This window comes from Fukomys damarensis, unplaced genomic scaffold (genome assembly GCF_012274545.1).
Source record: "Fukomys damarensis isolate Sample0158 unplaced genomic scaffold, DMR_v1.0_HiC HiC_scaffold_9, whole genome shotgun sequence".
NCBI classification, from domain to species: Eukaryota; Metazoa; Chordata; class Mammalia; order Rodentia; family Bathyergidae; genus Fukomys; species Fukomys damarensis.
In genome coordinates this window covers 21,429,610-21,501,698 of record NW_022900921.1, presented here as the reverse complement: position 1 = coordinate 21,501,698, position 72,089 = coordinate 21,429,610, and the positions used below count along the sequence as shown (strand labels likewise).

General features: G+C 39.7%; 2 protein-coding genes and 1 long non-coding RNA gene across 15 annotated transcripts in view; 1 reads left to right on the top strand and 2 right to left on the bottom strand.

Annotated features, from left to right (window-relative positions):
• Positions 1 to 24,444, bottom strand: part of Dock2 (dedicator of cytokinesis 2) — a 418,217-nt gene extending 393,773 nt beyond the window's left edge. For all 3 annotated transcript variants that reach the window (XM_010622200.2, XM_033761620.1, XM_033761619.1), the window contains exon 1: positions 24,348 to 24,444. In XM_010622200.2, the coding sequence (XP_010620502.1) occupies positions 24,348 to 24,390 (43 nt within the window). In that variant the 5' untranslated portion in view covers positions 24,391 to 24,444. The remainder of the gene's footprint in view (positions 1 to 24,347) is intronic.
• An 11,402-nt stretch (positions 24,445 to 35,846) lies between these two features.
• Spdl1 (spindle apparatus coiled-coil protein 1) lies at positions 35,847 to 63,533 on the bottom strand. 11 transcript variants are annotated; one of them, XM_010622201.2, is made up of 12 exons: positions 63,406 to 63,533; positions 59,067 to 59,248; positions 55,364 to 55,540; positions 53,371 to 53,565; positions 52,677 to 52,826; positions 52,481 to 52,579; positions 52,293 to 52,403; positions 51,351 to 51,491; positions 48,683 to 48,792; positions 47,956 to 48,143; positions 38,486 to 38,828; positions 35,847 to 36,305 (listed from the first exon to the last, which is right to left on the bottom strand). In XM_010622201.2, exons 2-12 carry the CDS (start codon positions 59,223 to 59,225, stop codon positions 36,158 to 36,160), a joined length of 1,821 nt encoding a protein of 606 aa, XP_010620503.1. In that variant the 5' UTR covers positions 59,226 to 59,248; positions 63,406 to 63,533; the 3' UTR covers positions 35,847 to 36,157. The 11 variants fall into 11 exon arrangements, with proteins under 11 accessions (XP_010620503.1, XP_019062783.1, XP_019062781.1 ...); XM_019207238.2 differs by lacking the exon at positions 35,847 to 36,305 and adding an exon at positions 62,808 to 62,886 and having other exon boundaries at positions 38,241 to 38,828; XM_019207236.2 differs by lacking the exons at positions 35,847 to 36,305; positions 63,406 to 63,533 and adding exons at positions 62,808 to 62,886; positions 63,325 to 63,401 and having other exon boundaries at positions 38,241 to 38,828.
• A 111-nt stretch (positions 63,534 to 63,644) lies between these two features.
• Positions 63,645 to 70,287, top strand: LOC104860885. The gene is made up of 3 exons (XR_779838.1): positions 63,645 to 63,743; positions 68,454 to 68,640; positions 70,144 to 70,287. It is a non-coding gene; the product is annotated as an uncharacterized LOC104860885 (long non-coding RNA).
• Positions 70,288 to 72,089: the final 1,802 nt, after the last annotated feature.

Here is a 72,089-nt window from a genome sequence, read left to right as displayed (position 1 = left end):
AAAGTAATCTCTGTGAATTAAATATATTCAAATACAAAGCATCTTTTCTCCCATAAAAGTTATAAATCAAGAACAGGAAAGTTAGAAATCAAGTTAAAAATCAAGAACAGGAAAAAAAATTGGAAAACACACAAATACATGTAAATTTGCAAATGTATTCAGACCAATGGCTCAAAGAACTCTCAAAGGAAATAGAGAATATTTGAGATAAATGAAAATAAAAACATAACCTACAACTACTTGTGGATGCAGTGAAATGACTGACCAGAGAGTATTTTATAGCTGTAGATATTTACCTTTAGAAAGAAGAGAGATCTCAAACTAATAATCTAACTCTCCACCTTTTAAGAACTAGACAAAGAAGAGAAAACCAACCCAAAAGAATGTGAGAAATAGGACAGAGAATATAAAAATAATAAAAGACTGAACAAACTTCAATTTGGTTCTTTGAAAATATAAAGAAATCAAATACTTTGAAAATATAAACAAAGTGGTAAACTTTAAGCCAGACTAAAAGGATGGAGGCCTCAAGTTAGCAAATCAGAAGTAAATATTACTACCAACCTTACAGAAATAAAACAATGTTATAAGCAATGCCGTGAACAATGCATGTCATCAAATTTGATAACCTAGAGAAAATGGGCAAAGCCTAGAAACAAACTACCAACATTGAGTCATGAAGAAACACTCTAAGTATAGCAAGTAAGAGTTCAATTTGGTAACCAGAAACTCTCCAAAGAAGATAGCTCAATGCCAATCACTTCAGAGTGAATTCAGCCAAGCATCTAAAGAATTAACACACATTCATCTAAAACTCTTCCAAAAAGTAGAAGAAGCAATGTTTTTCCTGTCTTCTGAGACCAGCCTTACCCTGACAACAAGGCAAAGAATTCATTAGAGAATATCAAAATCCTTATGAACAATAGATGCAAATATCCACAAGAGATAAGCAAATGGAATCCAGCAGTAATAAAAAAAATGACCAAATAGCATTTATCCCATGAACACATGTTGGTTCAACCTAAAAACGTCAAAATAATACATAGTAACAACATAAAGAAAAAACTATTTGATCATATTAATTGATGCATAAAAAGCATTTGACAAAATCTGACACTATCCTATGATAAAAATAATCAACAAACTAGGAATAGAAGGAAACTTGCTCCTCCTGATAAAAGGGATTTATGTAAAACCAATAGCCAACATCATATTCAGTCCTGAAAGGCTCAATGATTCATTCCTCCCTACAATCAGAAACTAGGCAAAGATTCCTACTTTCATCACCTCTTTTCAACATTTACTAAAAAGTTCTAGCCGGAGGATACAGGAAAAGATACAAAGGCATCCAAAGGAAATTGTCTCATAAGAAATATGTCAAAATATCCTTATTGACAGATGGTCTAATAATACATATAAGAATATATACTAAATAACACACACACACACACACACACACACACAGGAGTTAATAAAATCAACAAAATCACAGCTGTAGTTCTATACACTAGCAAAGGACATCTGAAAGAAAAATTAAGAAAATACTGTAATTATACTTTAAAGTGCCCCAAAATAGAATAAAATATATAAGAATACATTTAGCCAAGGAAACATAAGACCTTTACACTTATACCTCCATAACTTTCCTGTAAGAAATTTAAAAAATGACCTAAATGTATAGAAAGATACCTCACATGTTCAGACTGGAAGACTTAAAATTGTTATGATAACAAAACTCTCAAAGTGGCCTACAGATTCAATGCAATACTTTCCAAAATCATAACAGATATAAAATCAAATACTAAAATTTCTATAAAGTTGCAAGAAAATCCCAAGTAACTATAATATCCTTGGAGATGAAATTTTCAATCTGAAGATCTCACACTTCCAAATTTCAAAGTTCACTACAAAGCTACAGCAGTTTATACAGTGTGGTACTGGCACAAGTATAGACATGTGATTCGGTGGTACAGAACAGGTCCAGGTGCCAAGACTAGTCAATAAGTAAAGAATCATCCCTGCACCAAATATCCTGGTTTAAGTAGATACCCATGTGCAAAAGATTAAAGTCAGGTCTTATCTTGTGCTATAATTAAAAACTAACTCAAAATGGGTCAAGTGCATAAATATAAGAGCTAAAACTATTTCCTTAGAAGAAAATATAGTGGTAATTCATGACATTGAATTTGGCTATGGTTTCTTAGATATAAAACCAATAGCACAAACAGCTACAAAAAATAAAATAGACAAAGTAGACTTCATCAAAATTAAAAACTAGTGCACCAAAGACCACTATCAAGAAAATGGCAAGATAACCTTAAGTGGAAGAAACTATTACAAATCATATACCTGATAAAGATCGATAGCAGCAAGAATATATAAAATGGCCTGTAATTCAGCTGTGAAAAGAGACCAAAAAAAAAAAAAAGGAAACCAGATTAAAAATAGACAAAGGACTCGAAAATTTATTTCTCCAAAGAAGACACATGAATGACCAAGTGCACATAAAAAGATGTTCATCAACAGTCATTCTGACTAGCAAATCAAACTACAAGGTACTACTTTACACCCACTGCTATGACCAGTAAAAAATTTTTAATTGAAAAAGATAATAACATGTGTTGATGGGGATGTGGAAAATTAGAAACCTCAAGCACTGAGGGTGGGAATGTAAAATGGTGTCACAGCTGTGGGAAACAGTGTGCCTCTCCCTCAAAAAGCTAAATACAGCATTAATAAATAACCCAGCATGGGCCGGGGATTTAGCTCAGTGGTTCCGCCACCGGCCTAGCAAGCGCATGGTCCCGAATTCCATCCACAGTACCCGCCCCCTCCAAAAAAGCCAATATTTCAGCCCCTAATGATACACCCAAAAGAATTGTAAATTACTGCTCAAAGAAAAACAAATTGCATGAATACTTATAGATCATTATTCACAATAGCTAGAAGATCAAAATAACCTAAATGTCTATCTGCAGAGAACTGGGTAAACAAAATGCAGTACGTGCCTATGATGGGATATTATTCAGCCAGGAGAAGGAACAAACTACTGATAGATGCTATAGCATGGGCAAGCCCTGAAAACACGCTAAGTAAAAGAAGCCAGACACAGCCAGGCTTGGTGGCACAGGCCTGTAATCCCAGCACTACAGAGGCTGAGGTAAGAAGATCACAGCAAGTTGGAGACCAGCCTGAGCTACGTGGTGAGTTCGAGACCAGCCTGAACTACATAGTGTCTTCAAAACGAAACAAACAGGTCTGGGGATTTAGCTCAGTGGTGCCACTGCCTGCCTAGCAAGCACAAGGTCCTGAATTCAATCCCAGCACAACAAATAAATAAATTAATTAATTAATTAATTTTAAAAAATCAACCAAACATAAAGCCAGACACAAAAAATCATATTTTATGATTCCACATATACAAAAGATGGACAGCAAAAAAAGGCAGAGATAGAAAACATTAGGTTATTCTCCCTAATGTTGGTCGGGACTAGGGCCACAGATTGCTTAATGGTTTCTGGAGTAATGAAAACGTTCTGTAACCAGAGGGTGATGCTTTACACTTGAATGTGCTTGGTGCTACAGAACTGTGTATTTTAAAATAACTTAAACTGTTAGCTGTGTGTCAGGTGTGTTCTGTCACCACGGCAAAGGAACAGCTACATTCAGCCCTCCCTGCGGAGCGGGCCAGGGAGATGCGGGGGGCGTGGCCTTGAGAACCTGAGCCCCGCCCCGCCCTCTGACCGCCTGCTTGAACGCAGCTGATTACCGCGGCAACATGGTTACAGTGAGAGGGGAAGCTCGTACACTGCAGGCGGACTGCCTGTGTGCCTGTGGTGCCGTTGTGCTCCTTAGCAGTCACCAATGAAAACGGAGAGGGCCAGTACCGTGCAGCCCTGCAGGAGGGACAGATGGGTTCCCCTGCGGTCCGGGCCAGGGGAGGAACCCGAGGATGAGGGAGGCTTCCCGGAGGAAGGGCCCGCTGCGCTGGGAGCCCCCTATCCCTCTTGCAACTGGCAGATGTGCGGATGGAGCGGCCTAAACTGGGGTAGGAGGCAGCTCCCAATGCCTCCTTCCCTGTGTAACGGACTCCAGCCCATCCTGAGGGCCTCCCCCTGGCTGCTCCGCACCAGGGAAGCCAGTCCCATTCCCAATCTCTGGAACTTGCTGCAGCAGGTGACAGCTGCAAAATGAACTCAGGCCCTCAGTCTGCCTGCCCTGCTTTTAAAATAGGCATAGTTTCACTTAAGAGGATAGCCTCAATAAGCATCCATTTAGCTACAAATGTCTGTAGTTTCTCATTCTTCGTGGCTGAGTAGTACTCCATTTTATAGAAAAACCACATCTTCTTTACCCAGTTGATGGGTATTTGGGTTGTTTACAAGTTTTAGCTATTAAAAACTGTGCCACTACAAATGGATGCACCTATATCACTGTGGTATGATTATTTTAATTCTTTTAGAAAGATACCCAGCAGAGGGATGGCTTAGGTCAAATGGAACCTTTAGTCCCAGCTCTTTGAAGTATCTCCATATTGATTTCCATAGTGGTTGCACCATTCTGCACTCCCACCAACAATGGAAAAGGGTTCCTTTCTCCCCACAGCCCTGCCAGTATTTTTTATTGGTTGATTTCTTGATAGCAGCCATTCTTCGCGGGGTGAGGTGGAATCTTAGTGTTGTTTTCATCTGCATCTCTCAAATGACCAGTGATGTTAAACATTTTTTCATATATTTATTTGCTGCTTTTAATTCTTTGTCTGAGAAATGTCTGTTCAGTAAATACCAATAGTTTCTCTGGTGTGAAAAACTAAAAGTGTAAATAGGGTTCAAATGGTATAACTGATAGTGTGAAATAGGAAGAAAAGGGCTAAAAGAGAAGTGGGAAAGGGAGGGGAAAAGAAATAAGAGAAAAGAAAAAATGTGAAAAAAGGAAAAACTGGAAACAAAGTCTTTGTAAATAGGAAAGGGCAGAGGTATGGGGAAAAAATAAGAACCAAGACATATCATGTAAAGGTACCAGATCCCAATGATCAATGTTATTGTATTTTTTGCTTTAAATGTACTGATAACCTTAATAGGAAAAAAATAGGCATAATTACACTGTCTCTTACACACCTTACTGGGCTGGGTGGGGGACTAAGATGAGAAGACCGAACAGGTTGATCCCCTAGAGTAGTCAAGCCTCACTAGTCTGGTAGTGGGCGTCCATTGCTAAGCCTCGTAAGGACTGCTGTTTATCAAACATTCATGATACACAGACGTGGTGTAAAAAATTCTCCACACGGATCTGCTCGTCGAATCCTCACAATACTCCTTCCAAGGGAGAAACTTCGGGTGAGGAAACTGAGGCACAGAGGTTCACTCAGCCACCCAGTGCAGGAGCTGGAGACAGGCCCACGCAGATACATCTCCCCATGGTTATCTCCTTTAACTCTGCAGGCAAGGACAGGAGCCTGAGCCACGAGGTGGCCAAGTTCAAGTGGACAGGGCCTCTGTGCCTGACTGCACACACCCTGTGTGCCGTGCCCCTGGGCTTTCTGCAGGCTGTGTATCATCGCAGACACTGCTTCCAGTCTTTGCTTTCCTCTATTCCTTTCCCCACTTCTCCTCCCCTCACTCTTCCCTCCTCCCAGGCCCACCTCCTGAGCACATCAGCCTAAACACATCAAAGCCAGTACAGTAGGGTTCTAAGGGAACCCTAGCTCTGCCATTGCTGTGTGATGCTGGGCCAGTAACTGCACCTCTCCGAGTCTCACTTTCTTACAAGGAGGATGTTAACCGAACCTATTTTACAGGGTTCTTAGGGCATTTAAATGGGATTGATCACAGGCTGTGCCCCATATCCCTCTCCCTCCTGTGTAGGTGGTCTCAGGGATGGAAAGTCTCCATCTAGCAAGACCTTAAAGTTCAGGAAATCACAAGCCAGCGTCTCTGGAAGCAGATCAATGTGGCTCTTGAGATGGGTTCTGACCTTTGCTGACCCTGGCCTCAACCCCACGCCATAGCATGGAGTCACCCAGGCTGTGCCCTGCACAAGGTCACTCAGCCAAAAGAGCAGTGGCGGCTGGCACTCATCCTGTGATGTGCGCGCCAAAGCCTGCACCTTGCCTGAGTGCTGCGTCTACCAGAGGTTTTGTAATCCACACGCGGCTACTGCAAGGACCCTAGAGAGCCTACTTGAGGAGGAGACTTCACCTCCCTGAGCCGCAGCCTCAGCTGTCAAAGGGAAGTGATGACGGCCTCCAGCTTGGAGATGTTAAGGACAAAAATCAAAATAAAGTTGCACTGGTGCAGGGAATTTAAGTAGGTCAAGAAGCCACTGATGCACCCGGCCTCAGACTCCTCTGCATCTGAGACATTGAACTGGCTCCCATGGGCAGGTGGGCACTCAGAGGCATCACCGACCTTGGCCTTGGTACCACAAAGTGCGATTCACTCTCTGTTGCCAGTCATTTGTGAAACCTCTCTGCTTCTCTTAAGTTATCTAGACTGAGTTTGAGACAACACCCAACCCCTTTCTTGTAAAACAGCTTAACTCTTATTATTACCAGGCATAATTCCTAATAAGTATACAATATAACCACCCTGCCCCTTGTGGTTTATAGCCATAAACACAGCCACTTTTTGTAAAACCAGGGAGCATATTGAATACTGCTTAAATCTGTGTTTTCCTGGATTGCAGTCCTAATTAGCCCCCAAATAAATGTAATTATCTTTGTTGATTAGGTTGATTTTATTCTTGATCAAGCTAGGGTTCATAAAAAGCTTGCATGGAATCAGTGCACATAAAAGTCTTTACTCTGGCCACAGTAAGTGCTCAATAAATAGCAGTCACTTTTCTTTTTAGTAACTTTATAATACCTCCTAAAGCAATCCATTTAGAACAGCACTAATTCCTGCCCAGCTTTATGTCACCTTTAAATCTACTTCTCTGCTGCTTGCAGCCAATGGCACTGTCAGCACTGAATAAAATCAATCCTTTGTCTAACAGCAAATCCAGAGATGCCCTCTGGGGACTACAGCTTCCCTCCTTCTGAATGGTGTGGCTTGTTTCTGCATTCCCTTTACAATCGGCCTGGTTTCAAACCTTCTCCTGGAACAGACTGCTGATGCTTGAACACATTCCAGTTTGCCAGTGTCCTCCCTGGCCAGACTCTCCACTACCTGCTCCTCCTGCCTCCAGGTCCACATGGAGATTTTGCCAGGGAGCTGGCAGGGCAGTGGAGGTAGCTAAGGCTTCCCACAGAAGAGACCATCCACAGCCTCTGGAACATCAGCACATTAGGTGTGCCCCTCAGATACCTGGACGGTGGGGCATATTGTATTCTGCTTCTTATCATCTCCTTGGGGCTTTTCTCAAGAACCACTTCCTCCATTCTCTGCCCACCAATGTCAGGTGAGGAGGTTCCAATGTACAGGCTGACAAAGATATTTCAGAACCTGGTGTGGCAGTGCTCACCTGTAATCCTGGCATTCTGAGAGGCTGAGTTAAGAGTACCACAAGTTCCAGCCCAAGCAGGGCAACTTAGTGACTCAGTGATACTCTGTCAAAAGATGTATATACATATTAAAAAGGGCTGGGGATGTAGCATCAAGTAATGGCCCTGGGTTCGATTGCCAGTACTGGAAGAGGAGGAGAAAAAGGAGGAGAAGGACGAGGAGGATGAGGATGAGGAGGAAGGGAAGTTGTCCTAGGCAGATCTGGAAACTGACTATTTAATGTGAAAGTCTGTATCCATTCGAAGGAGTCACAATTACAAAAATGAAAAGTAGCTACCATTGTCATTTAGTGTGTAAGCGTATTTCTGCTTTTGTACAAGGGCCTCTGATCTCCAGGCTTCATGTGGAGAAAAGCAGACCTTACTGAAAAAGGAAGTGGCTCTGCTTACGAATACCCAATTCTGTTAAGTTTTCTAAATGACTAACAGGAAACTGAGCCAGAATGCCACTTTTTGCTAAAGTGTGATTGCTTATCTCTGATCCTCCATTTGTTTCTGACCACTGTAAGAGCTATCATCTTGTTTCCCACTCCCTATGGGCTTAGGCACTCTCAACTTTTGAGCAAGGGATAGAAAAGGCACAAAAAAGCACGAAGAAGATAGAGGACAGGGCAGGAGTGAAAATCACTGATAGCCTAGTCTGCTCTATCCTGGCTAGCTCCTGCCTACAAAAGATAGACAAATGGGGGTGGGAGTGTTGCCTATAGTACCTCAGACCATTACCCATTCCAGCTTCATATCATAAGAGGTCTCCATTTTCCAGGAAAATGAATATGAGCATATTCCTCACAGAGGACTTGACTTCTCCCTGTATCATACTACTACCCCCAGAACCAAGGTAACAGTTGGTTTACTAACAAACCTACCCAGTACTTGTGGCAAAGAATCAAAGGGATATTTCTGAGTATGGGCCATCTGGGGCCATTAACTCTAACATGGGCTAATACTGGAAATTCCAGGGTGGTAAGCCACCAGAACAGCTATTTTAAGACTGATGGGACTTCCAAAAACCTTGAAAACTGAATCCACTGGATGACTATCATTCTACTTAAAGGGGTCAAAATATTCTGCTCATCAAGAGTCCAAATCAAGAGAAATAAGGTAAAAAGTAAACATCATCATTATCACATTGGATCTCATAAAATAATTAGGATAGGACCTCTGTGCTTTGTGCAATGCTAGGAGATAAATACATTATTTCTCTTTGATTCTTAGATGAAAAAACTGAGGCACAGGGAAGGTAACTAAATTATCTACCAGCTAGACCATCTAGAGCTCTGACTTCTAATCATTATATATACTGCTTTCCAACATAGTGGGAAACATTTATTTTGAGCACATGCTATATACCAATCATATGCTCCATGATTTTTTTCAAGAGGCATTCATGAGAAGATCTACTGTGTGTAAATATTGTTTAGGGTTACTGGGGTTACAGTGATGAGTAAGACAAAAATTTTAACACTGTGCTTGTATGGGCTCATTTACCCCTCAAACTAGCCCTCCAAGGCATTATCCTCTGTGTAACTCCCAAGAAACTCAAAGAGAGGTTCAGGAACTTGCTCATGGCTACACAGCTAGAAGGCAGTAAAAAGGGGATTCAAATCCAGAGAAGAGGGCAAAGTCCTGGCTTCCCTGATGAGCCCATTGCCGACATCACACTTTATTCGAAAGATACTGACCTTGTGTTTCCCTCCAGCATCAGGGAAGGTAGAGACTGAGTCTGTCCTGTTGACTACTGAATTCCCAGGGCTGGGAACCACACCTGGCCAGCAGCAGAATTGCAGTCAACATTTACTGAGCTTTTCATAAATACTTGTTGGACTGAAGGGATGTGAATGAATACGAAGGACAGGTATGCTTTCTTGGATTTCTTGAGGTAGCTTCAAAAGATACTGACCCAGCATGACTGCCAACTTTTATTACAGCTATCAAGTGCCCTGTGACCCTTTCAGATGGATTCGTACCTCATTTGGGGGCCCTGTTATTTGCTTTGAAAACAAAAGCTGCAGCCAATATCAAGTGTTAATAGAGTTTAGACAAGTGGCCGTATAAGAGGAACAAAAACAATAATGGAGAAAGAAAGTGGAATTGCCTGAAGCTCACTTCTCCAGACCCTGAGCTGGGTTTGGGAGTCTCCACTCCAGGGGAACTGGAACTGGCCAGCGGGTCTCCTCTTGATTCAAAGTCAATGCGTTCTTTGCATTGCACAGGCAGTGTGCCTGAGTCTCTGGACGAGGTGCCAGAAGCCTCAGCACCAAACCACTCTGGGACATTGCTTGAGGATGGCAACTGCAAGAACCAGAGCAACCCTAGATGCCACACCCAGGTGCAAGTGCAAGTCAGCAGCAAAGGAGGTGAAAGAATCATAGTCAGGAGTGAGAGGAAGTTGGCACCTGCACTGCACTAGAAGCTCTGAGTCCCTAATTAGGTCACTTTAACAACCTTCTAGGCTGCAATGTTATGGTGCTTTCTTCACTGAGAGGCTGATGACAAGGAAGTTAGAACTCCAATCAGTTCTCTGAGCCAGTGCTTCTCAATTAAAGATTATATTGCCTCCTAAATATATTCTTGCTTCATCTGAACTTGGGGTAAAGTCAGGGGTGCTCCTAGCATCTAGTAGGTAGAGGCCAGAGATACTGTTAATATCCTGCTAGGGTGTGGAGATGGCCTAAATGTGTCATCCAAAGCTCCATGTGCGGTAGGTTTTGTTCCCAGGGTGACCGTATTAAGTGTGGGCACGTTTAAGAAGTGTGGCCTGGTGGAGGAAGGCTAGGTCCCCAGGGGCAACATCCTTGGAAAAGATTAATGTTGTCTTCATGGGATTCCCTGCTTATTCCTATGAGAATGGCTCATAAAAAGAACAACTTGAGCAAGGCATGACGGCACACGCCCATAATCCCAGCTCTCTGGCAAGCTGAGGCAGGAGAATGACAAGTTTGAGCCCTGCCTGGACAACTTAGCCATTGTAATAGTCATTTTCCTCACCTCTGAGGCACAGTATGCAATACCCACAACATAAAGGAGGGGAGGCTTTATTTTGGCTTACAGTTATGGTCCATGGTCAGTGGGCTCAAGACAGGATGACACGACTGAGAGACACAGTAGAAGAAAGCATCTCATGTCTTGGTAGTCCAAGAAGTAGACAGAGAAGGGAGCAAGATACACTTCCCCGTGTCACACCCCAGTGAGCTACCTCTTCTAACCAGGTCCCACCACCTCATGTTACAATAGCTACAGCATTCCTGTGCTTCAATAACCTTCCAGAAGCCATGCCCCTGAGCACAGGAGGCTTTAGGAGGATATCCACATCCAAATCTTAACAGCCACTTTGCCAGACACTGTCTCAAAAAGTAAAAAGGGCTGGGGATATAGTTCAGGGTGACATAGTTCAGTGTGACAGCCCTGGGAGGCAGGCAGGAAGGCAGGCAGGAAGGAAACATCCTGCCCTGTGCCCAGGCTCTGGCCTCCTGCTTGCCATAGAATGACTTTCTCCTTCACCCCTGCCATCAACATGAAGCCCTTACCAGATGCTGCACAGACAAGGCCCCTCAATCTTAGACTTTCAGCTTCCAAAACTATGAGCTAAATAAACCTGTCTTCATAAAGAGCCTCCAGTAACAGAGAACAGACTAGTACATCATCCTACAAGACCCAGAACACACCAAATCAATTGTCTGATTCACAATGTCCACTAAGGCCAAGGTTGATAAGTCCTATTCTAAAACACCACGCTGGAATTTCCATCTCTCCTTTTAATTACTCCCCCAACACACACATTCTTACACACCCTGCACTCACACATACACTACAGAGTTGGGAGAGGTGCTTTATGGTGAAATCACCAAGTCAGCCCTCCACCCCCAAATTCAAGAGTCTCCTACGGACTGCTATATACCATTAGAAAAGTGAGGGGAGAGGGGATGGGCTCCAGCTTGCCTGCAGCTTCTGTGAATCCTAGTGGAAGGCACTAAACAAGCACACAAGAAACAAGAAGCCTTTTTAATGACAAAGACAAAGGGCCATACTGCAAACCACAGAAGCTGTGGGTTCTCAAAAAAATTGATGCCATGTTAAGGCAGTGGAGTGGACAGAGAGGAGGGACAGAAGAAGGGCAAGGAAAGGACTGAGGAGGGGGCACGGTGCAGGGAGAAGCAAGGGGATGAGGGCCAGTAAGCAGCTTAATGGAGTCCCAGGATGGGGAACAGGTGGCCAAGTGCAGTGTGCAGCCTCTGGAGAAGCATTCAAGAGCAGCCCATCTAGTGCGGTGGTGCTCCCGGGATCTAGCCTCCTGCAGGGAATGGGTAGGCTGGGAAGATGAAAGCAAGATGAGGCATCTCGGTTCACCTGAACCTTATGAGCCCACTAGAAGCAGGAAAATTCCCAACCGCTATCTTTCCTTCTCCTCCTATCCCAACCACTCACCCATCACCTCACCAATCCATCCATTTGCCTGGTCAACAGTTATCAATGGAACATCTGTCCCGGGCTAGGCACTCTGCTCTGGAGAAAAAGAGTCGTTACGGTCTTGCCACTATGGAACTTACATTCTATGGGGGGTCTCAGTATTCAACACAATACTGCAGTAAAATGTGATGGGATGATGGCAGGAGACACAGTAACATGAAGTAATGGTGCACCTACCCCAGCCTGTGAAGCGGGAACACTCAAACCAAGAATGGTGCTCTTTGCTACCTCTTGCAGAAAAAGAGAATACTGCTGGATTGTATGCTTCTAAAAGCCAAGGACTCTGGATCCCAATACCCAACTCAGGGCAATCACAGCAGAAGCTTATTGAACTTAATTGATCTGAGTGGATTATAAGAACTGTTTCTGAGTCTTGGCAACTCCTAACTCCAAACATTCATATCTTGGACAGCATGCCTTGGCTATGCGTATTATTTTAGTTTACAAAGTAATTACTGAGTGTGCTTCACCAGGGACCTTCATTGGCTTCCATAAAAGCGGTTTAATGAAACCACAATGTAAAACTGCACATGTGCATATTTTTGTGGGAAGAATGAGAACCCAGTGGATTCTCAGGGGTACGCATAGTTACAAGGGCAATTAGTTTGTCTGACCTCCCAAATTCCTGCTGTCCCCTCAGAGAAGGACAGACTCAGAGTTAATCCCTAATTTAGTTTTGCCCTCAGGCAGTCATCAGCTAGTAGGGAAGATAACATACCTGTACATAAGTAAAAGACAACTTGCTAAGATTTAAATGTATCCCTCTAAGCAAAGTTCATGTAATCAAAGTTCATGAGAAACGTAATCCCTAGATTCATACCTTCATAGTATTTGGAGGTAGGTTCAATGGGAGGTAAGTAGGATTGGATGAGGTCATGAGGGTGGGACCCCGCATGATGTCACTACTTGCTTTAAAGGAAGAGAAAGAGAAACAGAGGTGGTGTGCTTGCCCTCCAACCACATAATATCCTCTGCCAGGTATGACCCAGCAAGAAGGCCTTCACCAAAAGTAATGCGCTTGGACTTTCCAGCCTGCAGAACCATGAACTAAAAAGACTGCTATTCTTTGTACATTCAGTTGTAACAACAGAAGCAAGACACAAGGTGAAAAGAGACAGCTTCAATAAAATAGGCAGATATGTGTTTTTTAAAAAGACCAAAATAGACTGAATTTCCATAAGGGCTTGAAGGCTTCTGCACATCAGTTCTTCATTTGTGAAAATAAAATAAAAATACTCACCTCCCAGGGTAGTTGTGAGCATTTAACACAAGTCTTTCTAAATGTATCACGCTGTAAGAAGATGAAGCAGTGGAACTATCTGTGGACGTGTTGGTGGTGCTTTAGATCAGGGATTAAATTACAGAAACCAAATGTGGTGCAATTCCTATTTTTACAATTGTTCATACCAAAAACCTTGGGGTCACCCACTTCTTTCTCTCACATTCAACTCTGCCCATGAGGACAACCTGTTTTGCTTCACCTATAAAATGCACATCCAGAATTTGAGCTCATTTTGCCACCTCTGCTGTCACCTTTCTGACATAAGCCCTGTTGCCTCCTATCTGGGTTACTGCAGCAGCTGCCTCACTGGTGTCACTGCTAGCACTTTTATTTGCCCTTTGTTATTTACCAGAAAACTGCTGGAATAATCCTTTCACAACACAAGACAGATTGCTCTACAACTCTTCTCCAAACTCTGCAATATCCCCATGCTGTCCACGGAGAATAGAAGCCCTAGGAGGCATATTGTGTATGGCCTCTCCTCACAGAATCTACTTCCTACTGTTTTGCCCTTTGCTCACCCTTCCAGCCACAATGGCCTCCTACACGTGGGAGAGCTTCCCTCTCAGCATTTGCTTTGGCTCTTTTTTCCACTTAAGTGATGGTGAACTTTTGCCACATGTGCCACAGCAGGCTGTATCATTGTAAGCTCTAAGATTTTCCATTGCTGACTTAGGCCATTCTCTCCTCAGATTTATTCCCTAACATCCACTAGCAGTAAGCTAAGCACAAACTCTCACTTTCCAGGACTCAGGGGCACCAGGGATGCTCCTCCACTGCAGCAGAAAATGCCGGTTAGGGCGACTCTAGGCCTGACAGACGCTGTACTTAGTCTACCCTTGCAAAGAGTTGCCGAATATCCACTCCATTCAGACCCTGTGCTGTGTCCAGGGAATCCATGCAAGTCATTTGCTTCTGTTTCCTTCCACTATTCTAAGCCAAGCTTTGACCCAAGGGACCATGTGTTGTCCATGGAAGCTGGAAATTTCTGGGGCAAGGCTTGGAGAGAAAACTGGGCAAGTGCCCACACTGCCTTTGTTTCTTCCACTGCAAATCTAAAACAATGCATAATCCTGCACTATCTTTGTTGAGGCAGAGGAACAAGAGACTATTTTTCCCAAGGAGGAAAAAAAAAACCAAAAAAAACAAAAAACAGAGTAAGGTTTAAGCAGCTCAGCCGTACTGCTCTTCAATTCACACCAATTACAGAGGTGGGAAGAAAGGAGAAAGTACAGGGTCTATTAAAGGGAACATCTGTGGTGTCTCTCCCAGCATTCTTCTGGGACTGGACGGTGATAAGCATCATCATCCTCATTTGCATGACATATGCTGCCCAATATGGATTGTGGCATCCATGTGTAATTGGCTATCACATTAAATGTCTATAGACTTGAAAAACAACAAACCCAAAGGTCCAAAAATTATCAGAGCATTATGCTGTCTACATTTCTCAAAATCCAGCAGCAATAGGAAGATGCTGATCTCAGAAGAAAGCAGAGATTAGAAACGCAGTCTGGCGTTAGAACTCATTTAAACACAGACACTGTGGTTGGGGCAATAAGACCATCTATGCCTGATGCTCCCATATACCTAGGCATTAGGTCAACTCCTTCCGTGGACTCCATCAGTCAACTCAGCAGACCCCCTGAAACAACTCCAAGTTACTGAAGCATCAGAAAATAGGAGGCTCAGGCACCTAAGGATTGGTAGTAGAAGGAATGAGATTTCCAATGCACATGTTTTCGTTGTACCAGACTCATTTCTGGGGGCCATTCAAAGACACAGTCAGCGGGTGTTGCAAAGATACATGTACTACCCCTGCAAGCATTTCCTCTAGAATTCTTTTCCCTGTAGCTCCTCAGAGGCCTCCTCACATCTTCCAACTTAAGACTTCTCTAAAACATTCTCTGTTATGGAATAACAATAGCACGTATCAGAATTAGTAGGTATATTTATTGATAAATCCCCAAAGCCCCCTTTTTTCCCCTCTTTACCAAACTATACATTCCCAGATGGTAGGTATCATCCTGACCCAATATAGTTATCTCAGGGGCTAACCTAGTGCCTGGCACATAGGAAATGCTCAACTATATATGCAGGAAATAAATGAAGCAGGGACAAATGATTGAAAGAGTGAGTGAATGATGCTCTCTATCCCTTATCTCTTGCCTTCAGCAATAAGAGCAATACATCTGTCCCTCAAAGTGGAGCTCCACCCTGTGCGTTTAGGATGTGTGTTCTGTTCCTTGTCTATGATGCAACTATCCATAGCTCCAGCTAACCATGAGGAGCAAGCCATGTGACTCTATTCCTTAGCCGCAGCAAATGGACAAGTTGGGAGGAGCAGCACCCTAACCAGAGTGGGGGCCCATTCTTAGGCTGGCAAGGGTCTCTGACCTGAGAGGACCTTCTTGAAAAGGTGAGTCCAGCCACCACTCTGATTCTTCTCTCTTGGGACTTTAAATAAACACAAGGTATAATGGACGCACAAACCATGAGGCAATGTAGAGTTGGGGTCGATGGCAGGCTGAGGCCACCAGTGTGATGAAGAGAATATCAAAATTATAAATGTGGTGTCTACACATAATGGGATACTACTGGGCTATAATGAAAGATAAATTTGAGGCACTTGTAGAAATAAAAACATAACGTTAAGTGAAATAAATCAGACACACAAGCTTAAATACTGTATGGCATCTCTCATTTGAATAATTTAAAGAGGAAATAACTAGCAAAATCAAAGATTAAATAAAGAAAACAGAGATAGATCTTTTGCAAATGAGAAGGGAAACCAGGGACAAAGCTGGGGTAGGAGAAGAGGAAGAAGAATGTAAAAAGATTTAAGATGTGTCATGTACATGTACCATCTACCCATATGAATATAATCATAATACATCACAAACACAAACTAAAACAATAACAGCAATAATAATGAATATGGGAAAAAGGGATCCAGAGACACAGGAGGGGAGGCAGGTGGGAAGGAGAATAAAAGGAATCAAGATACCTTTGCATATGTCTACTCCCTAAGATGAATATAAATATCATGTACTGAAAACATGTAATAGTAAAACAAAAATAAATAAATTAATTAAATGTAAAAGAGTGATGGAATCAGAGGGAGTTGGTGAGGTGAGAAAGAACAGAGGTCATGTATGCAGGCGCTGAAAAGTCACAAGAGGAGAGAGACAGATATCCAGGGCAGCCCCAGTGCAGGCCATCTGAGGCCTGGACTTCCAGCGTTCTGGATTTCCAGGTGATCTATCTGATACTTAAAATATGCTACGTGCCCCAACCCTCACACACACACACACACACACACACACACACACACACACACACATACACACCATCTTTTAATTAAAGTAATTTAAGTTAAACTACAAGAGCTCATGCTTCAGGGGACTTCAACATGAACTGCTCTCCAAATCTCCCAAACTCAGGACAGACCAGGGGCCTGGCTGCAACCGCATTACCCACACCCCTGGAGCAAGAGGTAGAGTGACTTCTTCCATACCCTCCAACCAAGAAGTGGAAAAGCGCCCTTCTCTGCTTTTCCAGACCTGGTTATGATTTGAATTTTGCCCATTTCCAAAAAAGAGAGAGATCTTAGAGTCCTACTCTACAGTACCTGAAAATGTGACCAAGTTAAAATGAGGTCATAGGGTAGGCCCTCATCCAATTATGGCATGGTGTCCTCCATAAATGGAGAAATTTCGAGACTGACACAGCAGGAATGGCAGGTGCATCTGTATGCCAAGGACTATGGCAAACCACCAGAAGCTGGGAAGGAAATGTCAAACAGATTATTCCTTATAGTTCTCAGAAGGAACTGGCAAATATTCCCCAAAACACCACACAGAAGCGCAAAATCACAGCTGGAAACAAGTTATATAGAGAATAAGTTTCTGAGTGATAAAGAATGAAAATATGCCACCCCCAAACATGCCTTTTTAAGCAATAAAGATAGGAAAGGACAAAGTTAAACTATCATTATTTGCTGATGATATGATACTCTACACTGAAGACCCAAAAAACTCCACCAAAAGACTTCTAGACTTAATTGACAGATTCAGTAGAGTAGCTGCATACAAGGTGAACACCCAAAAATCAATAGCCTTCTTGTACACAAATACCAGACTCATGGAGAGAAAAGAAGGGAAAAAACTCCTTTCACAATAGCATCCAAAAAAATGAAGTATCTAGGAATCAATCTAACAAAAGAAGCAAAAGACCTCTACACTTAAAATTATAGCACTCTGAAAAAAAAATTGAAGAGGATATAAAAAAATGGAAAGATATCCCCTGCTCCTGGGTAGAAAGAATCAACATAGTGAAAATGGCCATACTACCAAAGCTGCTATACAGATTCAATGCAATGCCAATTGGAATTCCAACACTATATTTCACAGAACTAGAAAAAAGAATCCAAAAATTCATTTGGAACCATAAGAAACCTAGAATAGCAAAGGCCACCCTAGGCAACAGAGACAAGGCAGTGGGTATAACAATTCCCAATTTGAAACTATACTACAAAGCCACTGTGATAAAAACAGCATGGTACTGGAAAAGAAACAGATCTGAGGACCAGTGGAACAGATTGGAAGACACAAAAACAACTGCAGATGTACTCAGCTACCTCATCTTTGACAAAGGAGCTGACCATCCTCAGTGGAGGAAAGATAGCCTCTTCAACAAATGATGTTGGAAAAACTGGATCTCAACCTGCCAAAGATTAAAACTAGATCCTTATCTTTCACCATGCACTAAACTAAAATCCAAGTGGATTAAAGATCTAAATATTAAAACAGATAAGTTAGGCAGAAATCTTGAAGACATTGGCATAGGAAAAGACTTTATGAACAAATCCTCAGTGGCATGGGAACTAGCAGAAAGAATCAACAAATGGGATCTCATCTTATTAAACAGCTTCTGCACTGCAAAAGAAACCATCAACAGAACTAAAAGGCAACCTACAATGTGGCAAAAAACTTTTACCAGCTGCTCCTCAGACAAAGGGCTCTTATCTAGAATATATAAAGAACTCAAAACAATCAGCCCCCCAAATATAAAGACCCAGTTCAAAAATGGGCATCTGAAATGAACAGACATTTCTCAGACAAAGAAGTAAAAGCAGCAAGCAAATATATGAAAAAATGTTCCACATCACTGGTCATTCGAGAGATGCAGATGAAAACAACACTGAGGTTCCCCCTCACCCCACAAAGAATGGCTGCTATCAAGAAATCACACAATAACAAATGTTGGCGGGGTTGTGGGGAGAAAGGAATCCTTCTCCATGGTTGGTGGGAGTGCAGGCTGGTGCAACCACTATGGAAATCAATGTGGAGATGCCTCAAAGAGCTGCGACTAGAGGTTCCATTTGACCCAGCCATCTCTCTGCTGGGTATCTTTCCAAAAGAACTGAAAGAATCATATCACAGTGATGTATGCACACCCATGTTTATAGTGGCATATTTTGTAATAGCTAAAACTTGGAAACGGCCCATTTGCCCATCATTTGGAAACTGAACAAAGAAGATGTGGTTTTTCTATAAAATGGAATACTACTCAGCCATAAAGAATGAGAAAATAGATTCATTTGTAGGAAAATGGATACATATTGAGGATATACTCCTAAGTGAAATAAATAAATCACACATGTGTAAATACCAAATAGTTTCTCTGGTGTAAATAAACTGTAATAATACATAAGATCCTAATAAGATTACTGACATTTAGAAATTTGAAGAAAGGAGCTAAAGGTGTAGGGAAGGTGGGATGGGTAGGGGAAGGGTAATGAGGGGAAAGAAAAAAATGTGAGATAATGGACAGATGGAAATAAAGTATTTATAGATGGGGAGGGGAAGAGGGGGTGAAGGGAGGACAGGGACAAGGGGGGAAAAAAAGAACCAAGACCTGTCATGAAGAGGTACAAGATCCCAACAATTAATGTAACTGTAATGTATCCCTAAAATGTACCAATAAACTCAATTAAAGCTGTAAAAAGTTTTTTAAAAAACATGCCTTTTTAGCATAATGACTATTTTGAGCTGGAGGTAAATGAGAATCAACAGATGCAAAAGGAAGCCTTCTTGGATCTTTCTTTATCTGACTAAAAGCAGACTCTTCAAAGAAATGAGATCAGCCCTAAATTCCCTCTCCAAGGGAAGGCTATGGCCACAAACAGGACAGAAAGGGGGACCTGCCTGAGTTAAAAGTTATCTTCCATATAGTTTGCTGCCATTGAAAGCATACAACTCTTTTCTTTGTCCTTTATTATTTCTCTAAAACTGTCACTGTTCCTTTGCTAAGACAGTGTATAAACCCAAGTACAAACCAACTTTTTGAGTTTCTCATCTCTGGGCACTCTCATGTGTGGGCACGATGTACACGTGAACAAACCTCTGTTAGTTTTACTCTGATTAATCTGTCATTTGTTAGTCTAATTTCTAGTGCTCCAGCCTGAGAACATAAGATGAGTAGAGACTCTTTTCTCCCTGTGAGCATAACTGAGGCCCCACACAAATGTGTCAGGTCCAGTACTAGGGCAAACAAACCTCGATCCTAAACCTCTGCCCAAAGACCCCAGCCTTTTGAAACCCTCTTTTATAGTCCCTAAATGCCAGGCCAGAAGCCACAGACTAGCTATTCTGGATTTAACTTTGTCTCCCTAAAATGCATGTATGTTCGATCCCTAATGCCTTAGAATATAATTATATTTGCAGATACATGTTTTAAAGAGGTAAATAAATTAAAATGAGGCCATTATTGTGGGTCCTAATCCAGTATGAGTAATATTCTTATAAGAAGATGAAGAGACATCAAAGATATAGATGCACAAGGGGACGAGCACGTGACAAGGCAGCAAACAGCATCTATCTGCAAACCAAGGAGAGACCACAAGAGAAACCAACACTGATGGAACTTTGATCTTTGGACTCTATTATGCCAGCCCTAGAAAAGTGAATGAGTCATCTTCAATATCCTTCTTCCCTCCTTCTTTAGAACAGAGAGGCTACTTTTAAGCTGGGCACATAGCTGCCTCTAAAACAGAATGCATTCCCAGCTTCCCTTGCAGGTAGGTTGGGACATAAAAGTTTTAGCCATAGGATATGGCAATACCAAGCATATCTTCAGCTATGTGTCCTTAAAGGAAAGGGCCATGCCCTTTCTAATCCTCCTTTCATCCTTCCTGAGGTCTGGGAAAAGACCAGATAGCTGAAGCTTATGCAGCTAGCTTGGATCAGAGGCAGAACCAACATGCCAAGGAGGCAGAGCAAGAGATGTGATGAGCTGCCCTACCACCCTCATGGCCTGGGCTTTCCATGTGAGAGGAAAAAAAATGAATGCGTAGTTCAGTCAAGCTACAATTTAGAAGTTTTCATTCACTCGTAGTCATACTTTAACCGGTACTGATATTTTCTCTTTTAACTCCTTTTCTGGCCTTTCCTCTCTCCTCTGAGGAGAAAGCTATTCACTGCCCAGAGTCTCAGGCAGAGAGGATTAAGATAGTAATGTTAATTGGAAGCGACCTTCTTCTACATCCACTACTCAGGCAGTTAGTGGACAAGTAAAATTGTTACCTATTTCCCTTTTAGTTTATATTTGATCGCTGCCGCCCCCCCAGTTAACTGATTAGCCTCTTACAGGTGACAATTTCTGCTCAAAACTACAGTGCTCACAGAAGGAAATCCAAACTCAACATGGCAAGCAAAATTGTAAATATGGCCATAGTCTACCCCTCCCATTTTTTTTTATCTACCAACATTTTCTAAGTCAAATCAAGGGTTTATTGATTGCTCCATATGCGATACACATCCCATTTTCTGCCTTTACTCAAGACGCTCTCCTGGTACAGCACAAAGGGCCCATAGTCCAATGGCCATGAAATTAAGGGTCGGCTTCCTTACACCAGGTTATGGGACACTAGGACTTGGTTTCTTTACCTGTAAAATTGCACTCACAGTAGACTGCCTCATGTGGATATTATGAATTCAGACAAAGATCCTGCATGAGAATACAAACCTTAGAACACTACATTCTTACAAAGCATGGCTGTTCTGAACTGGCCATTGGGTACCTCACTGTCTCTCTCGGTTCTGCAACTGCTATACACGATTAGTCCCTTGCCCTCAATCAGTTATTCTCACTCATAGTCACTTATTGAGCCAGGCATATTACTGAGTGCTTTACCTTCATTACCCTGTTCAGTCCTCACAGCAATCTCGTGAGACCTATGGTGCAGATTTGAAGTTAGTTCTGACTTCATAGGCCAATCTTTTAATCTTGTATATAACTACTTGAGGCACACGGGCTGGTGAGCACACAGCCTTGTCTGTCTACCCCACTTCTATCCTAGATCTTCTCTGGAACTGTCTGGAGTACGTCAAGGCTAGGAAAGTCCTGGCCAAAAACCAACATAAGGATCACCTGGCGGCCCACCAGGCAGCAAGAAAACTAAGGAAGCACATGGTTCTGGTGACACCATGGCCTCCTCTAGCCCTCCTTTCCACCAGCAGATACTGGCAGCCCTTGTCAATGAGACCACAGGAAGGATGGCCAAAGTGCTACCAGTTCTGCAGAGGAAACCAATGGAACAGCCTCCAGAGGTGCCCCTCACAAAGCTCTACTTTGTCTTCTTCCAAGTCCTCATATCTGTCATCTCAAGAGATCTTCACATAAGAGTACCTTGCAATAGAAAAGTGTTAATACACGGACTAAAAGGGAGTAATCGGAGCACAGATCGATCTGTGGTAGTGGTGGTGCCAGAGACAGGACCCCACGTCCCCACTCTCAGGACAACTGCTGTTTTTGTTTGTTTTCTTTTTTAGATGGACCCACTCCCCCATATCAACCTAAGCCACAACCTAAGCCTTGCCTTTCTCTTCCATCCACCCAGAGCCCACAGACAAGGACTGGCAATTATAGTAACTAGTTCTGCCATCTGCCTGCAGGGAGAAGAGATTGATTTGAGCTGCAGGCACTGATCAGTGGTTTCTGGCTCACTGTAGGGTCACAAACATTCTAAGTCGCATATTCTCTTCCTTTTGGGGGGGATTTTTATTTTTCTTTTTTCTTTTTTTTTGCTATATAGTTCAGGCTGTCCTTGCATTCACTAAGTAGCCCAGACTGGCCTCGATAAGTCCCACATTTTCACAAATATGCAACCAAAAATATCAGTTCTGCCTGCAAATCAAGAAGCCTCTGGAGCTTGGACCTAACAGAATCCTACCCAAGTCCACACAATGGGCTAGCCTCTGCTGGAGAGACTGACAATCCTAGGCGTTCTGTAACCCCACCCGTTCTGTGACATCATACCCTCAACTAGGGCCCACGGGACAAAGTCTAAAAATAAACATCAATAATATTTTGTAAGAAATCCCCTACATAATCATTACTCTAGGCATTTTTTGCAGATAAGCTCATTTAGTTTATTTCACACCCATAGGAAGCAGGTGCTCATATTAACCCCATTATACAGACAAGGAAACAGAGGCCTGTAGCGAATAAGTAAACTGCCTGAGTTCACAGATGCGGAAAGTGTTGGAAACTGGAATCCAGAATAGGCAGTCTGGAACCAGAGCCCACGACTTCACACCACAGCAAAAGGACTGTGCAGCTACGGATTGTAGCTCTCAGGGTGACAAGAGAGGATGCTGTTCCACCACACTCTGGCTCCCTTATTAACAGCCCTAATTACTGGGGCCTACGAACACCGTCTTTTTTGTCTACTGCCCAGGGACGTTTGCCCTTCTGCCCACTCAGCCTCCCTACACATTGCCCTAGAGACCTGTTCATGCCCTCTCCTCCTCAGAAGCCCTCTACGGGTCCCTACTGCTTAACTAGAAGAGGCCCCAGCCCCTGAGCCTGGCATTCACAATCCTCCAAAGTACAGCACCAGCTTCCTCTGAGCCGAACCATCCCCTTCATTGCACCTCCCTCTCCAGGCCAAAGATGCTGCCAGCAGTTCCTTCCTCCCTGGATATGTTCTTTATGCCCGCTCCTGACTCCTAGGTCACGCCGGTCCCTACGGGTATTGGGCCTGCCCCACTCGATAGCCTCCCTGTCCCCCTGTGTAGTTAGCCTGATGCCCACCAGCTGGGAGAGCAAGGATATGAGAAGGTTTGAAGTTAAGAATGTCTTTAATCAGTGTGGTTCAAACTTTCCATTTTGTAGACAGAGACCCCATAGGATCATTATTTGTTTTCTGGATAGGGACCACTCCTCTCAACACCCAGCTTGTGAAAGGGTGAATGTTGATCTCCCTGGGCACTTGGGTGGTCTAATGTGGCTGAAATCATCTATGGGATAGAGTCTGGTATCTGCCTGTGTAGCAATCACCAGAGAGAGAGGCTTTACATTCACGCTTAAATTTATGAGGTTGCATCACAGATGCCACTTAGAAAGAGTCACAGTACCTGCCACCTCCCTTCCCCCAGCTACCACTTCCGCCCCTGAGCTGGCAGCAGAGGCCTCTAAAAGCTGAGATGGCTGAAGGTGATAAGGCTGGCTTTTTGATTACCACCCGCCCAGGTGGTCCTTCTTCCCAGGGGCGCTCAGCCCAGTAAAGGACCTCGCCCACCGATACACACCCCAAACTCGCACTGCCCTCTACATGCTGTGCCAGATCAGGGGTCATCTGACCCAGGAGGAACAGGCGAGGAACCAGCGGATGCGTACAGATTTGTAGAAGGGTGGAAGGAGGCGTGCTGAGCCCGTCAAGGCCAACCTAGGGGAGAGGGCAGGCTCCTTCCACTATGCGGCCATCGCATCCACACTTGGGAGGACGAGCCTGACACCAGGAGCCCGGTACCAAGCACACAGTTTGAGCCCATCTCACACACATTCGGGGGAGGCGTCCTGCCACGGACGGAGAGTCAGGCCAGGATGGGTGCGGGCTGCGGACAGGGTGCCCACCTTCCTCTCCCTGAGCTTCCTCCTCCGCACCCAGTTGGCCTGCAGCAGCTGAGGGGGGCCCTGCGCCCCGGCCCTGCAGTCAGCGCGCCCTGCCCGCTCCCAGGTCCCGCGGCATCTTCCTGAGTGCGGCTCTGAGGCCATCTGCCCTACTTCGCCAGGACCTAAGCCCACACCTACCCACACCGTGCCGCTCCTTGTCAGTTTTGCGCCAGGGGGCCATGGCTGGGCTGGGGGCCTCAGGGCCTCGCGTTCTTCTGTGGTGAAGCCGGGAGGGGTGGCTAGGCGCTCAGCCGGGCCCCACTTCCTTCCTCTTTTCAAACCCTCTCTTAGAGCCCGCCCTCCCCTCCTGAGGGCTCCCGCTGTCGCCTCCCCACTCTCCTAGGCATGGGCACACTGAGAGGCTATGTCTAGACCGCCCCGGCAAATTGGGGGCCACCCCTATAAGTTTCTTCCCTGGGTCAGTGCGCAACGGCCAGACAGGTACCTAGGGCCCTGCCTTTCATTCGCTGCAATGCAGAGTCCCCTGATTTCTGACGCTACTGAGGAGGAGACCCTGTCTTACCACGTGCTTTGGTGTCAGGTCTAGGTTCAAATTCAGGGCAGGACAAATTACTAAACGTTTCAAAGGTTCTGTGTTCTTGTCTGTAACATGGGATGCTAGTACCTACTTTGTATGATTATCAACAGGATTAGACAAGACAGTGTACACAGCAGGTGACGGCCACCTGGAGTGAAGTCCTTTGTATTTTTTAACCTTTTGGTGCCAGGGGCCTATTCGAAAATCTGATGGCAGCTAAAAAAGCTCCACCCTGAAAACATCCAAGCACACAATTTACCGCAGTGCCAGGAGGTCCACGGCTCCCTGACAGCCAGGAAAGGAGTGCTAGGGTTATCCCAGTGCAAACATCTTTTCCACAAAGCCCGAGTCTATCCTAAAAGGAACAGGTCTGGTGGAATCTCAGTGAAGGGAGTGAATCTAAGTCTTTCTGAATTTTCTTTCTTTATTCTTGACTCTCACTACCCTTTTCTGCTCTACTCTAGAGTCATTAAGATGGCGATATCACAGCGGACAGGCAGCTATCACCAAATATTGTACCAGTTTTATTTTACTTGGAATCATTCTTTTCCATTTTCTAGCAGCGCAAATCGGATGATGTCTTTTACAAAAAGCAGTTGGATTAATCAGAGCGCCACACAAGGACCAGAACTACTACAATATGCATATTATGTGTGTGCACACTCACACACACACACACACACACATATATTCTCAGACAAGAAGTAAAACTGCCTGAGATGGCAATTTCTTCTTTTTCAAGGAATTTCAGCCTGACTGGACCAACCCTCCTAGATTATTGAGGATAATCTACCTTATTTAAGGTCAACTGATGGTAAATGTTAGTTATATCTCAAAATGCTTTTTAGCAATGCCACGATTGATAGTTGATTAAATGGCTGGGGACTAGAGCCTTTCCCAGTGTCTTAGTTACTTTTCTTTCACTGCTGAAACAACACTCAAAGTTAGAGGGAGAAAAGTTTATTTAGCTCACAGTTCGTAGAGGTTTCAGTCCATAGTCAACTGGCTTCAAGGCAGACAGGCATTGCAGAGAACAAATAGTTAATGTCAGTAGAAGATAGCAAAGCAAGCAGTAGAGGAGATAAGCCTCTTTTTGTCCCTTATATTATATCCAGGCTACAAGGATTAGGGTGGTGCCAAGCCAATCAGTGGGCTGATTTAATGGTCACCCACCCTTAATCCTAGCACCCTTAGTCCTTGCATTGCACCATGAATCACTCACACACTCTAGATTCAGCCACCTCTGAAAAAGACCCACCTATGACTGCATGAGGCTTTGTGGGGACATCTAGACACAAGCCATAATACCAAGTGACTCACAGAACCAACCACCACAGCAGTATTATAAACTGACACTATATATCAGAACTTGGCAAATATTTTCTGTACAGACCCAGATAATAAATACATTATTAATCTTTGCAGACCAAGAGCAAAATCCAGGTCACTGTATAAGTACTAGGAAAACAAGAGAGAAAAAAATCTTCCATTACCCTTTACTGATAATATTTAAAACATACTAGTCACTTAGTGTATTCTTTTGTAATACAGATCTAGTAACGAAGTAGGGCGAGTGAGATAATATTTTACTTTGACTTTAAATCGAATGTTCCCTACCATCAGTGTTTATTACAAGTGTTCATCTGTTAATGGTTCTCTGCAGTAAAATTTTATGCTCACCTTTGAAAATATCTTCTCACACAGGTGGTAAGTAGGGAAGTCTTCTTTTGATTGTCTTTCGGTCATTTCAATATATGGAAACTATTCTTACCTCATAAGCCGTGTAAAACCATGTGGCAAGCCAGATTTGGCCAAGAGAGCACAGTATGCCATACTTTGCAATATGCAGTTGTATGGTCTTCAGACACCACAGCCAGCCGATCTCAAGCACAAAAGCATTTTCATCTGTGGCTTCAAACACACAAATAACTGCACACTAACAGTGCGGTAAAGTGCTTTGTGGGAGGCCGGGAGTGGGTGGTGTTGCCAGGAAGCAAGACAGACTGAGACTTTAGGAGTACTAAAGATTTATTTTCCCGTTTGTATTGTGACATAACCTAAAATAGGAATCTACTCCTCAAATAATATTAAATAAACAAATTATGCACACATTTAAAAGAGTTGAAAAAATTACCTATATTTGAAAGAGATGAAATGTAAAAAGTTATTTTGATGGGAAGCTAATTAATCTCTTAATAGGACAGATTTTAATAAAGAAATCTTTAAAGTTCATACTGACTTGGGGAAGGTTTTGAGTTACAGCCTTTTTATTACAGTTAATAAATCCATGGAACCATGAAAAAATTTGACAAGAGAGATACATAGTCAAACACAAAGACTAAAACCACCTTAAAATTTCACAATAATATTGATCACACAGTTTTATTAAGCTCGGATACCTGGCTTTTGGGAAGGGGATATTGATGAGTATAACTTTACATACATTTGGAAAGATGATTGTGAGGAAAAGGTCACTTCTGGCCGTGATCTCCCTTAAAATCCAAACCTACACCAACATCTCCTCCCTGGGCCCTGTCTGTGTCTCTTATGTCCCAAACCAAGGCCATTTCCACAGCCACATACCAGCCCCATCCCTCCTCTGATTGTTTCTCATCGTGATAGGTAACGTGGCCAGTCTCTGCTCTCCAAGGCATGTGCCAGCTCCCCACACCACCAATTTCCTAGCTTATGCCATCTCAAGCTAATCACTGGATCCTTCTAAGCCCCAATCTTTGAGCGCTTACTGCATGCTAGTCTCTGACTTAACTTCACCTTCACCGTCTCACTTCATCCTCAGAGCAGCCCTGCGAGATATTTTGTTTATCGGTAAACTGAGTCCAAAGGGACGAGACCCCTTACAGCCATCAAGCGCTGTGACTGCCTAGGAACTGCATCATTACTTTCCACGTCACTTAGGGCTGACTCCTGACCCATCTTAATTTCCTTTCACTATAAAGGATGATTTCAAAACTAGGTGTTGAATCTGTTCTCTCCTGCCCTCTACTGCCCTGTGAATTCTCCTCATGTGAACTTAGATTTGAGCTCCTCGCTTCTCTCCTTTCCAGGTGACATCTGCGACTCTTATCCCCAGAAGTTGCGGTTTCCTCAAACTCCGGGAATAAGCTAGAAAAGGGGAACAGAGCAGGTTAATGGTAACTTGGGAGATTTTACTGTCTTTGTGATATCAGGGCATTCCACCGGAAAGAGTAAGGCAGAGCCTCTAGAACAGACTGAAGGAATCATTTTTGACCTATGTTTAGAGAAAACATAGTAACTTCTTTCTCCAAAGCACAGTGGAAGGTGAAGCTCTAGAGGTCCATCTTTCTCAGAGTCAAACATTCAGATCTGAGAATGGGCTGGGATTCAGTAATATAGCTATAACTGTTACAATATGTTACATTTTACATCTGTTAAATACAGAATATCACAAACATATGTTACATGCAATATGTTACATATAACATATGTTAAAATATGTTCATATAAGTTTAAATAGCCAATTCTATTTCAGGGTTGGCATCAATAGAATAGCCCACAGAATGAATGTATATGGAAATAAAGGTAAGTATCAGACCAAAGCTAGAGAGCCAAAATAAAGTGACCTAAAAGGAGATAGAAATCTACTTCTGTTTCACATAAAGTCCCAGTTGGTATTGCAGGTCTTTGAAATTATATAAGTCTCTTTCTTGCTATTCTAACATTCCTCAGACTTATAATAATTATAGGAACCCTTCTTCATTGTTGGTAGGAGTGCAGACTGGTGCAATCACTGTGGAAATCGATATGCAGATACCTCAGGCAACTAGGATTAGAGGTCCCATTTGACCCAGCCTCTACTGGGTATCTTCCCAAAAGAATTAAAAGAATCATACCATAGTGATATATGTGCACCTATGTTTATAGTGGCACAGTTTGTAATAGCTAAACTTGGAAACAGCCCAATTGCCCATCAGTTGGAGACTGGGTAAAGAAGATGTGGTTTTTCTATAAAATGGAGTACTATTCAGCCATACAGAATGAGAAACTTGAGTTATTTATATGAAAATGGATGCATATTGAGGCCACACTCCTAAGTGAAATAAATAAGACACACAGGTGTAAATACCAAATGGTTTCTTTGGTGTGAAAACCTAAAAATGTAAATAAGAATCAAAATGTATAATTGATATTGTGTACTAGGAAAAAAGGTCTAAAGGTGTAGAGGAAGTGAGGGGGTAGGGAAAGGTAAGAAGGGAAAAGAAAGAATAAGAGAAAAGGGAAACAACGTTTTTATAAGTAGGGAAGGGTGGAGGTGGTAAAGGGAGGGCAGGGGTATGGGGAAAAAATAAGAAGCAAGAGAAGTCAGGAAAAGGTACAAGATCCCAAGATAAATGTAACTGTATTATATACTTAAAAAGAACCAATAAGGGGGGTGCAGTGACAGAGAAAGATCCAGGGACAAGATATACTCTTTCAGACTACATCGATAGTGACCTGTTCATTCAATTAAGCCCCCTCCCATGGTAACAGCCCTTTGACTGTGATTAATCCATCCATGAGGATGGCACCCTCGTGATCTGATCAGTTCCCTAAATCTCATTAGCTGACAATCAATCCTTCACTGAATCTCTGGGGGGACATTTTTCACATCAACTATAACAAATGGGGTAGTAGGTGGAGTAGACCACAGAATGAAGAAAGGTGTGGTGACCATGAGGATATGACCTGCAAATCTCCCCTGTGAGGAGCAAAGATCCCAACTTCTGCACTCTGAAACCCTTTTCCTCCCATTCACACCAAGGTTATACTTCCTATGAGCAGCTCAGCCAGTGACTAGGGGTGGCAGTGATACAAAAGTTGGTGTGTTCCTGTGTGACGCAGGATTTCTCTGGCAGCTTTGCCTGCATGTCTCCCCATTGGCAGCCCTCTTTCCCTTCCTTCTTCCTTTACCTTCTTCTTTCACCTCTTCAAAGCAGTCAAATGTACATCGTGATTTGTCGGCTCTTCCAGTCTCCATCCTACTTTGCCTCATAGATGTCTCTCCCAATGCCCTTTTCTTTTTAATTGTATGTGTAACTCCTGTCTTGGAATCTGTTTCCTGGAAGATATGAACTAAAGCAAAGGGAGATACAGTGAACCCTTCATTTACAGACTCAATTCATTCTTGAGAGCTGGTTGTAACTCAAGTTGGTCAACTGAAGGCTCAGGCTCTTCTACACAGCCTTCAGAGTCTCTCTCCTGTATACAGGCAGATATCAGTGTGCTTAGAGAAACACTCGTCCAAGATTTCTCAGTTAACCCCACACAGGAAAGTATGTCTGAATGTTCCATCCAGAACTCGAGTGTTAAATCTGTATCTGAGACCCTCTGAAAGCCCAAGTGGCTGGCATTTGCATCGTGACTCAAGACTTTTGTCTTAAAACTAAAATTTAAATTGTAATCCAAGTTGTTTATAACTCCAGGGCCCACTGTACTGGAGTATTTTTTAGCCTGATGGAAAGGATACAGGCATGACGGGATCATTATAGGTAGATGAGATTGAATGGAATGCACAGACCAGAACAGACTCGTCCACTGCAAAAAGGGGGAAGACCTGAGGGTGCAGAAATAGATTGGTCAGTAAATATAATAGGGGACAGAGGTCATTCTTTTTCTCTTTGTTTCGGTATTGCGAGGTGAGTGAGAGATGGATTCTGCATTCAAGTATAAATTGCTTCAGTACTAGCTGTGTGACTTGGGGCAAGTAATGCTGCCTTTGTGGCTCAGTTTCCATATCTTGAATGTGGAGCTCTTTTGGGACACCTACTCCAGTTAAGAAGACTAAATTAGTTAATATATAAAAGATGCAGAATATTAGTATTTAACACACACAAACATTAAGTGAATGTTCAACAAAATATGAAGTTGAGGCTGAGGAGGGGAAGCAGGTGAGGAAAGAGAAATGAAACACTCATTAATCATAAGACTTAATAAAGATAACTTAATACAGAGGAAAAATTTTAAAAATAAGATTCAAGTGAAAGAGACAAGATGACTGAATGGGTTTTCCTGCCATTTTAAGCTATTCTGGTACAGACTAGAATTAGACCTAATGTACTCCGGTTGTAGGTTAGAATCACCTAGTGAAAGTCTGCAATTTGTCAAGCTCGGGTCCTCTCTTCTTCCTGATTCTGAGTGCCCAACAGATTTTTAAAAATATCCAGGCATGTGTTGGTCAGTTTTCTGCCACTGTAAGAAATACCTGAGACAATCAGCTTATAAAGAGAAAGGTTTGTTTGGACTCATAGTTTTGGAGGTTTCAGTTCATAAACATTTGGCCACTTTGCTTTTGAACCTGTTTTGAGGAAGCACAACTTAGTGGGGAGCATGGGGTAAAACAAAACTGCTCATCTCATGTCTGGAAACAAATGAAAGAGGAAGGGGGCTGGGTCCTAATCTACACTTCAAGGCCTGTCCCATCATGAATGGAAGACACTGCCACCCCAATAGTCCTGAGCTCTTACTGGCTCCACGACCTCCCAAGAGAGCCAAGCTGGGGCCCAATCCTTTAATGGGCATTCTGGAGACATCTAAGAGCCAAACTATGTCTCACCAGGGGAGAAGAGACGCACCAAAGTAAGTTGGGTTTAACTGAGAAGGGGAGGTTTTAGGAGAATTCAGAGGAGAGGGGATAACGAGAAGGTTTAATTACAGATGGTAGAACCTAGGTTAGTTAAGAACAAAAAGACTTTTGTGATGGAGAAAGAAAAATGGTAAAGTCATCGATAGCTTAGAGGATCCACTGTAACAAAATGAACTGTTGAAACGAGAATTTCTCTGTGTAACCAGAAATAGATCATGATCGTACCTTTATTCCAAGTGCCAGACATATGGTGAAGCCTTGGATGTTCCACTAAATAAGAAACACATGAAATAAAGTTACCTTGTGAGAATTACTCTTGTTTTGATGTCTCTCTCCAAGTCCAGTAAGTTATTACATGTTTGAATCCCACTGACTTAAAGTGTTTTTGCTCTAACTATGCTAGTAGTTCAGGTACAGAGATCAGAATCTACTCTAAGTAGGAAGCTATGGATTACAGAATATTAAGTAGATCACAGGACTTAAGAGGGAGCTGAAGCAAGTTAGTTCCATATAATTTCTATAGCTACATTTCAGAACTGGGCCGGACAATTGCTATGACTATCATGGTTGATGCCTTTGTTCTGTGGCATGTCAGCCAGACAAAGGGCAAAGAGAGCCATCAAGTAAAATTAGGGATATTCAATCTGTAGTTTTAAGTGTTCTAGATCAGTTTTCCCAGTTTGGAGTGTTGGGCTCTACTTTACTATTTCTTAACATGACTCTGTGTGTGTGTGTGTGTGTGTGTGTGTGTGTGTGTGTGTGTGTGTAAGGGAAATCAAGTTCATCAGCCAAGGTGGCCTCGTCCCCCCTCCCACTCCCCGTTATGTAATAGCTTTCTATAACTTTAATTTGTTTTTGCCTATTTCTATTCTGGAAGTTTGGGGTAGTTTTTACAAGATTGCTTGTGAAAGAGTACTCCCTTCTGTCAGAACAGCAAAGTACAGTCTTTAATAATAAACACTTTTGTTGTTATTGGCAGGGGTTCTTGGGAGAAGTTCTGAGACCTCTGTGTTTTAGCTTATTTTTTCTTATAACCTTACATGGATTAGTCCAATTCTCATGAGTATAACAAAATGCCTTAGGCAGCCTACTTTATAAGGGAAAGAGGCTCATTTAGCTCATAATTTTGGAGGATGAAAGTCCAATAGCAACGCCCAACTTCTGACAAGTGTCTCTCTGGCCATATCGCATCATGTGTGTGTCCGTATGTCTGTGTGGTCTGTCCTTCTCCTTATAAAGCCAGGAGGATTCAATGGTGGGGGCTCCACGCTAATGACCTCATTTAATCTAATCACTCTCCAACTGCCCCACCTCTGAACAGCTTGGTCAAATCATTTCTATCATCTTAATACAGTGGACCCTCAAGTTACAGATGCCCTGACACACAAACAATTTGGGTTATAGTGTGTACCCAGGTAAACAAAGCTCAGCTGTATTGACTTACAACCATCTTGAATTACAACAGCCCTTGAGAACTGACTGAGTTCGTAAGTCAAGGGTCCATGGTACTATCAACATAAACTTTGGGATTTCATTCCGAACAGGTTTGAGGGAGCCATAGTCAAGACAGCACCACATTTCCCCTTGTTTCTTTCCCCCTCGCTTTCCATTCTACAAACTCTCATTTGTTATGGTGAAACTATTTCAATTTTTAAATTAATATTTTTTTATTAAATTTTTATTAGCAGTTTTGGGTTTACAGAATAATAGTTTCCATATCCATACCCTGCCTCACAGGCATAGCTTCCCCTTATTAAAATGTTCTAATAGTGTGGTACAATTGTTACCATGAATGTGGCAATACCGATGTTACTACTAAAGCCCATAGTTTACATTATGGATTCCTTTTTGTGTTGTGCACTTCCCTGAGTTTTCACTAATGCAAAATGTTCCGTATCCATCACTGTAGTATCACACACAAGAGTTTCACTGCCCTAAAAATTCATTGTACTTCCCCTAATGGTCCCCATCTTCACGTCACCCTCCTAATCTTGGAATTTGGTCTTTTCCAGAATGCCCTTTACTTAGAATCATGCAATATATAGTGATTTCAGACAGGCTTCTTTCACTTGGCAATATGTATTTAAGTTTCCTTTATGTCTTACTGTAGGTTGGCAACTTACTTTTACCAGGGAATAATATTGCATTGGGTTATAGCCAGCTGTTTATTCTTACTGAAGGATATTCTGGTCATTTCTAAAGTTTTGCAATTATGAATAAAGCTACTGCTATGGCTTAGATCTAAACTGTCCCCCCAAAGTCCCGGATCGTATAGGCACTGTGTATTCATCAGGGGATTCATCCACAGAGGATTTCAGCAGCTGAATGTGCTGTTAGGCGAGGCCTGGGTGGGGGCATGACCTAACAGGGTGTAATCTCATCCCTGGCCCTTTTATCTTTCTGCTTCCCAGCTGTCATGGGTCGCCTCTACTCTTATCTTTTTCTAAATCCATTTTCCATTACAAATTTTGCTTTTATTAAAAATAAATCGAAAGAGGGCACAAGTTTGCTTAAATTATTCAGCTGCTTGCCATCAACTGCAGAGATTTTTCAAAATATATCTCTAGAAAACTCAGGACTCAACAGAACTGCCTCAATCTCTAAAGTTAAGGCAGAAGCTAGATGTGTTCCTTTGTTAATCCCGTTAAGTCTTCTTCCTTCAGCCTTCAATTCAGTTGCTCAGTGTGATTGAATATGTGCGTAAATTTTTATCAAAAAGATTTCTAAAAGTTGCCAGGCGTGGTGATGCACACCTGTAATCCAGGGCTCAGGCGGCTGAGGCAGGAGGATCGCTGTGTGTTTGAGACTACATAGTGAGTTCATCAGTCTGAACTACACAGTGAGACCCTGTCTCAAAAAACAAAAAGACTTCCAAAAGAAAGCTCTTCATCATGTTGCTTGTAGATCTCTATTCAGATTTAATTTACTATTATCATTATGCAAAAGTCTTAAAAGTTCATTGAGTCATCTGCTCAACAGAAAGTTTCACACCTTTAATCTTTGGGTATTTCTTGTACTTGTAATGCTTTCTAAATGTCTTAGTAAAATCCTGAAATGACTTTTAGAGACAACAAAAACCCAATATCCTCTCTCTCCTTACAGCACTCTGTACACTCCATCAACTCTATCACTCTTATTTTTTCATTATTTAAAAATGTATTTTGTACATGTTTGCAGTATGTGTTTACATTCCTTGTGTGGAGTTGGGACATTTCCACAGCACACCTTAATTCCTTTTTTTTAAATTCCTTCCTCTTCCCTCTCTCTCCATTCCATCTGAGACTATCTTCTTTTTTATTTGCTCTTTATATTTTTTGATCTTGCACAAGTAACCTCTCTAGGGCATTGTTTTTCTGTCTTCAAAATGGAGATAAATATAATACCTAGTTCACAGGTGAAAGGGTTAAATGCAGTAACACAAAAAGGGGCTTAGAAGAGTGCCTGAATGTTAAATGTAACTGCTGCTAGTCATATTACCGCTATCACTACTCAGTGACATGGGTCTCTTAAACTGTGAGCTCAGAGGGCTTATTTTTGCAGATAGTAGAGTTCATAGTAAGAACTCAACGTCGGAATTGACTACATTCTCCAATATGCAGTATGAATGTTGTCATTTACTTAATATTGGCCTCAGGTTGAAATTATCTGTTTGTTAGTGCCTTCAAGCTACTTCTTTTTATAAGAGATGTTATTTAATATGACTATTTCAATTTCCTGAGTATGCTTTTGGCAGCAAATTAAAACAAATTAAGTCTACTATCTGACGTATCGAGATGTCAGTGGCAATCTCCTGTTACCTAATGTTTCAACAGACTTATTTAACTGGTACAGATGATGGTTAATTTTATGTCAACTTGCCCAGGCCACAGTGCCTAAGTGTGTTGTCAAATATTACTCTGGACAGTTCTGTGAGGGCATCTGTAAATGAGATTCACATTAAAATTAGTAGACTGAGAAAAAGATTGTACTTCCTAACACAGATGGACTTATCTGGAGAATAGTGACTAATTCACCCACCTACAGAAAATATATATGAAATTAAGTTATAGATCAATCTATTATCATTTAAATTTTTTAAAAAATCTTTATTTGTAAAGTTTGGAATTAAATATATTTAAATATATATATATGTATATATACATATAATTAGAGAAATATTATATGATATATAAATATATGCACAAAATTATATACTGGAGGATTAAGAATCTCTGAATGTTTTCCCTCCCTCTTTTATTCTCTTTTGATAACATCTTATTTCTAAACAAAGAGTAAGAAAATACAAAAGAAAGAAATTACTGGAATTTTATTTTAAATTTCTAAATTATTTGTTTCATATGCCTGACTCATAAACTAAGTGTATGAGTACAAAATGAATATAGGTGTTTTAAACATGGACAAAATCCTGCTACAATATATACATTTTAAGCCAAATTTCCTATTTTTACAACACTGAAAAACTAAGAAAGTACATAGGAAAATATAGTGATGTCAGTGTTTTCTTTTCAAATAAACAGCTTTGAATGGAGATTAAACGTTCACATGACTTTAAAAATTCAGATACAATGCAGCCAACAGATTTATATGAATTGTAACATCACCGTGACTCACAGAAGCTGCATAAAGGGTCATCAATTAAGAGTCTCTTCAGGTTAGAATCACAACCAAATTTTCAGCACTCGACAAAGAATCATGAAAAACCAGGACTGGGAGGAATGGGTAGGTGGCAGGAATCCACAAGGAGGTGTCCTTCAGATAATCATAATCTTCACTAAGCAAGTAGTAGCTCACTTTTCTAAAGAGAAGTCTTTACTGCTGAGGACACTGGGTCTCTGGAGTTGATTTGGAGGACACATACAGAATAGGATGTGATTTCTTACAAGATTCCTTTTCCAGTTTGCTTGCAGCTTCTTTCCCTTCTTGAGCTTCTGTCTGAAGCTTTGCTTCAGCAGCTAACCTACAGGTATCAAAGCATCCTCTCTGAATTCAAATGAAGTTTAAAAAAAACTAAAGACACAAACCCAAGTAGAATGGGCCTCCAGTGAAGCATGGTGATATTTTAAAAAGTGTGTACAAGGAAAAAGTTATAGTTAACTCCAATACCAGGAAGAATACTAAATGATGGCCCCTCTCAAAGAATTTTTATGTAAACAGCTCAGTTTTTTAAAATGTCTAACAAATATCTTTAAGGTTGACAAAAAGGCCGGGAGAGGCCTAAATTTAAAAATTACATACAATGCGATACCTATGATGAGAAGTACATATAACACAAAAATTAAAATGCTAGAAAAATATTTTAAAGTTATTAAATACATACATACAAGAGGTGAAACACAAGACAAAAGTAACATGGAATCTTGTGCTGCAAGAGTAGATGTCTATTTGTCTTATACAAAGGGGAAAAAACCCTTCAAATTTACTTTCAACTAGCAGAATTAATAAATAAGAAATACAGTGGCCGAGATATTTAAAAAGATTTGTAAAGATTTTTTATAGCAAGAGTATCAATTAAATTTATCAAGCATACAATAATGAAGTTCCTAATAAAACCCATCTTCAATGTTACAAAATCACTTCAGATTGTGTTTCTGAGTTAGGCATGCAGAGAACAAAAGGTTGGAAACATTTAAGTTAGCAGAGGGATTCACACACACAAAAACAACTGTTTCGTGGCATTTTATTTGCTTTTGCTTAAATAGCGAGACAAAAAAATTTCAAATGTGTGATTTAATTTGAATCAAATAATTAATTAGCTATGTACATTTTTTTTTTCAAGTTAAAAAGCACAGAAAAAGAAATAAAGGCAACAGAGATAGCAAGGATTGATTCTGACTGATTCTGGAAACCTACTTTCAGAAGTATGCACACGTCAGGTGCACTTACAAAAGTGCATCACAGACAAACAAGCATGAACTGAGTTCAGTTCTGGACGATCTGGAACCATGTAAACATGTCACAGATCATCCATATGAAGTCACTTTCTCCAAGAATATCAACCTTTTCCTATGTGACTTACTGGTTATAACATTACATAAAAATTCAAGGAAAAGAATGACAGTCCTCCTTACAATGATAGCAGCTAATACTGTTTTTTCTTGTTGAGTACTACATTTAGTAGCATTGAAGACTGAAAGAAACATCTGATAAAACACACAAGGAAGTCCTTCTATGTGAAGTGGCTGTGCCGTGTTTCAATCAAATGCACACTGGTTAAATGTGATGCTGTACCCCTCTCTCTAAGGCTGATGTAGCCCGAGCAGCAACTGAAAGATCTCATTTTTGTTTTTTTCTAGGAGACAATCTAAGTTAGTTATTGACAGATCTATAGATGTAATTTTTAAGCGGATAAACAGATTTACTTTAAATACACTCACGACTGCATTGCATGCAAATATCCTTCATCTTTTTAAAAAAACGGTTGCCTTCTCTATTTTCCCATCCTTTTGAAAATCTCACCCTTGATCCTGCTCTGTATCCAAAACACTAGTTTCAGCCAGTTCCCTACCCTCCCTCCATTCACTTTCTCTTACTTTCTTACTTTTATTATTTTTATGTTTTTAAAGGACAAAGCTCTCTGAACATTAATTCAGATACACTTGTCTGACACTTCCTCTTTTAGTCACTCAATAACTTCATTTTGCAAAAACTACAGGCTTTGAAGTTTTAGAAAAATGAAAAATTATATTTAAAAAAGTCAAAATAGGTATCAAAGCCCATTTCTGAAGGCTTAATATAAACAACATCAAAAGCCATAAAAAATTTCACCTACAGTTTCTAAGCAAAACAACCTAAAATTATTCTTTCATGGCTACTCTTGAACCATGAGAAAAATAATAGTACATTTATTCAAACCAATGAAATACTCAGAGAGGTATTCAACTGTGATATTTCCATTCCATAACACAAAAAAGTCTAACTTTTTAATATGATTCCCTTTTTCAAGAGTCTTTTCCCCTTGCAATCATTTTAGTCTTTCTTAAAGTTCTGGAAAAGTTGAAGGCAGGCAGATGAAACTGAGGAATTACACTGCATGCAATGCTTAGGAGATAGATGAAGAAACAAACAGCATAGTTCATGCAGCGAGAGAGAAGAGGTGGAGAGGTCGGCCAGTTGCCTTGAGGAAAAGAGGACACTGACCTGGGAGAGTGGGGCGTATTTCCACTTCTTTCACTTAAGGCCTCAGCATCAGCTGGCTCGTCTATGAGCTTCACACATTTCTTTTCTTTCTTCAGCTGCATTTCCATGGGCAGGTTTGTGTGAGGAGAGAAAGAGGCTATGGGTGTGTTTGTAGAAACTGGTTTTTCTAACTGCAAGTTGGCATCTTCTAAATTATTAGGACAGGACCGCGCCTCATCTTTCTGAGGTGGAAATCTAGAAACTCCTTCCCCATCAGTATCGTTGGAACACACATCTTTAGGGATGGTTACATCCATAGGCAGCACCTCACGCCTCTTTTTGAGTACAGGCACTTCAGTTTTCTCTGAGAATAAAAATCATTTTTTTAAAAATTCAGTCAGTGAATGAAAACAAAGCCACAATCAACTCAAGAAAGAAGAACAAGTTATATTTAAACTATTTTCTTTTTTCCATTCTCTTAAAATTCACGTATCTCCTTATGAAACACATTGTTTGTTTTATGCTTTCTTTTGCACAGATCCCCGTTAGCTATATCTTTTAAAGTTCATTCAGCCAAAAACTTTTCCCTGGGAACTCAATATATATATATATATTTCCAGGGGTTAGCAGAATGTTATCTTCTGGTGCTTTCATAAATATTGTAGGAATGCTGCATAAGATCTCAGCCCAAATAGAGATAAAGTTACAATGATAGAGTTAAGGAGCCTGAGTTCAAGTCCCAGTACTATGCCAGCCATGGTGACACATGCCTGCTCAACACTCTGGGAGGTTGAGGCAGTAGGATCCCAAATTTGAGTCCTGCCTGGGCAACTTAGCAAGAACCTGTCTCAAAATAAAAATTAAAGGGCCAAGGATGTGCCTCCGTGCTAAGGCCCTGGGTATTTAACTTTCCTGCACTTAAACGGGAATAACAAGCGCCTTCCTCATGTACTGTGGGGTGTTGTGAGGACTAAATGAAAACAGCACGTCAGACTGTGAGTACTGGTCATTTGTGACGTCAGCCCCTCCTACAGAATATGTTTAGAATCTGACTACTCCCACAATAGGCACCTTCCTAGTCCCAACCATACCATGGATCCACTGCAGACGCCGCAACTCCTTTCATCCTGGAGGCCTAGCATCACCCTATGCCCTACATAAGTCCTACAGTCACTGAACTAAATGCTGCAATATTCTCTACCAGTGTGCCTTTCGTTTTCAAAGTCTGCAGCTTACAGAACCATGCTAGGAAAAGGGGTTGGTGCTCTTGCTCCACACTGTGGCTTTCAGATCATTATAGTACACCCTCGAATTACGACTGGCCTGACATACAGACAACTTGGGTCAAAACTGGAATTTTGGCTTTAACAAAGTCTTGAGTTATGACCCAAATGCCGGCTGCTTGTGCTTCCAGATGGTCTCGATAGATTTAACCCTCAAAGAGTTCAGGAAGGAACATTACAACATCCTTTCCTGTGTGGGGGTCATTGAGAAATCCTGGGCCACTGTCTCTCTAAGGACACTGAGATCTGAGTGTGGCCTCAAATTATACAGAAAAGAGACACTGAAGGCTGCGTAGAGGAGCCAGATTAACTTGAGTTACAACCAGCCCTCGCAAACGAATTGAGTTCATAGGATAAGGGTCCAATGCACTTTCCCTTTCTCTCTGAAACCAGTATCAATGGAATTACTACCTGTCCCCTCCTTTCTTTGCTGTGTTCTGTTCAACAGACCTGTGAAACCTGTAACAGAAGATTCTTAATCAGAGGAGCCTATTAGAATCAAGGAAGGGAAAAAAGGACACAAGAAAGAGAAACTATTTAAAACTAACTGGTGTGAAAAACTAAAAGTGTAAATAAGCATCAAAATGTATAATTGATATTGTATAATAGGAAGAAAAAGACTAAAAGTGTAGAGGAAGTGAGAGGGGTAGGGGAAAGGGAAAAAGGGAAAAAAATATGTGAAAAGAAAAAACATGGAAACAATGTCTTTGTAAACAGGGAAGGGTGGAGAGAGTGAAGGGAGGGCTGGGGAATGGGAAGAAATAAGAACCAAAATATATCACGTAAAGGTACAAGATACCAATGATGAATGCAACTGTATTGTATACCTAAAATGTACCAATAAATTTAATAAAGATTAAAAAAAGCTCACTAATACGTGCCAAAAACAAAAAAAACCAAAAACTATATAACATTCCTATTGTTGATAAACTCCCTGGTACTGCTGAGAATCACTATAACAATGAAGAGAGTTGGGCATGAAAACAGTGCAGGTTGAGAGTCCCTACCCTAAAATATGTTAACAACACTATTTTGAGAGGGAGTGGGCTAGAACCAGTACACTTTTAGATATCTTTATATTTGGCCTTTTAGTTTTAAATTTATATTTAGTAAAACTAACTCTGTAGTATATGAGATACAGAGATTGTATGGTTGGTCTATTTTTTATCTCAGCAATTCGACTGGGTAGATGTTTCCTTTTCTTTCAAAATAGATATTATTTTTGATATTGGGGATCAAACTTGGACCTTCTACTTGCAAGGCAGACAGCAGCACCACTGAGCTAAATCCCCGGCCCCAAAAACAGAATTTTTGAGAAAGGGTGAAACAAGAGGGTAAAGTCAGAAACTCCACTGATCACTGCTCTACCACTGCTCCACTGACCAGTTTAAATAATTATGTACACACAAAAATACAGGACAAGAGCTTCACCACAGCTTAGAAAACCAGAACACTTAAGGAGACCCTTTAAACTGCAAAGATGAGCAAAAGTGAGGTTGGACTAGAAGGACAAAGGATTCACGACTGCAGCTCCCCTGTCCCTGAGCTGCTACAGTATCATACACATAAAGCCCCCCAGAACTCAGTTTTTATACTGGGAAAAGTGAGTTGGAGGCAGACATTTGGCTTCCATGGCATTCTCATGGTCTCTTTGGGAGTCTCACTTGTGTGCAGTCCCACAGTGGTGCGGTTCACCTGACGCCTGCTAGGAACAAGGAGGAGCAGGGTTAGGGGCAGATAGCACACAGAACTCAGCACTGTGCTTTCCACTCCTGCCAAAGAAGACTTTGCTCCAGACAGGCTATTTCGGGGCGCCACCTTGCTAGGAGCATGGTCCACAGATCCTTTGGACTTGAGTGTCTAGATCGCTCTCACACATGGCTGAGTGTCCTTTCTGAATCTCCTATGGGGCCATCCAGGTCAGACACTGCACTAGCAGTGGAGCCATCACAAAACAAAATTTGTTTCTAACCTGGACTTAGGGTGCCCTCTTATGCTGAAACAGAATATAACAGTCTGTTCAGAATTTCTAAACAAGTGCACTAAAACAGAAGTCACAGACTCATACTGCAAAGAATGTAATAAATACATTCATCAATGTGTGGACAGAGGTGCATATCTACAAGGACTGAAGCGAGCCAAGAGAAGATGGTCTTACAAATGGAAAAACACGGTGCCAATGGCAGACCCAACAGACATGGATAGAAACGATTTGGCAAAGAATTTTACATAGCTGTTTTAAGAAAACTCAGTGAACCTCAAGAAAGCACAGAAATCTAATTCAGATATCTACTGGGAAATTTAACAGACTGAAGTCATTATAACAAAAAAATCTTAGAGCTTAAAAATACAACAAATAAAATTAATGCAACAGAGAACATTAATATCAGAATAATCAAGCAGGAGAATCAGTGAGATTAAAGACAGGCTACTTGAAAATACAGTTGTAGGAGAAAAAACAAAAAAAGAATGAAAAGGAAGAAAATTCATGAGATCTATGAAACATAATCATCAAAAGAGCAGATCTATGTCAGTGGTGTTCAAGGCCAGTTAGAGAATGAAAAAAAGGTAGGAAGTTTATTCAAAGAAATAATAGGAGAAAACTTTACAATTTTTCAAACCTGACAAAGATATAGATATCCAACTATAGGAAGTTTAAAAGTCACCAATCTAATTCAACTCAAATAAGACAACTCCAAGACATTAATAATCAAACTCACAGTCAAGGGCAAAGAAAGGATCCTGAGAGCGCCACGAAATAACAAGGGAAAAACATACAGAAGGGAATTCCAATACGTTTGGCAGCAGACCTATCAGCAGCAACCCCACATGTGATATATTTCAAATGCTGAAGGAAAAAAAAAAACGGCCAGCTGAAACCACTCTACCCATCCAACCTATTTTTTTTTTTTTCATTCTAAAGCTATTCTTTTGAAGTGAAGGAGAGACAGACATTTCCAGGTAAAAAGCTGAAGAAATTCACTGCAACCAGATCTGTCTTACAAGAAATGCTAAAGGAAGTTTTTCAAGCAAAAGAGAACAGGACATCAATGTGTGACATGAAAATATATGAATATTAAGACCCATAGCTAAACAAAGAAGTAGGCAGATCAGTTCAGAATCTTCTGATACAGTAATCACAGGATGTAAACCTCTATATCCTTAGTAAGAAGTTTAACAGCTAAAGTAATCTGTTAAGATATAGGTAATATGAAAAGATGAAAAATTTGACATCTAAAACTCCAAGATTTTTATTATAATCATTTAGTCTTTTAAAATATAGGCAAGAAATAGATGTAAAGATTTTTTTCTTTTTTCTGCATCAAAATCAAGTTCTTACATGCAAAATAACCTACAAGATATTCTTTGTAAGTCTTACTAACTGCAAAGCAGAAACCTTAAATAGATACAGTAAGATTAAAAAGCATGGAATCAAAACATGCTAATATGGAAAAATTACATAACCACCAAAAAAAGACAGTAAGAAAGAACAAAAGATCCACAAAACAACAGGAGAACAAGTGAGTATGTGGCAGTTCCAAGGTATCAATAATTACCTTGACAACAAATGGATTAAATTCTTCATTAAAAAACACAAAGTGGCTGAACGGATTAAGAAAAAAGAACCCAAGTACTAACTCTATGCTGGCTACAAGAGACTTCATCTGTAAGGGCATGCAGAGATAAAAAGTGAATGAATGAAAAAAAGATAAGTCTGTCCAAATGGAAGCTTATATGCTTATATCAGATAAGATAGGCTTCAAATCAAAAACTATAAAGAGATGAGGCTATTACGGAATGATGATGGGGTCGGTATAACCAGAGGACATACAGTAGAAATCATAAAGATATAAACATCCAACATCAGATCACCTGAATATCCAATGCAAACATTATTAAACCTAAAGAGATGCGCAGAAAGCAATAGCAAGGGAGTTCAACACTCCACCTCCAGCAATGGAAGATCATTTAGACAGAAAATCAAGGAAAACCAGATTGAATCTGCACTCTAGACAAAATGGAGTTAACAAAAGTTAATAGAACATCTCACCCAACAGCTGCACATCATTCTTCTCAACTGCACACAGAACGTTCTCCAGGACAGATGTTAGGCCACAAGTCTTAACAAATAAAAAAATTACCAAAACTGAATTCGTATCAAGTATCTTTTCTGACCCCAATGAAATAAAACAAGAAATTGATAACCAAAGGAACATAGGAAAGGGTACAAACAACATGGAAATTAAACAATATGCTTAAGAACAACCAAAAGATCAATGAAAAAAATTAAAAGAAATTTCAAATTTTCTTTCACAAATGAAAATGGAGACACAACATATAAAACTTCTAGGATACAGTAAAAAGCAGTCTTAAAATAGAAAATATTCATAGCAATCAGTGCCTGCACCAAAAAAGATATCAATGTGGCATTTTAAGAAACCAGAAAAATAAGAAAAAAACCCCACAAAATTAGAGGAAATAATAAAGATCAGAAGCACAAATCATTGAAATAGAGACTGACAAAATATGGAAGAGATATGAAGTTTGTTTTCTGAAAAGATAAGCCTTTAGACAGATTTAGAAAATAAGATTCAAATAAAATCAGACATGAAAAGGTAGACAAGAGAACTGATATCACAGAAATACAAAAAATAAGAAACTAATATGAGCAAATATATACCAGTGAATTGAAAAACCTGGAGGAAATAAATTTCTGGATACCTATATTCTACCAAGACTGAATCTAGAATAAAGAAGTTCTGAACAGACCAATAATGAGTAATGAAATTTAAACAGTGATTAAAAACTCTTCCATCAAAGAAAAGTTCAGGCCCTGGTGGCTTCATTGCTGAAGTCTACAAAACACTTAAAGAACTAACACTAATTTTCACAAAATAAGTGAAAAAACTGAAAAGAGAATTCTTCCAAACTACAAACTACAAGACCAACATTACTCTGATAGTAACACAAGGCAAGGATACAGCAAAAAAAGCTAAGGCCAATACTCCTGATGAATACAGAAGCAAAAATCCTCTACAAAATACAAGCACACAGAATCCAAGAGCACATCAGAACGATTACACACCATAGTCAAGTGGGATTCACCCTGTGCTCTAAGGATGGTTTAACATACATACATCAATGAACATGACGGAACATGTTAATAAGACAACGAACATCATTCCAGCATATATGGAAAAAGCACTTGACAAAATTCAACATCCCTTTATGATGAAACTCAAAAAATTAAATATAGAAGAAATATACCTCAACCTTAAAAAGGCCACGTATGATAAACCCAGAGACAACACCATGCTACACAGGTAAAAGTTGAAAGCAGTTCCCCCCACAATCTAGAACAAGAATGTCCACCTTTTCTACTACTAAACATAGCACTAAAAGTCCTAGCCAGATCAATTAAACAAGAGAAGGAAATAAAAGGCAGCTAAGGTGAAAAGGAGAAGTCAAATTGTCTCTATTTGCAAATAACACGATCCTATATGGAGAAAATTATTAAAATTCCACTTAAAAACTGTTAGAAGAGCTAATAAATAAATAAATACGGTACATTTGTAGGATAAAAAGCCAACATACAAAAGACAGTAGTGTTTCTATGAGATATAGCAAACTATCTTAAGAAATTAGAAAAGTAATCCCATTTTTACTGACTACCAAAAAAACCTCTCCCAAACCAAAAACAACCAAAAAAGCCTACAAATAAATTTAATCAAGGCAGTGAAAGATCTCTACAATGAAGACTCTAAAACACTGATGAAAACTGAAGACAGAAAAATATGGAAAGCAATCTCATATTCACATATGGGAAGAATTAATAATGTTAAAAAGCCCTAAAGCATCTACAAATTCAATGCAATCCCTATCGAAAATAAAATGTTATTTTCCTGAAATAGAAAGAGAACAAAAAAAAACCAAAACTGTACAATTTGTATAAACCATAAGACTCTGAATAACCAAAGTAATCTATAGCAAAAACAACAAAACTGCAAGCATCACACTATCTGCCTTCAAAATATACTACAAAGCAGTACTAACCAAAATAGCACATTTCTAGCATAAACACAGAAACATACACCAGTGGAACTCAACAGAGCCCAAAATTTTTGATGAAACAGGTGAATATATAACAGAGAAAGGACAGTCTCTCCAATAAATGGTGCTAAAAAAATTGAATATCCACTGCCATAGAACAAAATTACACCTGTCTCTGATCATATACAAAAATCAATTCAAAATTATCACCCAAAGGCCGATGATTTAGCTCAGTGGTTCCGCTGCCTACCTCGTAAGCACAAGGTCCAGAATTCAATCCCCAGTACCAAAAAAAACCAAAACATTATAATTTAAATAGAAGATGCAAAACTATGACAGTACTAGAAGAAAACATAGGGGAAATAATACTACAGTAATACTAGCTGGATGAGGATTTTTTAGATAAAATGCTCAAAAGCACGAGCAACAGAAGCAAAAAAACACACAGGATTACATCAAACTAAAAGGCTTCTGCATGGCAACACAAACAAGAGTGAAGAGAACCTACAGAAGGGAAGAAAGCATTTGCAGATTCTACATTTGATAACATGTTCACATGTGGTATCTATAAAGAACTCAAAAAATCAATAGCAAAAAAAAGCTCTAAGTAATCTGATTAAAAGTTGGAAAAAGACCTTGAATAGACATTTCTTCAGATATACAAATGGCCAATAGGTCTATGAAAAAAGTACTCTAAATACTAGGAAAATGTAAATCAACACCACAATGAAATATCACTTGACTCCATTAGAATGGCTACTCACTGAAAACAAAAAATAACAATGCTGGTGATGATATGGAGAAAGGAAAATTCCTATACAGTATTAGTGAGAAGCAAATTCATACAGTCATTATGGAAAACAGTTTTGAAATTCTTGAAAAATTAAAAATGAACTACCACATGAGCCAGCAATCACCCTACTGGGTAGATCTATCCAAAACAAGTGAAATCAGTAAGTCAAAGAGATAGTTGTATTTCCATATTTATTGCAACACTATTCACAAGAGCCAAGTATGGATCTGTTTAAATGTCCATTAATGGATTAAAAGACAAAGAAAATTATATATGCACAATACTATGCAGCCATAAAAAGCATAAAATCCTATCATTTGTGACAACTGGCGAACCCCATGTTATGTGAAATAAACCAGGCACAAAATAATAAGCATTACGAGACCTCATTCACCTATGGACTCTATAAAGGTGATTTTTGTAAAGTTGAGTAAAAGAGTAGTTACCAGAACCTGGTGAGAATAGGGGGAGGTGGAGATGGGAAGAAGTTGGTCAACAGGTAAAATGTTAGACATGAAGGAAGATGAAAGTACTCTACTGCACAGTGTGGTGACAGGATTTCATGCTTTCATATGGTTCATGATAGTCCACCGTGTATGTACAATAATGCACTGCATCATTTCAAATAAGTAAAAGAGAGGATTTTGAATGTTCTCATGCCAAAGAAATGGTAAATGTTTAAAGTAATGGATATAGTAATCAGTTTCATGTGATCATTATATAAGGTATACATTCATGGAAACATCACACTGTATCCCATAAATATGTCCAATTATTTAATTGTCAATAAAAAAATAGAAATCCTAATATTTCATTGGGAACATGTGCCTTGACAATCACAACTGCATTTTCTCAGCCTTTCCTGTAGCAGATGAGGTCATGTGACTGAATTCGGCCCCAGGATGGCAGCAGACCAACAACACATAAGCCCAAATCCTGACACTATGGAGTTGGTCCTAAAGTGCTTTGTCCAGACTTTCATTAGGAGAAATAAGTATTAAAGCCTAAACCTTCTTTAGGTTTCTGTAAATATTCCTAACTTAATATACATTCCAATGTCAGCTACTTCAACCAAATTTAACTCTTTGCTATGAGAATGTTGCACTCTTACATGGAAAAGTCTCAGATGTTGTTTCCACTATACAAGATGATGAAGCTATCCAAAAAGAATATTGATTATATTCACTCAAAACTAATACCCAGACATCCAAATTTTCCTATACATTTTGCAGCAGTAAATTTCCTTTAGCTATAGATACATGACCATAAATTAGTTTGTAATGAGATTTGCAAAAAATATGATAAAAAGTTGATATAATTTAGCTTCCTCGAGATTTAAAAGGGAATACACGAAATATACATACCTTCAAGTTCATACTTCAGCTTTAACTCATCTAGTTTAGCTCTTAGTTTCATATTTTCACTTTCTGAAAGCTGTAGGCATCTTTCATTTGCAAAAAGTTTTCTCTCAATATCAAGGGCTCGCTGGCTCTCAAATAATGCTTTCATTCGCTGTATAGACAATTCACCCTTGGTGCTTTCATTTTCTTTGCTACAATAGTAGTAAAGGAGAACAAAGGGATATTAGAATAATATATAATATAAATAAATGTAGCATTTTAAGTGTATATTGAAACAGTTAAAAATAGTTCTCTAGGGTTTAGTAACAAAGAATGTTTAGCAATAGCATCCAAAAAAAAAAAATGTATTCTTTAAAGGGACAAAAGGAGAAAATATTCTTATCCAAATTTACTCATACATAAATTTCTATCAGTTTCAAATTATCTGTATCTGATATTTATTCTTAAAAATCTGGATCATAAGAACATTTTCCATCTTAAAGTTCTTTCTACTAATCTATAAAGCCAAAAGCAAAGAAATAACAATTATTCATTGAAAGTCCTTTTTTCTTCAATGATCAGTAACTAATACACTTTGCATAAAACTAAGAACATAATACACAAAGATAGTTTTATTGACTTTCTTTTTTTGGAAATTCAGCAATTAAAAAAAAAAATTGTAGCCAGTAATGCTATCTATTTTAAGTATGTGAAAAGTCTCATCTTTCCATCTACCCACCCAGACACTTACTTTAAGTTATCAAGTTTTAGCTGAAGTAAATCTGTATAGTAGGTTCTGTCTTCTTGAACACCAGAACTGCTTGGCATGGAAGCCTTAGATTCCATACTTTCATATAAATTCTAAAGAAAGCAAAAATTTTTGTTATTTAAGGTACATAAAAAATTAGGTTACTATATATTTATTATTAGCAGCTACTTTTTGTTAAACAATCACCATTTGGCAGGCATTCTGTTAAGAACTACCCACTAATTCATCTGGCTTCTGCAGTTAAGCAAAACCACCAGCATTCCTTTCTTATAGTTAAGCAAAGTGGATCAAGGTGCCACAGGCAAGTAAACAGAAAAAAGATAATCTGAGCCCACATCTAACTCTTGAGCTACGCTTTCAATCATACCTAGATCTACAGGTTTCTTCTCTTGGCTTTGATAGGTTGAATTCTAGACTTTATGACAAAGCCATAAATTTGAAAAATATGAAGAAAGATGATTCTTAAAGTTATTTTTTATATCTACTCTCCAGATACTGGTGTAAACTATTCCTTTCTCTAAGGGAAAAGAAAATCTGTTTAAAAACTTACAATTTCAGAGGCTGTAAGTAAAAAGAAAAAATCTCCTGATTTAAGACCACAATTTCCAAAGTATAGCACTGAGCCCATTGTGGACCACAAACACTTGCCAAGTAACATACTGCAAATTTAAATAAAATTTCAACAATTTTTAGACGAGATAGAAATAAAGTAATATAAACTTAAAATCTTATACTACAATCTAGAACACCTAAGGGATTATTAAAATTTATAAAAATTTGCCATTTTCACAATTTAACCTTTCACTGGGAGGTCAATGAGCAGATATCAATGCTCCCTATAGAAATTTGAAAATTTATAAATGTGCTACAATCCTAATAAAAATATCATTAAGTTTTTTTGGCACTAGACAAGCTGTTCACAGAGAAAAGCAAACACACAATATCCAGGAAAACAGTGAAAAAGAAAAGCAATGGTGGGGGAATAGTCTTATAGATAAAATATATAACCAAACCTGCATCAGTTAATAAAAAATACTACCAAGTCTTCATCAGTTATGCACAGATAGACTAATAGGAAACAGAAAATGTAGAACAGACCCAAGTATGTATGGAAATTTAATATATGGTAAATATCACTGTGGCCAAATTTACTAACAGATGACAGTCTCGAAGTGTCTTCCCCCCATATACTTAATAATTACAAAAGGAATAGTTGTAACTTTATGTCACAGAAACCTGGGAGACACAACCTTTATCAAACAAATTTAGTCTCACCAGAAACAGCGCACCTAATTATGTGCCACCTAGTTATGAAACACTGGAAAAGGTACATTACTTTAGTAGTACTCCTGTCAAACACAGAATCTCAATCTAATCTCATCAGAAAAACTCAAAATAATTTGTAAAATGGGCTATACTCTTCAAAAATGTCAAGGTCATGAAAGATAAAGACTGAAGAACTGATCCAAATTAAGGAGGATTGAAGAGATGTGACAACCACAACATGTTATCATGGATTAAATCCTAGAATATAACGCATGTGCTTCTTATTTTGTTATAAAGGTCATTAGAGGTAGTTGGCAAATGTAGTTAATAGTATGAATCAACTCATATCTATGTTAATTTCCTGATTTTGATGACTTGGTTATATAAGATCATAGTCTTCGATAATACTGAGGTAATCAGAGTTAAAAAGACATCTGGTTTGTGACTTACTCTCAAATGTTTAGGAAAAATATACATATACAGAACAATGCAAAGAAAATAAGAGATGTAGTAAAATCAATAATTGGGGGCTCTAGCTGAAAAGTAAATAGGAATACTTCTATTTATTTTCTAGAAGGATGAATTTATTTTAAAATCTAATAAATTTAGAGTTTATGAAAAGACATCTGTGAATACCAATAGAGCTGTTTTTAGTTGAACTGATGTTGGATGTGACTAAGCTACATTAAAAAATAAAGTAGATAATACTGAAACATAACCAGTTACCAATAACATACAAGAGGAAGAAATCTCTTTGACATAATCTTAAGTAGAAGACAGGAACAAAATACTATATATTAAATGATTACACTGCTATGTAATCAGTATTTATTCATGTAATGCTGACATACACAGTTAGGCAGAGGCAGTGGAATATTTTACATCATGATTTGGATGGTAATTTCAAGAGGAATATGTGTTCTAAATTCACTGAATTGTAATTAAGGGTTTAGGTACTTAGAATAAGCTGATAATAACAGCAACAAAAATAGGACAGGTTGGTTGGCTCTACTAAAAGAAGCAATAGTTAAAAATATTGAAAAGAAAAGAGAGAAAAAAATAATTTAAATATCAAGTCAATTTGTCCTGGAACTGAAAGCTAATTACATTACAAAGAAAGACATTTAAGTTCAAAATAGTGAGAAATTCAAATCATGAAAGAAAAAAAAATTTTTAAAAAGCTTTTGTAAATGGGAAAGGGAAGAAGGGTTGAAGGGAGGGCAAGGAAATAGGAAAAAGCTAAGAATGGATGGAGACACATTATTTACATGCACAAATTCCCTATGATGAAAGTGATTGTTATGTACGGCAAATAGGTACTAATAAAAAAAATTTTAAAGGTCAAATCAAAGTTTGACACCATTTTTAAAGGTGTTACATATACCTTAAATTTCTCCAGATTTCTCATTTCACCTAAAAGATGTTTTATTTCACCATTCTTCTGCTCCAACATGGCAAACAACCGTTCCTGCTGCTCAAATTCAGTCTGAGATCCTTTCATCTGTAGCAACGTGGAAATCTGAAGCTAGCACCCCCAACCCCAATAAAATCGTGTGAGATTCTGAGAAGCATTTTTCTGGTACAAGTCATATTTTATACTATATTATCTGGAACTGATTTTGGAAACTACAATAATTAGCTATTTCTAGTCTAATTATGTGAAAACATAAGTATCAATATGTTCTGCTGTAGATATAACTTTGAGTACTTATTTTAACTACTTAATAATGATATGTAAAGTCTTTAAAATGATTACTTGTATTCCTGTGAAACATAAAATTAAACTGTATGACTGCTGTCTGGAACCATATTATTGAACCAGTAAATAAGCCTGGTCAAAGATCATCCATGATTCATCATTTGTACTGATATTTGTTGAAGATCTGATGGGGTTTCTCAAAATTAAGAGGGGGAAATTAAGCTACTGCTAGTCGCGAATGTTAGGTTCACAAGCGACAAGGATAGGAAGCACCATGTAAGTATTTACTACTCTAACACTAGAAAAGACCTGAGCCAGGTCCTATCATTCACCTCTGTTACTTAGATGAGATAACTCACGCTCTCACAAGGTAAAATACACACCCAAGGTCACACAGCTAGCAAGTGACCGGTCAGTGGTTCAACCAAGTTCATCTGACTACATAGGGAGACGCTGTCTCAAAACAAACAAACAAACAAACAAAAAAACACCATTCAGTTCTAGAAATAATTATCTAACTACACTTCTTTAAAAAAAAAAAAAATTCTTTTTTTGATATATTGGTACATTTAATGTCCGTATCGTACAAAGCGGATCAGTAAACTTCTAATGGTGATAATTCCATACCTTCATTCTTTGCATCTGTTCTCTATTAAATGCATTCTGTTTCTTTAGCGACTGATACTTGACTTTCATACTTATAAGCTGGCGTTCCATGGCTGCCCTTCGATCTTCCACCTGGAAAGGAACATGTTTAATTGTTCTCACAGTAGATGAAATGTCAACTTAACCAATTCTAGAACGCTTGTAAGTACCTCTGCAAACAAAGAGTTGCCTTTACTATTGGGATCCAAGGCTTGCTGGAGTGCCTGATTCAACTGCACCTGAAGATCTTGATTTTCTACACGAGCTTTCTAAATTCGAAGAAAATAATTTAGCTCACAGAGATTAGATAAGCAGGAAAGCACGTTATTAAGAAGTGGAGACACGATATCACTGCAATCACAATACCTCTAAGGCATTATAGTAAGAAACTACTTCTCTCTCCCGCTCTTCTTTCTCCCCTTTAAGCCGGTCCACCTGGCGCATTAGGTTATTGCTAAGACTTTCTAGTTGCTCCTGTCTGTACTGTAGTTCATTCACTTCTTCTTTGAGGGTGGTCTATTCAACAGAAATTGAAAAAAGAGAAAATCCTCTTCAATAATCTTGCATTTTAGCAGTGTCTCCGTTTACCTTAGTGGTGGCTCACACCCAAACTAAAACTAAAGAGCTACTCAAAGGTTGTCAGGTGAATATTAAAAAATTTTCAAGTACTGAATTTTCCAGCAGGGAAAATAAAAGGTTCTAATGACTTTTTTCCTATGAATTTAATGCTTTAGGTTTTTAATCACCCATAGCCTGAAATAAAAAAAACCTACATTTGCATGAATTTCAACTTTCATTGTGCTTACCTTTTGCACTGGGCTTTTGTGACTCAAACTAGCATCAGACTAAATGCCTCTAAATCCTTAATTAATCTAAAAGTCTGATTTGCATAATCCTGTAACCTAAAACTATTTTATGAAGCAATCCATCTAAAAACCTCCATAAAACATTTTTTGATTAGATCAAAGTTAGGTTAAAGACATTTTAGCCTTACTAGCTCATAAGCATTATTACAAAAATGGAAAAATATGCAAAAGAAAACACATGCCATAAAAATTACCTTCAGACTTTCCATTTCAGTCAGCTCGATCTGGAGAGCCAGCATCTCCGAGGACATGCTTTCATGTACACGCTCAGACATTATCCGTATTTCCTCTGATTTATGAGCCAGGAGTTCCTTCTGGTGATCTACTTTGTGCTTCAATTGCTTTTCACTAAGCCTAGCTTCATCTAACTCCGCTTTCAGTTTTTCTAACTGAGGTGAAAAGAAAAATTCACACTCTTGTAAGTCAAAAGGTTTTATCTTTCTAAAAAACACTACTAAGTGACCCAAAATTATCGTATGATGACTACTGGAGTGTCCTATTTGGCCAAAGCTAGGCATCTATCTTTTAACAGACAGGCACCCATCCTATGTTATAAACACAGAAATAATCCATACCCGTAATCAGAGTAAGCCTGGATCTTGGAAGCAATGTGAAGGCAGTGTTGCTGACCAATCAGGTGCTGTGTGAAGGATGTGGTAGTAGTGTAGGGGAAAGATGGTGTTTGGAGAGTGGGAGCAGTCTAGATCAAGATTGTCAAGGTCAGTTTACTGATGTATTACATAGGAGAAAAAAGACACTGACTAAAATTCCAGGTGTTTGACACAAGATGGTTGAGAACATAAGTAAGACTGAATATTGTAATTGATTTACTCTCTGCTCGACCAACAAAAGCCATCTCTATAGCTGGCTTTGCCCCAGTTCTTGAACATTCCCTAGTAATGAAAGCTACAGCGAAGAAGAAAACAACATACGGGGTGTGTATGTGTGTGTGTACATGGGGGGGGGATTACATCATCATCAGTCACCAGTCTCTCAAATCAGGTTAGTTTCAGACAAGCTGATTTACTGTCTGTCGTCACGTGAGACAACTCTATCTACTACACAAAAGTATTAGTTATGTTTGTTTTACTGCATATTTTTAAAAATCCAGCTCAAATATCCAATTTCATTGATAGCACTACTTAAAAAGGAAAAACATTTAACAAGTTAACTTAATGAAAAATTAGGTAACAGTATAGGTTGTACATGGAAAAATCTTAGAAGATGCTACACAAATAATTAAAACTAGAAGACACACAGGCCAGGGATTTAGCTCAGTGGTGCCACCACCTGCCTCACAAGCTCAAGGACCCCAGTTCAATCCCCAGTATCAAAAACAAACAAACAAATAATTAAAAGATACACTTCTGAGAAAACAGGAAAAAAGTCAAGCAACTTTTGTTAGAGGTCTAGAAAAGTCTTCACACAAAGAGAAGCCATTGTAAAAGATCTAGAATCCTTAAAGCAATCTATAGGCACTGGATAGTTGGGGGTGCTGGAGGGAATGGGCAGTCACTGAACAGATGTTATCTATTTTGTATTGGTTTGAAACACAGCCAGCATGTGCTGTGTATCACTGGACTAAGCACAGAGACTCAGCAATGCAGGTTCTGCAATCAGCCAGACTCAATTCAAATTGTGACTGACCACTCCTAGCACCCTTATTTTGCCAAGTTTACTCTATCTGTCTAAATATCGGCTTTCTCCTCTCCCACATGAAGATAATAATGGTACTTCCCTTACTAAGTTATTGTGAGAATTGGGTCATATAGGTTTTTCTTCAATAAACAAATTACAAAATGTTAATTCTAATGTAAATCAATTTTAAAAAGAGCTACTAGTTTGTTCTGCAGAATTACAAAGTGCATCACCAGCTACAGTAAAGACGAGGGAATTGGTCTTTCTGCAAGGGGACTGACATACCGTGTACTTTAGGAGGCTATGCTGCTCCCTGAGCCAACACCACCACAAATACACAGTGAACAAATTAAATGACTGTATGTTATTAGGAGGCTATTAGTAAGGACTCTCCTATTTCTTAGTGCTCCCATGCCCCACATTAAAATGATAGAGAACTTAATCTGGGCTATTTTGCATAGATGCTGCTGAAGAAAATTTTCACCACCTAATATTCACAGGTGGCTACATAAACAGGAAGTTTTTGCTCAGAAACACAGATATTCAAACCTTATTTTTTAGTTCATTCATTTCTTGTCCATGGCTTCTACTCAATTGCTCTTCTAATTGTTCCAGCTGCACTTTCTGCTGTTGTTTAATAGCTTCACATTCACAGGTCAAACTTTCTAACATTCGACTCTTGAGTTCAACCTCTCTCTGAAGAGTGTATTTTTCTTGTTCGTAATTCTGAAAATAGATTCATTTACAATTCAATTACATAAAAACCACTTAAAGCCATTACATATAATGAGTTCTTACCTTCAATCGTTTCATTCCTATTTCATACATTTGCTACTTTCCATGTAACAACCACATATTAAATCTGGAATAACTTCGTAGCTAATTAGTCTTAATGAAGCCCTCAAGTATACTATGAGACCAGAGGAGTCTCAAAACACTCAAGTTGAAGTGAATACAGGCTCGGTCTCAGAAAAGGCTTAAATTTATCACTTTCCAATCAATGGTCTCAGCTGTGCTGGCAGCCAGCACTGGGGAGCAGAAATGGGGTGGTGGAGAGCATTTTCTGGATTCCAAAACCTGAAAACCTCATGTTGACCAGTACCATAAGGCTGCCTTTATAGGTTGTTGCTCTTGGCTGGACAATCAGCTGGTGTGGCAGCACATTTATCTCATGCTGATCAAAAACTAGGCATTTGACGGAGTACTAGAAAAATAAGCTACTTTTTAGTTAGTAGGCTATCTTTTTGTAAGTAAGCTATATTTTAGTTTGGTAAACAGAATCTTGTCAAAGATGGTGTCCATTCAACAGAGATGAAGAAAAAGTAAAGTGACTTTCAGTAGCAAAAGACCAGAAACACTACCCTAAACATAATAGTCTTACAGAGACACTCAACCTAACATTCTCCCATCCACTGTGCAAGTATTTAGTAAGAATCTAGCAAATATGCCAGGTGATAGAAACTCAGTTATAGATAAAATGTGGTGGCCTCAAGGAGAGCGGTCTAGAGGAGCAAACAAAAACATAATTCAGGAATAAAATACCTCATAGTAACTGGTACTAAGGACAGGACCAGAGTAGGTTTACAGAAGGAAGTGATTTTAAAGTAGCAGTGAGACCTGGGCCTAGATGTCACACGTTTTGATGCATAAAATATAACAGAATGAGTAAGTGTTTAAGAGGTCAGACTGGGTGTCTAAGCTTCAGCAGAGGGTCAGATGTCATTTCCATCGTGTCTGCAGGGGACACATTCTAAGACCCCCATGGAAGATATGTCAGAAAACCCCACACCCTATATATTCTATGATTTTTCCTATACATACATATCTTTGATAAAGTTTAATTTTATATTAGGCACAGAAAGAGACTAATAGCATAACTAGCAATAGAACAATTACAATATAAGTCATAGGAGTGTGATGTCTTAAAAATCTATTATACTGTGGTCACCTTTCCTGCGGTGATACATGCCTATAACCCCAGCACTCTGGGAGGCTGAAGCAGAAGAAGGATGCAAAGTTAAGCTCACGTAGGGCAATTTAGTGACTTAACTAGTCTCAAAGTAAAACAAAAAAGGGCCAGGGATGCAGCTCAGTATAAAAACTGGCTTCAGTCACTAGTACCACTGCTTCTAAGCAGTGTGGACATTTTATGTGGTACTAGCTTCTAAGCTCTGTGAAATAAATAAAAACTGTTGCATCGCATGTCAGTGTATCTCTGCTAAGGGAGAGAAAGGAAGGAAGAAGACTTATTAGCACTTCAATTTGCCTAGTGAACACTACTAGTTTGATAGTGAAGTGCTCTATTTGTAGAGCTAAAAAAAAAAAAAGAATAGTGGAATAGATGGAAAAAAAAAAGAAATAGTGAATTAGACTTTTAGAACACAATCATCTGAGAATGTTTATGACTACCAGAATGATAAAGTGCTGAGACAAAAGTATTAAACAGCTTTCACTTACTTTAGGAACATTTAGAGATAAAAAGGTATCAGTTCAAACTTCTTCACCAAGTTTTACAAAATCAGACAAAATAAAATTAATTTCAATTTGAGAAAAAAGACCTAAAATGTACATATTATTTCCCGCAAAGCCTTTCTATTTTAAGAGAAGGTAGAAAGAACATTAATCGATAAACTAACACCTAACTTTGATGAGTTGTTTAAAACAAGTGTAACATGGTTTAATTTTCTACTGTTAGAGTGGTTACCTTTGCTTTTGTGACTTGGTATTGAGTTCTTGGTCAAGAGTGGCATTACATAGAAAAGCAAGTGCCATCGATATTTATACTTCCTATATTCATAATTTTGAGATTTACATTTAACTATACTACTGCATATTTACTACATTAAACAGACCTATTTATTTTTCAAAAACTGTGTGCTAGGCATTAGGAATACAATAGAAAACAAGGAGAAAAAAACCTCCACTTTTAGGGAACTTATGATCCTGGAAATAATTAACACCTCACAGAATAGTGAATGATAAAAACTTTATATTACATTGGTAGGGTAGGGCCAGGGATTTAGCTCAGTGGTTCAGCCACCTGCCTCACGTTGTAAGGGTAGGGTGCTTTGAAAAGGTGATGTTTAACTGGAACCTGAGTGTTGAGGACTCAGTCCATGAAGGATGGGGGAAAAGAATCATTCAATAGGAGGAAATAGCTAGTGTAATGCTCTTAAATCAGGGTTAGTCTAGTCAAGGGTAAGGGAAAATAGTTTGACAGAAGGTAAAAAGTTTACGCAAAGCCAGGTATAGTGGTGCAGGCCTGTAAGTCCAGCTACTTCAGAGGCTGTTAAGGCCAGCCTGGGCAACTTAGCAAGACTCTGTCTCTACAACAACAAAAAAGGCTTGGGATGCAGCCCAATGCTAGAGCACTTGACTAGCATTAGTTGGGTCCTGGATTTGATAGCCAGTGCTATTAAAAAAAAAAAAAAAAAAGGATTAGGCATAGGTCAAATACCACAGAGATCTACAAACTTAAATAAGAGTTCGGATTGTGTGTGTGTGTGTGTGTGTGTGTGTATGTATATGTAAAACTGAAGCCTTAAAGTTTTTAGCAAGGAGGTGACATGATCTTTTATGTAGTTTTCTAGGACAATTTGGCTTGGCTTGTAAGTTTACAATTGTATGAATGGCAAGGATGGAAGCAGGCAACCTGGTTAGAAGATGATGGTATTAATCTAGTAGAAAAATTATGGTGGTCTGGACTAGAACAGTTGTAGCCCAGATATTCCATGTCAAATCTTTAGAATTTGATGATGTGCAGAATTTGTAAAATTTGCTAAATGTGAGATTCCCAGATTTTTGTTTCAAGTAACTGGATGTCTGCTACTCTATTTACTAAAGAAGTGAGGAAGGCATGTTTGATTAGTCAAAAGGATTCTACTCTGTTTATGTCAAGCTGGAGATGTCCATTAGGACAGCTGAACACTTAAATTTAGACTTCGGGGAGATTAAGGGATTGAGGCATTTAGAGCTCTGAAATAAGAGCTCTAAGTTAATGTGGAGAAAACAAATCTGACAGTAAATGGGGTAAAGGAGTAATCATAACTTCATTTTTCAAACTGAAGAACACATGGAGTTGGAAATACTGGGAATTCATTTAGTTCATTCTACTTTAATTGCAACAGGGTGGACAGGAATTAAGATTTTTCAGAAAAGAATAAAATAATAACTGCTAGAAGAAAATAAACCTGTAATATAGCTAAGCATGTCCTTAAAGCATGTCTGCAAACAGAGGAATCCACAGTCCTACCTCGGTCAAGGTCATCATTTCATTACGGTATTTATCCAATTGATTCTGCAGCTCGTTCTGGCTCTCTAGCAGTTGTAAACCATACTGTGCAGCTGTTAGTCGTTCTTTTTCAACCTCTTTAAGCTTGCTTCGAAGATCTGCAATTACATCTGCCTCCATATTCTTTACCTATTTTTATCCTACTATGGAGGAAATACAATTTTTGAGCTTACAGAAAAATTCCATGCAATTATATCAATAATAAAAGAAACATATATTCAACACTACAGCCACATAAAAACACAACTGAAGTTAAGAGAACAATGAAATAAATCAAGACCACTCCTTAAGAGTATAAAAAGATGACTTTAAACCTCATAAGGTAAATACAGGAAGGAATATTACAACTGATTTTCACAAGTGCTACCCTGCTGAGTATGTTGAATTTGCTATACTGAGAAAAGCTTCACTAGCATTTTTCTAGCTATTAAGAGGGCTTGTAAAATAGAAACCACATTCAAACCACTCAAAGGACTATGTTCTCATTCTAGATGTTCCAGTTAAAACAAGCATTATATACAAGACCACTCTACCTTAACTCAAACTCACTCATCTTCCTGTCTTATATGGCCGTTTCTCTCTTAAGCCAGACTGAAACTCGGCTTTGCCTTCAAACAGCATCAGGCCATTACTATGATATTTGCCCACATCTTAAGTCAATGAAGTTATGCACTCAGGTATTTCCTGAATGCCTTATTTGCTGGTCTCCATTCTGGGCATTTCAGATTCCTTAAAAAATATAACTGACAAAAATTTCCCCCTTCACGTAACTTACTTTCCAGGAAAGGAGACAAAGCGTAAGCAACATATTCATGAAATACATCAGAAAATGGAAACTAAAAAAAAAAACAAAACAAACAGAGGGTAAGGGAACTCAAGAAAAAATGGGGTAGCTTAATCAGGAGGCAGAGGTGAGAAAATCAGCTATGTCCTTTTTCTTTTAAGATTTTTTTTTCAGCTTTAATTGAGTTTATTGGTACATTTTAGGGATACAGTACAGTTACATTCATTGTTGGGATCTTGTACCTCTACATGACAAGTCTTGGTTCTCATTTTTTCCCCTTACCCCTGAGCTATGTCCTTTTTTAGGAGAAGAATGTTCCAGGCAGATGGGAAACTCTAAAGTAGAAAGAAAACCTAAGACATAAACTGGAATTTAGGTCAGACATTTTTAAAAGGGGGGTGGGGAGTGATAACTGCATGTGGTGGCTCACGCCTATAATCCCAGCACTAGGCTGAGGTTGGTGGACTGCTGCAAGTTTGAGGCCAGCCTGGGCTACACAGTGAGTCCAAGACCAGCCTGAACTATATAGCGAGAGCCTGTCTTGAAAAGAAAAACAAAAAGGGAGGGGGGAAAAGGACAGAGGGCACAATAGAACTCTGTAAGCAATACGTGGCTTCTACTTTGTGAAAAATAAAAAGTCATTCCAGCGTCTGGAGGAGAGGATCCGATTAAGTTTAAAAGCATAATTTCCCTAATGTGTAGAACAGTTAGGAGGAAACAAAATTGGAAGCAGAGACCATGTGAGACACTGCCTCAGATCAGGGTGGTAGCAGAGTAGACAGGAAAAAATGGCCAGATTCTGCACATGTTTTTAAGGTAAACCCAATGTGATTTTTCTGGCAGAAGGAACGTGGCATATGTGAGAAAAGAGAAGAGTTTAACATGCCTCCAAAACTTCCAGCTTGAGCAATTAGTAGAAAGGGGTTGCCCTCAGTTGAGACATTTATGTAAAAATGTTTTAAGGCAGAAAAATCAGAAATTGATGTTCTGGGTAGGAAAGATATCAAGCAGGCAATTAAAGTGTGAGGAGAGAGGTCTAGGGTAGAGCTATAGATTTCGAAGTAATCAGCATAAGTCCTTCAGCCTTGGTATCACCAGAAGATGAGTATAATTAAAGAGAAGAGGATCAAGAATTGAGCCCTGTCTGGACAAGGGAACAAAGACAGCAAAATATCCCCAGGAGTTACCAGGGACGGGGGAGGAAAATTATGAGTATGTGTTGTCTTGGAAGCCAGTAAACAGAGTTTAAGAAGGTAAGATGATCAATCAGACCAAATCCTCCTGCTAAGTCCTTAGATCAGAAGTAAGAATTGCCCAATGGGCTTGAATATAGGGAGTCCATTTGCTATCCCAAGAGTGGTTTCGATGGAAAGGTGGGATGAAGAATGCCTGGAATCAGTCTGAGAGAGAATGACAAGAGACAAAAGGGATAGTAAGTACAGTTTTGCTGCAAAGAGCAGATAAATGGAGTAATTGTTAGAAAACTAGAGGCAGGGTTTTTTTTTTTTTAACTTTTAAGATGGAAAATTACAGCATACTTGTATACTATGAGATAAATACAAAAGAAAAATTGACGATGTAGGAGGCTCTTGAGAACTGCAACAGTGATGTCCCTGATCAAAGACAATGAAATCTAATGTACAGGGAGGGCAGCAAGGGTATTTCATCCAAAGTAAGGAAAAACAAAGCATACAAGTACAAATGCTGAGAAGTCGGTAGAGTGGTGGAAAAACGTTCAAGTGATTGTCTAAATGTTTCAACTTATCACTGAATTAGGAGGCAGTTTTTACTAGGAACAAACATGAGGGAGGAAATACAGGGATTTAAGAGAGGAAAAAAAAAGGTTCCAGGGTTTATCAAAGGTTTACATTTACTGCTTTACAACACAAGACTTTAAAAATTTTCTTCAAGCCTATACACCACAAAGCCAGCCAACTGTTCCACTTAGGAGTATTTACCACTTGCCAAGACAAGTGCTTCAAGTACATTACCTCATTTAATCCTCTTGATAACCCTAAATTAAAAGAATACCACCATTTCCATCTACCAAAGCAAAAATGGAGTTAACCTGAAGGCATACCACTGGGGAATATGTAAGAAAAAAATATATATTCTTATTCACTCAGAAGATTTACTTGGACATACTGTTCTGGTGCTGAAGAGACCGTGGTAACTCAAACACAAGGCAATATCACTGCCTTCCTGAATCCTAGTCTATTAATAGCAGGGCATTAAATCAAATAACTGACCTGTAAAGTTACAAGTGTGAAAAGAGCAAAAGAGAGAGATGCATGGTGCTACATGAGCCTATAAAACAGGGGAAACTGTCCTAATCTAGTGGAGTAGACAGTGGGGAAAGGTAAGAGAGAACACAGACAAGAGGGATTTCCTTGAGAAAGTGACTTTTCCTCAGAGACCTAAGGGATGAGAGAGAGCTAATCTATCAGTCTGCAAAGAGACGAAGCCAGGCTGAAAAACAAGCAGAGTAATATGTGCCATACACTGTGCACAGGGCTTCGCATACATGATTTTATGCAATCTGCTCAACAACCTTAGAAGGCAGAAAGCATTTCCCCCATTTTAATATGTGCAATCTTAATAAGGTACAGAAAGACTGAATAACATGCTCAAGCTCAGAAGCCAAAAGAGGTGGAACCATAGTCTAGGGCCACAGCCTAGTGCTCTAACCAATTTTTTGTCCTTCCTCTCAAAGCACAGAAAATACAAAGGGTATAAAAGACAGGAAGCTCCGGAAATCAATTTGCCTGAGTTCTTATCCTACCTCCACCACTCATTGGCTGCATGAATTTTAACAAGTTATTTAACATTTTGTTTCATCACCTGTAAAGCAAGGAGAGCAACCAACATCTAGTAGGGTTGTGAATAGTGAAACGGATGATGGCTGCAAAGTACTGTACCTAGGCCAGAGTCTGACACGGGTGAGGCAGCTGTGTTCAACAGAAATATAACTCGGTCATACACGTAATTTATAATTTCCTAGGAGTCAAGAAATAAACACATGAAAAAGTCTTTACTTAACCCTAATGCATTCAAAATATCACGTCAATCCGTGATCACGACAAAAATGGAGACACTACTTTTTAGATATCGTCTTTAAATCCAGGTTGAATTTTACATTTGCAGCATTTAACTCGGGCAGCCACAGTGCCCAGGGACCACAGCAGACCCAGGGGTCACCACACCGCAGCCCGATCGGCCGACTATATTGATCCAGAATCCCGGAAGGCAGCCAGGAGGTCCATCGCAAGACCGAGGTCGGCGCGGAAGCCGATTTATAAGAACGCAGGGTTCCAGGAGGAAAAGTTACGATCAAGGAGCCACTGAGACCCAGTGAGGTTTCCTTAGGCCCTGCTCATCCCTGCTCTCATCCACTCATGTCCTCCACAACCACCCCACCAGGCCTTAAGCCCTCACCTCTCTCCTCACTCCGCTAACTGCAGCACCCTGTGGCTCCAGGTGAGCACTGCTCCGGACGCCCAGATTCGCTAACCCTACCTCACCAAGGAAACATCCTCTCATTCATTCCGTGAGTCTCGGGAAAGCGCCAGAGCTTTTTGAATGCAGTTCCCGCGAGAACTAGCACTTATCACGAGACACTCCGCCCGCCCGAGTGGCTCTCTGAAGAAACGTATGAAAACCCTCCTCCAGAGTGTCCCGCCTACTGCAGAGAGTGCGCATGTGCGAGTGGCTCGTTCTAGGTTTTGCGCAGGCGCAAATCTGGTCGCCTGGTTCGTTTTGATTTCAGAGGCTTTTTTTTCTTCTAGTTGCTCTGTGTGGTTTGCGATTTTGTTTGTTGTTTACGACGGGGCTTTCTGGAGGAACATTGTCACTAGGTCAGAGAGTACATAATTACCATCGGTGAGGGTCATTGTATCAGCCTTGTCCACCCTGCCATTTGATTGGCTGGCCTGCTCTCTGAAGGCCCTCCCCGGGTCACTTTCGGTTCCAGGAACCCAAATCGGTGACAGTGCCTAAAATCCTTATAAGCCAGGATCCCAGTTACTGTTATGGGACAGGGTGACAGTTATTATGACATTTTGTGTGTGTGCGTTGTACTACGTACTGCAGTGCTTTCTTTTTCCCGAATCATCTCATTTAAACCCCAAAAGCTCTAAGTGGTGGACCGTCAGGACCCCTCGTTTTCAACAGCAGAAAACAAAACCCCAAGAAGAAAAGTGAGGTGTCCTAGTGCTAACTATAGAATTTGAACGAATGTAGTTTGACTCGAGTCCAAGCTCTTGAGTGCTTATTGTGTTTAATATTTTGTACACCTGATGTCTTTCATTATTCGAAGACTTAAGCAATCAGAAAGAGTAATAGCTGACGACTATGTAGGTCCTGTTCTGCGTCCATCTTTGCATGCCTATTTGAGGAGCTGGCGCTAGCTCTTTTCTTGCTCATGATCAGTGTTTCTTCCCTGTTGGCTCTTCCTTAGGAACAGATAAACGTAGCATAATGACTTCCATTGTAAAAAAAAATCTCTGACCCAAATCAGCTAGGACTCCGTGTGTTTGCTTAAATTTATAACAATGGGGAAATGCACTCATGGTCTCCATTTTCTTACCTTTTCCTCCCAACCCACTTCAGATGGGGTTTAGACCCAACCAATACAGTGAACTGGTTCTTGTCAAAGTCTCCACTAATTTATTTTATTGTTGTTGTTACTGAGGATTGAACTAACGGCCAGGGCCAGGCTAAGTATGTGCTTTACCACTAAACTACATCACCAGCCCACCAGTCATCTTATCTTGCAAAATCCCCTAGTCAATATTTAGTCTTCTCTTGGCCGGACATTTGCAGTGTTGCAGTAACTCTCACTGAGTCTTTAGTTTATGTCTAGGGATGCCACACTCTTCTAGATTTCTTTTTCGTTTCCTTTGCTGATTTCTATTTCTGATAGAGATAAACCAGACTGTAAATAATTTACCTGGGTTTTAAAACAAGCAACAGTGATGCCTATAAGCAGATGTATCTGGGCTTGAAATGAGTCTGATATTTATTCATTTGTAATCACCTTCATGCTTTCAGGTAAATAAAGCAAATTCCATTTCTCCTATCAATTGAGATTCTTCCATTCAGGAGTCAGGAAGATATCTAACCTACCCCAGTTATGACCAGCTGAAATTAGGTCATCTAAAATCTTTCTGAATTTTTTCTCCTCTGTCACTAGAGAAAGGAAAATTCTACGTTATCATTCACATGTCTTCCAATTCTATTTTTGTAGAATGCCGCCTTTTTATTATTATATATTTGTGATACATAATAATTATATTCCTCTTGGAGACTTGGTACATATACATATCACATTTTTGGTGATTTTTGTTACCTGCCCCCAATTATCCTCCTCAGGTCCTCCTTCCACAGATCCTCTCTCCGTCTCCACAGGGTCTACCTCCCTTTTTCCTACCTTTCCTAATTTATTTTGCTCTTTTATGATTATATTTTGGGTCCATCAGAGAAATCATGTAGTAACTTTCTGTGTCTGATTTATTTCACTTAGTATTGCAGTCTCAAGATCTGTCTCTCTGTCTGTCTCTCTGTCTCTCTGTCTCCTCCTTCCACAGATCCTCTCTCCGTCTCCACAGGGTCTACCTCCCTTTTTCCTACCTTTCCTAATTTATTTTGCTCTTTTATGATTATATTTTGGGTCCATCAGAGAAATCATGTAGTAACTTTCTGTGTCTGATTTATTTCACTTAGTATTGCAGTCTCAAGATCTGTCTCTCTGTCTGTCTCTCTGTCTCTCTGTCTCCTGTCTAGATAAACTGTACTATCTGCAACATGTTCTAGCATTAGTAGGTGACTTTTAAAAATAACTACAGGGCTATATAAAAATACCATCTGGGCACTATATGCCCTACCCTCAAGGAGTTATATGAAGGAAGAAGTCTTGTTTGGTCTGGATATTCATCTAGAACTTCACAGTTCAGGTAGCTAGTCTAAGAAGAGCTTTGAAGGATGGCAGTGTTAGGGGGAGCATCTCAAGAGGAGAGGACAACATTAGCAAAGTCACAGAAGATCCCCATATCATGATTGGTGAATAAGATTTGTCACACTTGGATAAAACTGTGACTGAATCGATAAAGAAAAGAAACCTAGACTAATGAAGAGACAAGTCCTTCATCAAAAAGCACTGGCTGCTGGGGAAGGATGGACATGAAACACAGAGGTCTAGGATGCAGTGAGAAGCAAACCACGTTAAAGGCCATGCTGGGGCTGGGGATGCGCACAGAGAATTTCCGCATGGCCCGCAAGGTAGGGCTGCCAAGCGAAGGCCTCACAGGTGAGATATGCTCTTCAGCTTTGAGGGTGAATAGGGATTTAGCAAGCAGATGGGGGAATGAGACAGGAGACTAAGGTGAGGTAAATAGGCTAGGGAAGAGGTGTGATCTGCTAATTACAAAATCCCAGGACACCTGTGCAGAACAGTTCTCAACACCCTAGACATGGACTTCTCACAAGAATTCAAGCAGTTTGGGATAGGACAGCCTAGACCTGATATCACCCTGAGAAGTGGGTGATACGAAAGCAACAGTGGCCATGAGCTCTCCGCTCTTGTGTTCTTTCACAGTAGTCCACCCTCGTGATGTACAGCATTCTTCTTTGCCTACTTTTACTAGGCTCAAATTCCCTCTGTGGAGCCTGTTTCTTTTCCTATTTTTAATAAATGTAAAACTGCTACCTTTAAAAAAAAAGATTTGGAGAGGATCGTTCATTTGTGCCAGGTTCCTTTACTGGGCCCAATAAGCCAGCCCAATATGGAATAATTTATGCTAAATACCAGTAGCTGGACCTTAGTGAATTGTAGGTGGGCAGCAGATTCAGATTAGGCAAGATGCTGATCTATAACCGATCAAGCTGTCTCTGTGCCTGAGTTTTGTTTTCTATTCATAACTGCTGCCTGATCACTTGGTAGCAGGAGCTCTGTAAATCTCTCCTGGTTCTGAGGGCTGATTTAAGAATCGAAAGTCAATATCAATTAAGATCTTCAAGTTTGTTGTAATTGTCTTTTTGACATAATTTAGCTCATTCTTTAGGACTAATCTGGATACAGTGCTTTTGGTACTATCACTAAACACTAGACGTCACAAGTGAAATGAATTCTAGAGTATTTCTTCCTCTTAGATTAACATATCCTTTTTATTCACAGTTCCAGATGTAGATCCCCATAACTGCACAATGTCTGTATACCATACCCTAAATATGAAAAAGTGAAAGAGCAAAACAAAATCTACCTTATACCTGTCATTTTGAATTTACATAATGAGAGATGGGGCAATACCTCCTCACACCATAGTGGATTCATCAGGCATGGGAATGGATTCTAGATATTGAGAAACAACAAAAAATCCACTATGACCCCCCTATTATAATTTCAAATACTGTTGCATTTCAAAACTGGGATACATTGCTGTAATAAACTTCTCATCTTTCCTTCACTGTGACTTTTTTAGTCCATTTAGTTATGAGAAATGATGCAGAAAAGGGTATTGCATTGAAATCAAAGGCTGTATTTACTTTGACACGATCTTATTTAATAATTATTTTTGGAAAAGAAAAAAATATGAGAAAATTTAAAAATGGAAATAAAGTGTTTGTAAATAGGGAGGGAAGGAGGGGGTGAAGGGAGGGCAGGGACAAGGGGCAAAAATGAGAACCAAGACGTCATGTAAAGGTACAAGATCCCAATAATGAATGTAACTGTACTGTATACCTAAAATGTACCAATAAACTCAATAAACAGAAAAAAATAATTATTTTTGGTACTAGTCATGAAGAGTCTCTGTAAGCAAGGAGCTTAGAGTTTAGTGGAAGAGGCATTTACCAAAGAATATATTCTTATTTAGTGGGTGGCCTCGATTTTCTTTTTCCTTCATGTTTAATAGAGTTGTAAGCTAGTCTTTGTTGGGCTCTAACAAAAACAAGTTCATGACATTGATTCACAGAGTCTGGAAATAAGAACCGTTAATAAAGTCCTATGATTTACATGACATGCTGATGCAGTGCTGAAAAATTACACTGAAAATTATGGTCATTGAAGCTTGTGCAATGTCTGAGACAGAGAAGAAACTTAAGGAAAGAAAAAAGATTCAGAATGTGAAATTGACCTAATCCATGGAATATCAGGAATAGGTCCCTTTGACAAGAGAAACAAAACAGCCATCTGAGAGAAGACAAGGAAATTGAATTGTCACAACTTCCACTGTGGTGTTTAGATAGCAGAATGAATAAATTTTACCAGATAGGCAGATTTGACTGCCTAATGGTAATAATGATAATGAACCCAGTCTGTAGTTTCTCTTGGACCTGCAATTAAGTCCTAATGAAACCTATTACTGTACTATTTTTCTCTAAATAGATGAACTCCTCATCCAGAGCAAAGCTGTACCATCCTAGCATGGTGAACATTTATTGGTTACTTTCCCAGGGTCAGTGTCTTCCTCTTTTATTGCCAAAAGCATATCATTATTTGAATAGGTCATCTTTCTTTCCATTTTCAGCTACATGGAGTCTTTACAATTGATTCTGCTCTTCACTTCTAGGAGACCGACATCTTGACTATAGTACTTGGTTCTAAATCAATGAAATTTTTCACTGTGACTGCTGGGAAAATGGATTTTGTTGATTCTCTCTGTTATGGACCAAACTATATCCTTCCAAATTGAAAGATGAAGCCCCAAATCTCTAAATAAGACTGTATATGGATCCTGGGCCTATGAGATAATGAAGGTAGATTGTAAACTTGATTGATTTGGGAACCACCCAGGGGATTATAAAGTACACTTCTGCATGTGTTTTTCTGTATTGTGGCTTGTGTTTAGATGTCCCCCCAAAGACTCATGGGAATGAGGTGGGGCTTCTTCTTCAGAAGTAGCTGAATCTAGACTGTGTGATTAATTCATGCTGTAGGACTAGGCCCGATTAGCACTAGGATTAAGGGTGTGAGTGCTACCCACCCTAAGTCTAAATAAAATAATAGGGGCAGGAAGACAATTGTTAGTTCCCTTGTTGCTTTTGCTACCATGTGAGTGCCGTGAATTGTTTCTCCTCTGCAACAACCTCTGCCTTGTGCCATTTTGCCTTGGAGCCAGCCAATTATGGACTGAAATCTTCCACAGTCTGTGAGCTAAATAAGTGTGTTTCCCTTTAACTTGGGGAGCTGAGTATTTTGTCTCAGCAATGACAGAAAAGTAACTAAGACAGTGATGGTCATGGAGGTGTGTAGTGGGGTCTATACAAAGTGTGGTCCTTTGCCACCTCCTCTTTGGCTCTTTTCCTTTGCTCTGTTTCCTGGTTGCCATGAGCTAAGCAGGTTTGCTCTGCTGTCCCTACCTTCCATGATGTTTCTGCCTTGAAGCCAGCCAATATGGACTGAACCCCCTGAGACTGTAAGCCAAATTAAATCTCTGTCTTTTTAAATTATGAATGTCAGGTACTATTGTTATGCCCAAGTCGCGAAGTCCCCAAAGACCACCAAGAAGTCAGGTCTGATGCAATTGCAAGAGGAGTTTATTGCAAGCTCGAGCCTGGACTCTCAGGTGTCACTGTCACAGCGGCTTCAGACCGAGAGCCCAGATCCATTTTTGAAGCGGGTTTATATAGGATTAAGGAAACTTTTTGCTTATATAGTTTCTATTTTTAGCTCTCGCTTATCATTGGACAATTGAGGGGTACTGGGAGGGCTTTTACATATCATTGGATATTCAAGGGGCACCGGGAGGGCACTTATTGGAAAATTACCTGATGCCTACATTTGCAGAATCAATTCCTCTTTTTATTAGATCATCTGATTTTGCAAGCCAGAATATTAGCAAGTGGCTACCTATGTCAGCTATGAATAACTCCTATATTAATTAAATCAAACAGAAAAGAATTCACCTTGGGATCTTAAAAGAGAAACAGAAACAGGGTGGAGATGCCCTAGGATAACTTGCCCTTAAAAGAGGAACAGAAACACAGAGAGACTGTCACATAGAATGGAATTTTACAGAAAGGAACTTTTGCATTCACTCTATTTTGGGTAAGGGGCATGGAGCCAACCTTGACCTGAAAACTTGGTCCTCACACTATCAATGGGAAAGATTAACAATACAGCCTTTAAGGTTAAATGTAATCATAAGTGTGGGGCCCTGATTGATAAGATGGTGTCCTTATAATAAGAGGAAGAAACACAAAATATAAGTGCTGCTTTCCCTTTCTTCCTCTCTCCTCTCTCCTTACATACACACAAAGGAAGACTGCTGTGAGGACACAGCAGAAAGGGAAGACAGATGTCTGCTACAAAAGGAGAAAATCCTCCCCAGAAAATAACCCTGATGATACCTGATCTTGGACTTCCAGTCTCCAGAACTGTGAGAAAATAAATACAGTATGTTGTTAAGCCACCAGTTTGATCTTTTATTACCGTTGCCTGAACAGACTAATCTATTCCGTGTAGTTAAACTTTGTATCCCAGAGCCTTAAGCTTCCATCTTGGGTTTATGAAGCAAAAGTCAGCTTGAGAATGGAATCAAAAGCAAAGATGACAAATAGGGAGGGAGGAGAGAGTTCTGATCATCCCACTCAAGCCCAGCGTTCAGCCTCTTGAGATGCTAGAGATAATCCTATGCTGTTTAGTTCTTAAGACACTTTTGATCTGTGGTTTCTGCTGCTTGCAACATAAAGAGTTCTAGCCCATATACTCAATAATATTTATGTCTGAATTTGAGTGCACTAAATCTGTTGAGTTCCTATTGTACCTTTAAGATTATACGTCTAACATGGAAAGTTGCTCACTTTGAGAGATAGGATGACTTCTTTGAGGAAAAAATACCTAGGCTGCATGAAAAGGTGTATCCTAAGTGAAGAACTCTCGTGAATATTGGAGGAAAATAAGGGTTTAAATAACTTAGTGTGGAATCTCTTTCTTGGACCCGTTTCAGGACACCCTCCAGGACACCTTCAAGTTGATTTTTTTTTCAGTCGATTTTATCAATTAAGCCAGTTCTAGTTAGCACTGCATTCTTAGATAAGTTATGGTTTTTACTTGCCAAGAACTCACTTTTGTTAAAGATATGTATGCATACAAAAAAAATAGAATGCTAATTTTAGCAACTTTTTACAAGATTTCCGTTGTTGCTTATGACCTACTTTTCAGTACCCATTGCATATTCCTTTTATTTTCTGACAGTACTGCAACTAATTGCGGCTCTTTATCCAGTAGAGTGACCCAAATCTTCACTGTTGAATAAAACATATCTACTAGTTATGAATTATATCAATCCCTATTCTGTGGGCTTACATTTATTTAACTCAAGTCATGGAAGGATGAAGTACAATGTAAGGTCTTAAGTCCTAGGGTCTCTCTGAGGGTTTGTTGTGTGCATGTGTGTGTGTGTGTGTGTGTGTGTGTGTGTGTATGTGTCTGTAAATTCAGTCAAAAATAGATGTGGCTACTTCGATGTCACAATGCTTAGCTTACTGTACTTTATTTCTAGAAAAACAATTTGGGAATACGCACAATAGACAGGGAAAGGGATAAGTCATTGTCCCCAGGTAAGCAGCTGATGTATATATAATTCATCTCATAAACTGCATCTTGCCTCTTGCCACTAGGTGACAGTCTTTACTAATATTTTATATGAAGGGATTTTTTTTTTTTTTTTAACATAGAAGTTAGATTCTGTTTGGAGACGTGATTACTCGCTAGTTTTAGTTAGATCATCCCAGCAGTGGTGAACCTGCAGTACTGTGCTGCAGTGCATGTTTTGTATCATTGAAAGCTCGAAGAGGTTCACCATCCCTGCATTAGCCAAATGCACATATTTTTCATAACCAGCGTTCTTTGTTATCTGAGATCATAGTTACTCCTCATCAGGAATACTCTTACTCTTTCTTTACTTACTTCACTTGTCTCATCCTTTTCTCTGTAGTTATTCTACGACTAATGGCTTTGAATGTAATATATAAACAGAGCACAGTGGCACATGCCTGTAATCCCATCTGTTTATAAGATTGTGGCAGGAGGTCCATACATTCAAGGCTAGTCAGCTCAGCTTAGTGACACACCATCTTGAAATAAAGGGGCTTGGGGATACAGCTAAAAGGTAAAGTACTTGCCTAGCAGCATGAACAAGGCCCTGGGTTAAATCCCTCGTACCACAATACATAATGTTGTGGTTGGTGTTTAGATGTTCCTT

What these genes read in the sequence shown, in the direction of transcription:
- Spdl1 (XM_019207238.2), bottom strand. Translation starts at nt 59,225, where the DNA reads ATGGAGGCAGATGTAATTGCAGATCTTCGAAGCAAGCTTAAAGAGGTT. An exon ending in AACAGATGCAAAGAATGAAG is followed by an intron (nt 51,492 to 52,292) that starts GTATGGAATTAT and finishes TGGGGGTGCTAG; the next exon opens with CTTCAGATTTCCACGTTGCT. An exon ending in CTAAAACTTGATAACTTAAA is followed by an intron (nt 48,144 to 48,682) that starts GTAAGTGTCTGG and finishes CTACTATTGTAG; the next exon opens with CAAAGAAAATGAAAGCACCA.